The sequence below is a fragment of the Triticum aestivum genome, chromosome 6A, assembly GCF_018294505.1.
Source record: "Triticum aestivum cultivar Chinese Spring chromosome 6A, IWGSC CS RefSeq v2.1, whole genome shotgun sequence".
Taxonomy (NCBI): Eukaryota; Viridiplantae; Streptophyta; class Magnoliopsida; order Poales; family Poaceae; genus Triticum; species Triticum aestivum.
Genome location: NC_057809.1, coordinates 546,700,768 through 546,772,856, shown reverse-complemented (window position 1 = coordinate 546,772,856; position 72,089 = coordinate 546,700,768).

Below are 72,089 nucleotides of genomic sequence, written 5' to 3'. Positions count from 1 at the left end.
TCGAATGAAATTTTTTTCTGTCATACTAATGACACTTCTATGACGATAATTGTGACAAAACCTGGTATCATCATAGATGTGGTGGGGTCCTACTTCTATGACAAAAAATCATGACAGAAAATGGGCTTTTCGTCCTGGGCGTGCCGGAGACGCGGCTGCATGACATTCTTTGGGCCGTCCATGACGGAAAAAACCGTGGTAGAAGTGAGGGCGAGGAAAATATCGGGTCGTTCCCGATTACGGTGGGTGGTCGGGCCGAGCGATGCGCATTTCCCTCGTACATGCATGTGCATGGGTGTGAGGCGTTGGGCTCTAACTGAACCCGAGCGATTGCACTGCAGGCTACGCATTACTGAACCCGAGCGATCGATCGATGGCTGTTAACTGAACCCGATCGAGTGATTCCTTCGCTACTACTGCTAACTGAAGCCGATCGATGCTGCCTCTGGATGAACAGTGAGCGTTGCTGGGGGGTTTGGATGAACAGTTCCCGGTGGGGGTGGATGAACAGGACCCCATGGTGTTGCCTCTGGATGAACAGGACCCCGATCGATCGAGCCGGTTGGGGCTGGATGAATAGGACCCATGGAGGGCAGGATGAACAGGGCCCCGTGGAGGGCTGGATGAACAGTAGACGGTGGAGGGCTGGATGAACAGTAGCCCCGTGGAGGGGTGGTTGAACAGGAGCCCGTGGATAGGGATGGTTGAACAGTATCCGGTGGAGTAGCGCGCGGTGGAGGCTGGATGAACAGGAACCCGTGGATGGACAGTCGCAGGTGGAGGCTGGAGGGGGTCGATGGTGGAGATGAACAGTATCCCGTGGAGTCCCATTTTGCGGTACGCCACACCCCTCCCGATGAACAGGACCCCCGTTTGGACCGTAGCGCTCCAACACAAGTCTGTTTCCTCCGTTTTGCGGTACGCCACACCCCTCCAGATCAACAGGACCCCCGTTTCGATCGTAGGAGGTCTGTTTCCTCCATTTTGCGGTACGCCAGACCCCTCTCGATGAACAGGATCCTGTTTCGACCGTGGTCGGTCGAACACAAGGCTGTTTCCTCCATTCTGCGGTACGCCAGGCCTCACTTCCATCGGTTGTTCCGTCCAAGCCCTCCCGATGAACACGATGACGCATTCCGTTCCGACCCAGCCGGTTGGCTCCCCATGAACATGAAGACGACGCAGTTTCTTTGTTCCGACCCTGCCATGTACACGAGCCCTGGCCGTACGTATGCGCGAGTAGGCGTTCGAGACCCTGCCCGTATGTACATACGTGGCCGTATTTTCTTTCTTGCACACTGGCCACTTTACGTACGTGTACATGCTACGTGCGCGCCTCTACTACGACACGTGCGCGTCTCTACATCGACCAGTATGTACGTACATGTTCGCGACCAGAATGACAACGCTACGTACGCTTCGACCAGGTGGGTCCTGACTATCAAGCACTTCCCTGCGTGCGAAGATGTAGCAGGTGGGTTCCAGCAGTTAGGGGGGCGAATCTTTTTTTTGCCCGGACGCACTTCCTTGCGTGCGAAGATGTAGCTGGTAGGTCCCAGCAATCAGGGGAAAACATTTTATTCGCGAAGATGTAGCTGGTAGGTCCCTGCTGTCAGGTGGAGGAATAATTATTTTGCGTGTAATAAGGAGGCACTTCCTTGCGGCCGCCATGGACCCAACTGTCAGCCTCTTCACGAACAGTACTCTTCTGATGGAAGTCGTTCCTTGACCACGTTGACCATGCCACGCCGACAGCACCAGGGCGGTGGACGAAGGCGAGGCCTAGGAAGGGGACAATGCAGAGCCGGGGAAGATGCGGCAGTGGAAGCCCGCGCGGAGAGGAGTATGAGGGTTCGCTGGTTCGGCTGCGGTGTGAGGCTACCGTTGCCACAGGGCCTGGCCAGCTGTGGGAATAGTAGGGGGCGGTGAGGCCTTTGCGGCAGCACAGCCGGCCACGAGAGGCGGGAGCATGCAGCACGACCAACGCTGCTTTGGGCAGCTGGAGCAAGAAGACCAGAGGTTGAAGAAGCACTACGGCCGTTGGATGGAAATCGTACGGTCACTGGAGGTAGAATCGTTCATATTGACTAAGTTGACAAAGCACTCTGTCCCCGTCAACTTAGTAGGCCCACAAGTCAGCCTCCCACCAATGTGGGTCCCAACTAGCAGGGAGAGCATTCATTTTTTTGTGCGTAATAAGGAGGCACCTCCTGTGGGTCCGAGCTGACAGCGGGGGGAATGTTTTTTTCGTGAAATACATTGGCCCGTTCGGTGGGTCCCAGCAGTCAGGGGGAAACGTTTTTTCACCAAATATGGTGGCCCATCTGGTGGGTCCCTGCTGTCAGGTGGAGGAATAATTATTTTCCGCGTAATAAGGAGGCACTTCCTTGCGGCTGCCGTGGACCCAGCTGTCAGCCTCTCCGCGTACATTACTCTTCCGATGGAAGTCCTTCCTTGACCACGTTGACCATGCCGTGCTGAGAGCACCAGGGCGGTGGACGACGGCGAGGCCTAGGAAGGGGACGACGCGGAGCCGGGGAAGACGCGGCAGTGCATGCCCACATGGAGAGGAGTATGAGGGTTCACTAGTTCGGCTGCGGTGTGAGGCTGTCATCGTCGCAGAATAACAGGGGGTGTGGGTGAGTGGAGGGATGCTTGTCGGTGTCAAAACCGGCAGATCTCGGGTAGGGGGTCCCGAACTGTGCGTCTAAGATTGATGGTAACAAGAGACGGGGGACACGATATTTACCCAGGTTCGGGCCCTCTCTATGGAGGTAATACCCTACGTCTTGCTTGATTGGTATTGATGAATATGGGTGTTACAAGAGTTGATCTACCACGAGATCATAATAGCTACACCCTAGAAGTCTAGCCTACATGGGTATGGTAAGGAGTATATTTGGTGTCCTTTCCGTAATATCCCCTTCGGTTTATATAGACACTGAGGGGACCTAGGGTTTACATGGAGTCGGTAACATAAGAAGGAACCTTTGGTCGCCAAGCTTGCCTTCCATGTCAAGTAGAGTCCAATCCGGACATGGTGCAGTCTTCGGCCTTCATGTCTTCACAGCCCATCAGTCTGGCCCATGGATAATAGGCCGGACGCCCAAGGACCCCTTAGTCCAGGACTCCCTTAGTAGCCCCTGAACATGGCTTCAATGACGAGGAGTCCGGCGCGCAAATTTGTCTTCGGCATTGCAAGGCGGGTTCCCTCCTTCCGAACTCCAGAATAGTCTTTGGATGAAGTAAGTATATCCAGACCTGCGTATATATTGGCAGAGAATATAATACCCCCACGAGCCCAACTTGTTCATAACTGCTCATGACATCATAACATGCCTACCCAGTTACTATTTCCAACCGTCGGCTAGCGAGCCGCCCCACGTCTCGGGGTGCGGTTTTGCTGGCACGTCTCGTGAAGGCAGAGATCGTGTCCCTTTATTTACGGGATTTTCATTAATGCAGGTGTGGGTAACCCAACCGTCCCCTGGGTACAACTCCTTGGTGATAGGTAAGTTTAGAGACCCCGGGGGAGACGCCCAGTATTCGGGGCCTTTATATAGAGACCCAGTCTCGTCTTGTACCCTTGCGCTTGCTCCTTCCTCAATCCCAGCCACCCCAAGTTCCAACCCTCGGGTTCCAATCCCCACCAGTCGTAGTCATGTCCGGATCCAACCGTCAGGGCCGGTGGGTGGCTTCTTCTGTCACAGAGGAGGATATTGCGAAGCTCCGCGTAGCGAGGTACCTGACCTCGGAAATCTTTCATCGGCTTTCGGCACAAGGGCAAGTCATACCGACCCCCAGATATGGTGAGAGGGTAGTATTTGTGTCCCACTTCCTTCACAGGCTAGGGTTCGCGCTTAACCCCTTCATCCGAGGGCTCATGTTTTACTATGGGGTAGATTTTCATGATCTGGCCCCGGACTGTGTTCTCCTCATCTCGGCATTTATCGTCACGTGTGAGGCCTTACTCCGGACTCCTTCGCACTTTGGTTTGTGGCTCAAGACCTTCGATGTGAGGCTGTAGGTGGCAGAGGAGGAGCAGGCGGAGTGCGGCAGCGTCATAATAGGCAAGCTGGTCAGCGCAGTTTGGCCCGAAGGATCTTTCGCTAAATCTTCCGACATATGGCCGCAGGGGTGGTTTTATATCAATGAACCGCAGGGCCCCAAGTGGGCGGCTACACCTGCGTTCCGGCCTAGCCCTCCAATTCAGCTCGCTTCGTGGGTCAATAAGGGATTGGACTGGGGATCCATCAATGAAGTGCAGACTCTGCAAAGTCGCATCTGGAGCCTTACCGAGAAGGGTATCGATCTCGTGAACGTCGTTCAAATACTGCTAGTCCGCCGGATCCTGCCATGTCATCGGCGGCCTCTTCGTATGTGGGAGTTTAACCCAGAAGGGCGGCGGACTCTACAGCACTTCTTCGGCACTACGCACGAAGGAATGTGGAAATTATATTTCGAGAAATGAGAGCAATGGCCGGACACCACCGAAGACATTGGCCTTGACTGCAATCATCCAGACACTTCGGTAAGTATTCAATATCCGAACACCTTCCATTCAGGCACCTATTAACAAGATACTGAACAATCAGTCCCTGTACAGGACTGGATAAAGAAAGCGGTGCTAATCTGGTGTCCGGTGCCTCTTCCCGAAGGCCCTGCGACCGACCTGCTGACAAGAATGCTGATCCCGACACCATACCAGGTGGCTGCGTTCGGGGAAACCGAAATCCTTTTGCCCAAGGGCAAGAGTGCATAGGTGCTACCTCTTGAGCACTGCGTTGGTTTTCCCCGAAGAGGAAGGGATGATGGAGCAAAGTAGTGTAAGTATTTCCCTCAGTTTTTTAGAACCAAGGTATCAATCCAGTAGGAGGCTACGCGTGAGTCCCTCGTACCTGCACAAAACAAATAAATCCTCGCAACCAACGCAAATAGGGGTTGTCAATCCCTATAAGGCCACTTACGAGAGTGAGATCTGATAGATATGATAAGATAATATTTTTGGTATTTTCATGATAATGATGCAAAGTAAAAAAAGGCAAAGTAAATAGCAAAGGAAATGAATAAGTAGTAGGAGATTAATATGATGAAGATAGACCCGGGGGCCATAGGTTTCACTAGTGGCTTCTCTCTAGAGCATAAGTATTCTACGGTGGGTGAACAAATTACTGTTGAGCAATTGACAGAATTGAGCAGAGTTATGAGAATATCTAGGTATGATCATATATATAGGCATCACGTCCGACACAAGTAGACCGACTCCTGCCTGCATCTACTACTATTACTCCACTCATCGACCGCTATCCAGCATGCATCTAGAGTATTAAGTTAAAAACAGAGTAACGCCTTAAGCAAGATGACATGATGTAGATGGATACACTCATGCAATATGAAGAAAACCCCATCTTGTTATCCTCGATGGCAAAAATACAATACGTGCCTTGCTGCCCCTACTGTCACTAGGAAAGGACACCGCAAGATTGAACCCAAAGCTAAGCACTTCTCCCATTGCAAGAAAGATCAATCTAGTAGGCCAAACCAAACTGATAATTCGAAGAGATTTGCAAAGATAACCAATCATACATAAAAGAATTCAGAGAAGATTCAAATATTATTCATAGCTAGACTTGATCATAAACCCACAATTCATCGATCTCAACAAACACACCGCAAAAAGAAGATTACATCGAATAGTTCTCCATAAGAGAGGGGGAGAACATTGTATTGAGATCCAAAAAGAGAGAAGAAGCCATCTAGCTACTAACTATGGACCCGTAGGTCTGAGGTAAACTACTCACACTTCATCAGAGGGGCTATGGTGTTGACGTAGAAGCCCTCCGTGATCGATGCCCCCTCCGGCGGAGCTCCGGAACAGGCCACAAGATGGGATCTCGTGGATACAGAAAGTTGCAGCGGTGGAATTAGGTTTTTGGCTCCGTATCTGGTTGTTTGGGGGTACGTAGGTATATATAGGAGGAAGGAGTACATCGGTGGAGCAATAGGGGGCCCACGAGGGTGGAGGGCGCGCCTGGGGGGTAGGTGCGCCCCCTACCTCGTGGCCTCATGTTTCTTTTCTTGACTTAGGGTCCAAGTCTCCCGGATCATAATCTTCCTAAAAATCACATTCTCGAAGGTTTCATTCCGTTTGATATTCCTTTTCTTCAAAACCCTAAAACAGGCAAAAAAACAGCAATTCTGGGTTGGGCCTCCGGTTAATAGGTTAGTCCCAAAAATAATATAAAAGTGGATAATAAAGCCCAATAATGTCCAAACAGTAGATAATATAGCATGGAGCAATCAAAAATTATAGATACGTTGGAGACGTATCAGGCATCCCCAAGCTTAATTCCTGCTCGTCCTCGAGTAGGTAAATGATAAAAAATAGAATTTTTGATGCGGAGTGCTACTTGGCATAATTTTAATGTAATTCTTCTTAATTGTTGTATGAATATTCAGATCTGAAAATTCAAGACAAAAGTTCATATTGACATAAAAATAATAATACTTCAAGCATACTAACAAAGCAATTAGTCTTGTCAAAATAACATGGCCAAAGAAAGTTATCCCTACAAAATCATATAGTCTGGCTATGCTCCATCTTCACCATACAAAATATTTAAATCATGCACAACCCCAATGACAAGCCAAGCAATTGTTTCATACTTTTGACATTCTCAAAAAAAATTCAATCTTCACGCAATACATGAGCGTGAGCCATGGACATAGCACTGTAGGTGGAATAGAACGGTGGTTGTGGAGAAGACAAAAAGGGAGAAGATAGTCTCACATCAACTAGGTGTATCAATGGGCTATGGAGATGCCCATCAATAGATATCAATGTGAATGAGTAGGGATTGCCATGCAACGGATGCAATAGAGCTATAAGTATATGAAAGCTCAAAAGGAAACTAAGTGGGTGTGCATCCAACTTGCTTGCTCATGAAGACGTAGGGCATTTTGAGGAAGCCCATCATTGGAATATACAAGACAAGTTCTATAATGAAAAGTTCCCACTAGTATATGAAAGTGATATCATGAGAGACTCTCTACTATGAAGATCATGGTGCTACTTTGAAGCACAAGTGTGGTAAAAGGATAGTAACATTGTACCTTCTCTCTTTTTCCCTCATTTTTTTTATTTGGGCCTTTTTTCTTTTTTTTATGGCCTCTTTTCTTTCTCTCTTTTTTTCGTCCGGAGTCTCATCCCGACTTGTGGGGGAATCATAGTCTCCATCATCCTTTCCTCACTGGGACAATGCTCTAATAATGATGATCATCACACTTTTATTTTTCTTACAACTCAACAATTACAACTCGATACTTAGAACAAAATATGACTCTATATGAATGCCTCCAGCGGTGTACCGGGATATGGAATGACTCATGAGTGACATGTATGAAAGAATTATGAATGGTGGCTTTGCCACAAATACGATGTCAACTACACGATCATGCTAAGCAATATGACAATGATGGAGTGTGTCATAATAAACGGAACGGTGGAAAGTTGCATGGCAATATATCTTGGAATGGCTATGGAAATGTCATAATAGGTAGGTATGGTGGCTGTTTTGAGGAAGGTATATGGTGGGTGTATGATACCGGTGAAAGGTGCGCGGTATAAGAGAGGCTAGCAAAGGTGGAAGGGTGAGAGTGCGTATAATCCATGGACTCAACATTAGTCATAAAGAACTCATATACTTATTGCAAAAATCTACAAGTTATCAAAGCAAAGTATTACACGCATGCTCCTAGGGGGATAGATTGGTAGGAAAAGACCATCGCTCGTCCCCGACCGCCACTCATAAGGAAGACAATAAAAAAATCATGCTCCGACTTCATCACATAACGGTTCACCATACATGCATGCTACGGGAATCACAAACTTTAACACACGTATTTCTCAAATTCACAACTACTCAACTAGCATGACTTTAATATCACCATCTCCATATCTCAAAACAATTATCAAGTATCAAACTTATCATAGTATTCAACACACTCATAAGAAAGTTTTATTATTAATCTTGTGTACCAAGCATATTAGGATTTTAAGCAAATTACCATGATATTAAGACTCTCAAAATAATCTAAGTGAATCATGAGAGATCAATAGTTTCTATAAAACAAATCCACCACCATGCTCTAAAATATATAAGTGAAGCACTAGAGCAAAATTATATAACTCAAAAGATATAAGCGAAGCACATAGAGTATTCTAGCAAATTCCAAATCATGTATGGATCTCTCAAAAGGTGTGTATAGCAAGGATGATTGTGGTAAACTAACAAGAAAAGACTCAAATAATACAAGACTCTCCAAGAAAAACACATATCATGTGGCAAATAAAAATATAGCTCCAAGTAAAGTTACCGATAGAAGTAGACGAAAGAGGGGATGCCTTCCGGGGCATCCCCATGCTTTAGCTTTTAGGTGTCCTTAGATTATATTGGGGGTGCCATGGGCATCCCCAAGCTTAGGCTCTTGCCACTCCTTGTTCCATAATCCATCAAATCTTTACCCAAAACTTGAAAACTTCACAACACAAAACTTAAAGTAGAAAATCTTGTGAGCTCCGTTAGCGAAAGAAAATAAAAGACCACTTCAAGGTACTATAATGAACTCATTATTTATTTATATTGGTGTTATACCTACTGTATTCCAACTTCTCTATGGTTTATAAACTATTTTACTAGCCATAGATTCATCAAAATAAGCAAACAACACACGAAAAACAGAATCTGTCAAAAACAGAACAGTCTGTAGTAATCTGTAGCTAGCGCAATATATGTAACCCCAAAAATTCTACAATAAATTGTTGGACTTGAGGAATTTATATATTAATCATCATCAAAAAGAATTAACTAAATATCACTTTCCAAATAAAAATGGCAGCAGTTCTCGTGAGCGCTAAAGTTTCTATTTTTTACAGCAAGTTCAACAAGACTTTCCCCAAGTCTTCCCAACGGTTGTACTTGGCACAAACACTAATTAAACACAAAAAACACAACCAAAACATAGGCTAGATAAATTATTTATTACTAAACAGGATAAAAAGCAAGGAATAAAAATAAAATTGGGTTGCCTCCCAACAAGCGCTATCGTTTAACGCCCCTAGCTAGGCATAACAAGCAAGAATAGATCTAGGTATTGCCATCTTTGGTAGGCAATTCATAAGTGGCTCTAATAATAGATTCATAAGGTAATTTAATTTTCTTTCTAGGAAAGTGTTCCATGCATTTCTTTAATGGAAATTGGAATCTAATATTTCCTTCCTTCATATCAATAATTGCACCAATCGTTCTAAGGAAAGGTCTACCAAGAATAATAGGACATGAAGGATTGCAATCTATGTCAACAACAATAAAATATACGAGCACATAATTCCTATTTTCCACAATAAGAATATCGTTAATTCTTCCCATAGGTTTCTTAATAGTGGAATCCGCAATGTGCAAATTTAGAGAGCAATCATCAAAATCACGGAAACCTAACAAATCACACAAAGTCTTTGGAATCGTGGAAACGCTAGCACCAAAATCACATAAAGCATAGCATTCATGATCTTTAATTTTGATTTTAAGAGTTTGTTCCCACTCATCATAAAGTTTTCTAGGGATAGAAACTTCCAATTCAAGTTTTTCTTTATAAGATTGCATCAAGGCATCAACGATATGTTTAGTAAACGCTTTATTTTGACTATAAGCGTGAGGAGAATTTAGCGCGGATTGCAACAAGGAAATACAATCAATCAAAGAGCAATTTGCATAGTTAAATTCCTTGAGATCCATAATAGTGGGTTTAGCAACACCTAGGGTTTTAATTTCTTCAATCCCACTTTTATCAAATTTAGCATCAAGATCAACAAATTCCGAATTCTTAGAATGCCTTCTAGGTCAAGGTGGATCACATTCAGTCCCATCATTATCAAGATTCATATTGCAAAACAAGGATTTAATAGGGGACACATCAATAACTTTTAGATCTTCATCTTTATTTTCATAGCAATCCGGTTTAGCGGCCATCTTATTAACTAAGGTATCTTGCCTATCCGAAATTTCAGCAGTTAACTTCTCAAGATGAGCAATTTGGGATCTTAAACCATCGAATTCTTTAGACATATCATCAAGCTCTTTATTCATAAAACTCATAAAAAATTCTGTTCTTTAAGCTCGTTTCTGAAGAAACTATTATGTTCAAACTGCAAGACCATAAAACTCCTGACATTGCTTTCGATCTCTTCTAGCCTTTTAAGGTGGAGATCACCAAATTTAGGTAGAGCCATAGAGGCAAGCAAGCAAACTAACACACAAGCAAACAAAAAGCAAGCAGGCAAAAAGAGGCAAATAGAGAAAGAGAGGGAGGATAGAGAGAGAGAGAGGGCGAATAAAATGGCAAGGGTGAAGTGGGGGAGAGGAAAATGAGAGGCAAATGGCAAATAATGTAATGCGGGAGATAAGGGTATGTGATGGGTACTTGGTATGTTGACTTTTGCGTAGACCTCCCCGGCAACGGCGCCAGAAATCCTTCTTCCTACCTCTTGAGCATTGCGTTGGTTTTCCCCGAAGAGGAAGGGATGATGCAGCAAGGTAGTGTAAGTATTTCCCTCAGTTTTTGAGAATCAAGGTATCAATCCAGTAGGAGGCTACGCGCGAGTCCCTCATACCTGCACAAAACAAATAAATCCTCGCAACCAACGCAAATAGGGGTTGTCAATCCCTACAAGGCCACTTACGAGAGTGAGATCTGATAGATATGATAAGATAATATTTTTGTTATTTTTATGATAAATATTCAAAGTAAAATAAAGGCAAAGGAAATAGCAAAGGAAATAACTAAGTAGTAGGAGATTAATATGATGAAGATAGACCCAGGGGCCATAGTTTTCACTAGTGGCTTCTCTTGAGAGCATAAGTATTCTACGGTGGGTGAACAAATTACTGTTGAGCAATTGACAGAATTGAGCATAGTTATGAGAATATCTAGGTATGATCATGTATATAGGCATCACGTCCGAGACAAGTAGACCGACTCCTGCCTACATCTACTACTATTACTCCACTCATCGACCGCTATCCAGCATGCATCTAGAGTATTAAGTTAAAAACAGAGTAACACCTTAAGCAAGATGACATGATGTAGAGGGATAGACTCATGCAATATGAAGAAAACCCCATCTTGTTATCCTCGATGGCAACAATACAATACGTGCCTTGCTGCCCCTAGTGTCACTGGGAAAGGACACCGCAAGATTGAACCCAAAGCTAAGCACTTCTCCCATTGCAAGAAAGATCAATCTAGTAGGCTAAACCAAACTGATAATTCGAAGAGACTTGCAAAGATAATCAATCAGACATAAAAGAATTCAGAGAAGATTCAAATATTATTCATAGATAGACTTGATCATAAACCCACAAGTCATCGGTCTCAACAAACACACCGCAAAAAGAAGATTACATCAAATAGTTCTCCACAAGAGAGGGGGAGAACATTGTATTGAGATCCAAAAAGAGAGAAGAAGCCATCTAGCTACTAACAATGGACCCGTAGGTCTGAGGTAAACTACTCACACGTCATCGGAGGGGCTATGGTGTTGATGTAGAAGCCCTCCGTGATCGATGCCCCCTCCAGCGGAGCTCCGGAACAGGCCCCAAGATGGGATCTCGTCGATTCAGAAAGTTGCGGCGGTGGAATTAGGTTTTCGGCTCTGTATCTGATCGTTTGGGGATACGTATGTATATATAGGAGGAAGGAGTACGTCGGTGGAGCAACAGGGGGCCCACGAGGGTGGAGGGCGCGCCTGGGGGGTAGGTGCACCCCCCTACCTCGTGGCCTCCTATTTCTTTTCTTGACGTAGGGTCCAAGTCTCCCAGATCATAATCTTCCTAAAAATCACGTTCCCGAAGGTTTCACTCCGTTTGGACTTCGTTTGATATTCCTTTTCTTCGAAACCCTAAAATAGGCAAAAAATAGCAATTCTGGGTTGGGCCTCCGGTTAATAGGTTAGTCCCAAAAATAATATAGAAGTGGATAATAAAGCCCAATAATGTCCAAAACTGTAGATAATATAGCATGGAGCAATCAAAAATTATAGATACGTTGGAGACGTATCAATAGGGGGCCCTCTAGGGCAAGAAGAGGGTCGCCTCCGAAGATCAGGAGGGGAATCCTTCCAAGAGAGGAAAAACGCCGTTGTCGAGCGGCTTGGGCCTGGCGAGCAAGGCTGCCGTAGAGTTTGATGACAAGGACTAACCTCAAGGCAGACCGTAAGCGAGGCTGGGGTACTTTAAACGCACCTCATTATTTTCCTATTAGTGAAGTAATCATCCGATATATGTTCGTCCACGCAGGTTAACGCTTGGTGCTTCTCAATTGTCCTCCTCCTCGGGAGATCTTCTTCCGGAGATGATGGAGAGTGACACGCCTTCTCCGGCCATGTCGCCCAATAGGGGAGATGATACCGAGGTATCGTCCCGACGTGCTCCTCCTGAACACCAAGTAGTACAGGAAGCGAAGCAGGTGTTACCCGAAGGCGGCGCCTCTGTCACTCGGGGTTCCGGGATCAAGACTGGCGTCCCCGAACCGTCTGGTTTATAGCCGGAGACGATTCTGGAGGAAAGTAAGCGGGTTCCTTCAGAGGAATGTCGTACTCCGGCGGCAGTTTCCGAAGACCCAGGAGCGCTGGACATGCTGGCGGGCTTGCTACGACGAGCATCCATTTCAGAAGAGCATCGTACCTTGATGGCTACGGTGGTCAAAAGGATTCTATCTGCGAAGAGTGGATTGAACGAGGCCTTCACGAGCCTTCTAAGAGGTTTGGAGGTTTGTGAGGTAGTTTTGTCAATTGAATTTATTGACAGAATGCACCTGTTGTATATGCAGTAGCCCCTGAGACTCGGATTATCTTCCAAAGGAAGCGATCGGAGGATCAAAGAGATATTGTCGGTGTCAAAACCGGTGGATCTCGGGTAGGGGGTCCCGAATTGTGCGTCTAAGGCGGATGGTAACAGGAGGCAGGGGACATGATATTTTACCCAGGTTCGGGCCCTCTTGATGGAGGTAAAACCCTACGTCCTGCTTGATTTATTCTTGATGATATGAGTATTACAAGAGTTGATCTACCACGAGATCAGAGAGGCTAAACCCTAGAAGCTAGCCTATGGTATGATTGTATGTTGTCCTACGGACTAAAACCCTCCGGTTTATATAGACACCGGAGGGGGCTAGGGTTACACAAGGTCGGTTACAAAGGAGGAGATATACATATCCGTATTGCCTAGCTTGCCTTCCACGCCAAGTAGAGTCCCATCCGGACACGAAACGAAGTCTTCAATCCTGTATCTTCATAGTCAAATAGTCCGGCCAAAGGATATAATCCGGCTGTCCGGATACCCCCTAATCCAGGACTCCCTCAGTAGCCCCTGAACCAGGCTTCAATGACGATGAATCCGGCACGCAGTGTTGTCTTCGGCATTGCAAGGCGGGTTCTTCTCCATCTTTCGAACATTTGTAAAGCAGTGTCTGGTCCCATAAATGTTTGGACCTCTTGGCTTCTGTGCCCAATAAGGGCTATCTCCCATGCGTCGAATGAATACGAGGTGCCAGGGCGTTTTTACATTCACCCCCCAGCCAGATAAATAAATTGTCTATTAAAGGGATGGGGATCCTTAGGTCCAATCCATACCATCCTCCCCCAGCAAGAATCCATTAGAGCGCGCTTCGGAAAGATCCATTCCAGCATGGCCGACCTCCGCAGCTCCTCCTCCCACCCCCGTAGCCCTAAGCCCGGCGATTGGGAGAGGTGTTCAGTCCCTCACAGTCGATTAGTCGAACTGCAGACTAAGGGATTTCTCCCTCTGGCGTATATGGTGCCCGTTCGAGCCGGTCTTGCCACCTACAATGGCGGGGAGCAAGCGGAGAGCTTTCCCTGTCCTTCTATGGGGGAACGGGCCTGCCTTGTTCCCTATTTATTAAGGGGACTCGGATTTCATATTCATCCATTCCTCCGCGGGCTCCTAGAGTTCTACGGCCACCAATTACACAATTTCACCCCTGCCTCCATCCTACATATCGCCGGCTATGTTGCTCTCTGCGAGTTGTTCCTGGGCTGCGAGGCTCACTTTGAGCTATGGAAAAGGCTATTTTGCATCGTCCCTCGCACATAGAGGGGGTCACTTTATCAAGTGGGTGGAGCCGAAATATGGCGCATCGCCGATACCGGATACCTGTCCGGTACCCCGAAGAAGTCGTCTAAAGACTGGCCTTCAGAATAGTTTTATATGGAGGACGTTCCCCTTCCGGACCCTGTTCGGCGGGGTCTTCCTGAGTTCAACAATGCTCCTCTGAAGAAACGCCGAAGTTGGCGCCCATGGAGCCCCCAGGCGGAAGACAATGGAGAAGTCCTCTATCTAATGAACCGGATTAAAGCACTGGCTCGATCAGGATTGACAGTAATCGAAGTTATGTCGATTTGCATAATGCGGGGAGTGCAACCACTTCAATATTGTGGGCACCCCTTGTGGTGTTTTAACGGGGCAGATGACACCACCCGCTGCGGGCGTAAGGGTCCGGACAATGCTGCCGCTTTAGCGAAAATTCTATCCGAATTGTTCAAGGGTGAGGAAGAGGAGTTCACCCACATCAAGCCACATGATGGATTCTCCATGTACAATCCTCCAAGTTGGGTAAGCTATATCTCCCTACTCCCATTTTTCCCGCATTCTTTGTCGTAAGTATTCACCTTGCCACTTTGCGGCAGGAACTGCGAAAAGCCATAAAGGAGGTCAGCAGCCCTTCTCCACAACCAGAGGACCCTGACCGGGCCCTTGACTCCGGACTTGAAGAAGATTCGGTTATATTCGTGGAGCTGATAGACCGGTAGTTCTATTAGTTAAGCTGCGATGATGCCATGGTGGCCATTACGGCCGACTATCCCGGACTGCTCCCTGCATCGCACATAAGAAAAACCAGAAATCCCAACTCCAAAAACTAGGATCCCTTTTTAGACACTTCACCCACCATATACACATGGCATTTTTACAGGGAAGGCATTCGGGACGCCTTGCCGAACCCGCAGCAACGCGCCAACAAGAGGCACCGAGGCTGGGTAGGCCAAAAAGGAAGGCGGTCAGGATAGAGACGCTGGCGCAAAGGTATGACAAAAACCCCGCTTCGTGGTTGTCGTCTTTCTCGAAATACAATGACGCCCGTGTTTCTTTAACAGAAAAAACGCTCGCCGGAATATGTCCGGTGATGTTACTAATCACGCTTCCACCAGTCGGGCGCCAGGACCGGACATAGAGGCGAAAGCCGATATGGGGCGGGCGCCGGATAATCCCCATACAGAGGATGCGGATAGATTATCCGCTACAAACTCAGAAGTGGAAAGCGCCATGAATCATAGGCGCCGCCGGGCCGTACTCCGTGACACTTGTTTCTCACCAGAGGCATTTGATGCCTTCAATTCTGGAGAGGCGTATCTCCGAGCTACTCAAGATGGTCTAGCCAGAGCCACGGATCAGTATGTAAAGGATGTACGGGTAAGTAAATCTGATGATTTATATGTATCAATAGCCCTTGAGACTTGAAACAGTTAGCAGAACTGATTTAAAGATCATCTTTATTGTGCAGGTTCTTACAGAGAAGAATACTAGGTTGTCACAGGAGCTAGAGGAATGCAAGACCCAACTGCGGGCCGCTGTTGCCGCATTGCAGGAACCGAAAAAGTCACCCACTGGTAACATTTACTTTAAAGAATGATGGTTACCATATAGTGTGCAGCGTGGCTGCAGATCTAACAATAGATGTTGCAGATGAATCCGGAGAAAATCCGGAGGACCAGCATGTTATGCGATAGCTAGAGGCTGGCAAACGCATGCTGACTGAGGTTAGGCAGGAGAAAAATAATCTCCAAGACACCAATATCAAGCTGACCGTGGATCTAAAAGACATTCGAGCCCAGCTTGCAGACTCCGAGAAGGAGAATAAGCGGCTTCGGCGCGGCATTTTCAGTAAGTGCTTGAACGAATCCTTTTAAAGGAGTTCGGTGAAGAAGCCGACTAACAGCTTTATGTCTGTAGGTATGCTGATGGGTTGTCCCATGGAGGAAATGCCCGGGTCTGCGGGTGATCTTCTATCCGAGCTCTCACATCTGCACGAACAAGTTCGGCGGGTGATGCAAGGTGTTGCCCAGGCCTTGTGGCTGTCCGTCTCCCTACCAGAGGGCGTTGCAGAGCTTGTGGAGAAGCTCAAGGGAGCACGGTGGCACTTCCGATTATGGAAGATACCAGCCTGCCGACAGGGTGCCAGAGAAGCCTGGGCCATGGTGAAGACGCGGTACACCAAGGCAGACCCAAATCACATGGCTGAGGTTGGACCTGTGGGGCCCGACAGAAAAGAGATCCCTGTTAGCTTAGTTTATGGGCAAGTAGAATTAGCCGCAAAGTATTCCCAACAGGATTGTAAGCTAGACCGCCTGTTGGATGGTATAGAAGAGGAATTTAGTCAGTCTGCATGACTATGTAATGAAAGTGACATGTATAATGCCTTCTAGCCGGATTGTAGATCATTTGTCTTGGCGGACCTTTTCGCTTCAACCTCGGGACCCGATAGTCCGGAGTGTATCCGAATACCCACTCAGTTATATAAGAACCGGGGTATGCGTGGAGACCAGGCGTAGGGGTCATTAGTGCTTGAACATACAAGTGCCCAACTAGTTATGTTATATTACATGGGTAGTAAGAAACATCTTCCACGGAGAATAGTTCCGTTAAGGGTTCCTTTCCCTGGGTAAGTATGCCCTAAAGTGCATGTCCGGACTGCGATATGAAACGCAGGAAAAACATCTAGGGGCAGATATGGACAATAAATAAAAATCATCTTTTGTTCACCGACCGAATATTCCCTTTAAGAACGCTAGCTTTCGGCTTCACCTAGTCTGAGGTACACATCCGGCTGAACCGGCAGTAACAATCGCAGAGGTGCTCCCCTTATGCCCTAGCTGAATTAACGGGAACGTAGGGCACAAATACATGAGCCAGGTAACCCAGCTTGGCCAAAACTTAAGTCATATTGATGCATATAATGGCGAAAAAAGGTACATGCGGAAGCATGACACATGTGCGGGGCCTGAGGCCCAGATAAATAATTAAGCTTCTGTGAAAGAAGCCCCCAGGTATGATGAGCGCGGCTAGCGCATCTATAATGTGCAAGCGAGGCACAAGTTGGCCCTTGAAGGCCTAGAGAAAGAATAAAATAAAGGAAGAAAGAAAAACAAGACAAATAATGTATATGTAAAAAATGGACAAAGGGAGGGGACGAACATAGAGTCCGGGCTAGGCGTAGAATATTTGGAGCATGGCCGCGTTCCATGGGTTCGGCTCGAGTCGACTAGTCGATGCATCCCGCAGTCGGTACGCTCCACAAGTCAGAACTTGGTCAACAATGAAGGGACCTTCCCATTTGGGCTCGAGCTTGTTCTATTTCTTATCCGGCAGGCATAGAACTAGTTCGCCAACGTTATAAGTTTTGGCCCGTACTTCTCTGCTTTGGTATCTGCGAGCCTATTGCTGATAAAATGCGGAACAGGCTTTGGCTACATCGCGCTCCTCCTCCAGGGTGTCCAGACTATCCTATCAATCGACCTCGGCTTCTTTTTCTTCGTACATGCGCACTCGAGGTGACTCATGAATTATGTCACAGGGCAAGACTGCCTCTGCGTCGTGTACCATAAAGAACAGTGTATATCCGGTACTACAATTCGACGTGGTCCGCAGCCCCCAGAGTACGGAGTCGAGCTCCTCTACCCAGTGCATGTTAGACTCCGTTAAGGAATGCACTAATCTGGGTTTAATGCCGCTCATTATAAGACCGTTTGCTCGCTCGACTTGGCCGTTGGTTTGTGGGTGATAGACTGAAGCACAATCGAGCTTGATGCCCATTTTGCTGCACTAGAGTTTGACCCCATCGGCTGTGAAGTTTGTGCCGTTGTCAGTGATGATGCTATGGGGGACGCCATAACTGTGTACGACCCCAGATATGAAGTCTATCACTGGTCCGAATTCGGCTGTTTTAATAGGTTTGGCGTCTATCCATTTGGTGAATTTATCCACCATGAACAGTAAGTATTTTTTTTCTTGTGGGTTCCCCCTTTAAGGGGTCCAACCATGTCAAGCCCCCAGACCATGAAGGGCCACGTAATGGGGATTGTTTAGAGGGCAGTAGGTGGCATGTGGCTTTGATTTGCAAAGAGCTGGCAACCAGCGCAACGTTGGACCAAGTCCTGTGCATCTGCCCGGGCCGTTGGCCAATAGAATCCTGTACTGAAGGCCTTGCTTACAAGAGCCCGGGCTGCGGCGTGGTGACCGCCCAGTCCGGCGTGGATTTCTACCAAAAGGTTCCGCCCCTCCTCTTCGGAGATGCACCTTTGAAGGACTCCGGTAGTGCTTTTTTTATACAATTCTCCCTCGTGGACCTTGTAGGCCTTAGATCGCCGCACTATGCAGCGTGCCTCATTTTGGTCCTGCGAAAGTTCCTGCCTAGTTAGGTAGGCCAGGAATGGTTCTGTCCATGGGGCTATGATGGCCATTATTACGTGGGCTAAAGGTGTTATTTCGGTGGCGGAGCCTCCGATTGTGTCAGTGTGTTCGATATCGGGCATTTTGGCCGGGTCCAGACTATTGTTACCGGTGTCCCCTTCCCATACTACGAATGGCTTGAACAGCCTTTCTAGAAAGATGTTGGGGGACCGCATCGCGTTTTGTGCCGATGCTGGTGAGGATATCCGCTGCCTGATTGTTTTCCCAAGTCACATGGTGAAATTCGAGCCCCTCGAACCGAGCTGACATTTTTAGGACGGTGTTTCGGTAGGCCGCCATTTTCGGATCCTTGGCGTCAAAGTCTCCATTTATTTGGGATATTGCAAGGTTTGAATCCCCACGCACCTCCAGGCATTGAATGCCCATGGAGACTACCATCCTAAGACCATGCAACAGAGCTTCGTATTCGGCTGCGTTGTTGGAGTCTGTGTACAATATTTGCAGTACGTACTGAACGGTATCTCCGGTTGGGGACGTTAGGACGACGCCAACCCCTAGACCAGCCAGCATTTTAGAACCGTCGAAGTGCATGATCCAATTGGAGTATGCACCGTACTCTTTAGGGAGTTCGGCCTCCGTCCATTCGGCGACAAAGTCGGCCAATACTTGCGACTTAATAGCTCGTCGAGGTTTGTATGTTATGTCGAACGGGAGGAGCTCAATGGCCCATTTAGCAATCCGGCCCGTAGCGTCATGGTTGTTTATAATATCATGAAGTGGCACTTCCGAGGCTACTGTAACCGAACACTCTTGAAAGTAGTGTCACAGCTTCCGGGATGCCATGAATACCACATAGGCTATCTTTTGATAATGTGGGTACCGTGATTTGCATGGAGTCAGGACAGTGGATACATAGTATACCGGCTTTTGAAGAGGGAATTTATGTCCGTCAGCTTCTCGTTCGACGACGTGCACTATGCTTACAACTTGATGAGTTGCCACAATGTACAACAGCATTGGTTCGCTGATGTTTGGCACGGCTAGGATTGGGTTGGTTGCCAAAATGGCCTTTATTTCTTCCAATCCGGTTGTGGAAGCTTTCGTCCACTCAAAGTGTTCGGTGAGCCGAAGGAGGCGATAAAGGGGTAAAGCCTTTTCTCCTAAGCGGGAGATAAAGCGGCTTAGAGCCGCCACGCATCCTGTTAACTTCCGGATTTGTTTGAGCTCTGTTGGGGTAGCCAACTGTGAGAAAGCTCAGTTTTTGGCCGGATTAGCTTCAATACCTCTACTGGAGACAATGAAACCCAGGAGCTTTCCGGCTGGTACGCCCAAAACGCATTTTCCCGGATTGAGCTTGATGTCGTATGTTCGGAGGTTGTCGAACGTGAGCCTCAAGTCGTCTATCAAAGAGTCGACATGTTTGGTTTTGACGACCACATCGTCTACATATGCCTCTACTGTTTTGCCGATTTGTTTCTCCAGACATATCTGAATCATGCGCTGATATGTTGCGCCGGCGTTTTTGAGCCCAAAAGGCATTGTGTTGAAACAAAAGGGACCGTATGGTGTGATGAATGCTGTTGAGGCTTGGTCGGACTCCGCCAACTTGATTTGGTGGTAACCAGATTATGCGTCGAGGAAACACAAGGACTCGTGTCCTGCGGTAGCATTGATAATTTGATCGATGTGGGGGAGGGGGAATGGGTCCTTTGGGCAAGCTTTATTGAGGTCCTTGAAATCGACACAAAGGCGCCAAGATTTATCCTTCTTTGGTACCATCACCAGGTTTGCTAGCCAGTCCGGGTGTTTTATTTCTCTAATGAATCTGGCCTCCAATAACTTGGCTAGTTCCTCTCCCATGGCCTGTCTCTTAGGTTCGGAGAAACGCCGAAGAGCTTGCTTGACTGGCTTGAATCCCTTTAGTATATTGAGGCTATGCTCGGCCAGCCTGCGTGGGATTCCAGGCATGTCTGAGGGGTGCCAAACGAATATGTCCCAATTCTCACGCAGGAGTGCGGCATCCATGGCGGCGTTTAACTGTGCCCCGATGGAGGCTGTTTTTGTAGGATCCATTGGGTGGACTTGGAATTTGACTATTTCATCTGCTGGTTTAAAAGAGGTGGACTTGGGTCTCTTATCGAGTATCACGTCGTCCCTGTCCACTGTGGAGCGTAGCGTGGCTAATTCCTCGGCCGAGAGGGCTTCGGATAATGCCTCGAGGGCCAATGCGACTGTTTTGTTTTCGGCACGGAGTGCTGTGTCCGGATCACTGGCGAGGGTGATGATTCCGTTGGGCCCGGGCATTTTGAGCTTCATGTACCCATAATGGGGTACGGCTTGGAAGATCGTGAACGCCTCACGTCCTAAAAGGGCGTGGTATCCACTACTGAACGGGGCCACTTGAAATGTAATTTCTTCGGACCTATAATTCTCTGGCGTACCGAATACCACATCTAGTGTGATTTTCCCAGTGCATTGTGCCTCCTGACTGGGTATGATTCCCCTGAAGGTTATGCTACTTTGCTCAATGCGGTTCCAGTCTATTTCCATTTTTTGAAGAGTTTCCTCATAGATGAGGTTTAATCCGCTGCCGCCATCCATGAGTACTTTGGTGAGTCGAAATTCGTCCACAATTGGACTGAGGACCAGTGTGGCTGGTGCTCGGGCTGTTCGGAATTTAGGTTCATCACTGGCATTGAAGATAATAGCCGTGTCACTATATGGATTTATTGCTACTACGTGGCAGATTTCGGCCATGCTGCGGAGTGTTCGCTTGCGCCTATTATTTGACACAAAGGTCTCGAAGACTATTAACACCATATTGTTATCCACGGGATGGTGCTCTGTGGCGTTTGGGATAAGAAGATCCTCACCACTTTTGGCCACCTACCGGAGTATCCAATATGCTCTAAGGATGTGCGTTGGTACTGTATCGGCTGTACTATGAATTTTGCAGGGTCCGTTAAGCCATCCCTCCAGTACGGTTTCATGCCCTGTAGAGGGTTTTTGTTTCTTTGCAACTAGCTCGGGTATCTTACGATAGTGCACCCTTTTACTTCGGACTGGGTGTGTATTCAGAACCGGATTATCCCAAAATTTTGTTTCGGTTTTCCAGGCAGTTTCCATCGCACAGTACTTTCGTACTATGGACGCCAAGTCAGCAAAGCGTGATATGTCACGGCGACTTAAGGCATTAAGGATTCCCTTGTCCGTGCAATTATTGCAGAAAAGTGATATTGATCTTCCTCGCGACAGTCCTTAACCTTGTTCATCACAAGGAGGAATCTGGCCCAATAATGATGTACAGTTTCATGGGGCTCTTGGCTGATGTGGGAAAGATCGTTTATGTCTAGGTGGGTGGGTGGATTTGAGTCCGAACCCCTACCCGATCTGAGACCCAGGGGCCGAGGAGTTTCCAATCTTGGAAGTTTGGGTTCTAGAGTGTTACCCAATAAGTCTGGCCCACTGCCTGATTCTAGGTTCAGGGCTTGGGTGATGTCCTCCCATAAGCGGGTATCCGGCTCGGAGAGCTCAGGAATCCGGACATAGTTAGTCCTCAAAATAGAGGAAGAGTTGCCGCATTGTTCCTCCACCATCGCAACATGACGGGTGACCGATGGAGAGTTAATCTCCATTTGATCAGGTTTAAGCCCAATCCGATCATAGTCCGTAGTGACTCCCAAGGCGGCGATGCGATCCAAGAGTTCGTTTAGGGAAGAGATCTCCATTTGATCCATCTGCTCGGCGACTTCCAAGCCGACGTGGAGGCTGTTTTTGATGACCCGAGAAGTCATCATCGGTGATGCGGCCGAACAGGCAGTCACGATGAAACTGCCTAGCCAGAGAGTTTGGCCGACAACCAAAGCTCCCCGGCGGTAATGTTGCTTTTAACAACGAGACGAGGCATCCTTACTTACGGCGACGTCACAGAGGAACTCTCAATGAAAGCACCAATGTCGGTGTCGGTGTCAAAACCGGCGGATCTTGGGTAGGGGGTCCCGAACTGTGCGTCTAGGTGGATGGTAACAGGAGGCAGGGGACATGAAGTTTTACCCAGGTTCGGGCCCTCTTGATGGAGGTAAAACCCTACGTCCTGCTTGATTAATATTGATGATATGGGTAGTACAAGAGTAGATCTACCACGAGATCAGAGAGGTTAAACCCTAGAAGCTAGCCTATGGTATGATTGTCTGTTGTCCTACGGACTAAAACCCCCCGGTTTATATAGACACCGGAGAGGGCTAGGATTACACAAGGTCGGTTACAAAGGAGGAGATATACATATCCATATTGCCTAGCTTGCCTTCCACGCCAAGTAGAGTCCCATCCGGACACGAGACGAAGTCTTCAATCTTGTATCTTCATAGTCTAACAGTCCGGCCAAAAGATATAGTCCGGCTGTCCGGAGACCCCCTAATCCAGGACTCCCTCAGTAGCCCCTGAACCAAGCTTCAATGACGATGAGTCCGGCGTGCAGTATTGTCTTCGGCATTGCAAGGCGGGTTCCTCCTCCAAATACATCACGGAAGAATTTGAATACAAGGATAGTGTCCGACCCTGCAAAATAAGTTCCACATACCACCGCACAGAGAATAATATTTTCGCAAATCTAATTTGCTGACTTGTATTGGCAACACGACATTATGTCATGGCCCGGCGATTATTCGAACCGTTTCCTTTAACTAGCCCCGCACATAACGCGAGGCAGTTTTTTGACACATCTCGTCAAAGCAGAGATCGTTTCCCCTTATCACGGGATTCTCATCAATACGGGTGTGGGTAACCCAACCGCGCCATCGATTACGGCGCTTGGGGGATAAGCGAGTTTTACCAGGCTAGTGGGGACACATAGTTTCGTCCGCCCATATAAAGGGATAAGGATTTACCTTTTCATCCACGCCTTCTTCCTCCTTTGCTCATCCATTTTCGCACACTCGAGCTCCAGTGCCCAAGTCCGCATTTCCCACCTCAACCCTCTCCAACCATGTCCGGAGCGGGAGGCAGGTGGATGGTCTCCTCCATCACAGAGGGACACATCAAGAAGCTGAGGAGAGCCGGATACCTGCCCGACGACATCGCGCACCGGCTCCCAGAAGAGGGGCAGCTCATCCCCACCCCCAGGCCCCATGAGAGGGTAGTGTTCCTTACCCATTTCCTCTGTGGACTGGGATTCCCTCTCCACCCATTCGTCCGGGGGCTCATGTTCTACTACGGCCTGGATTTCCACGATCTGGCCCCGAACTTCATCCTCAACATCTCGCCGTTTATCGTCATGTGCGAGGCCTTCCTCCGCATCAAGCCCCACTTCGGCTTATGGCTGAAGACCTTCAATGTCAAGCCGAAGGTAGTGAGCGGCCGCCAGGCGGAGTGCGGAGGCGCCATGGCGGGCAAGATGCCCAACGTCACATGGCTCGAGGGCTCCTTCGTGGAGACCATAAAGGGGTGGCAATCGGGGTGGTTCTACATCATCGAGCCACGTGACCCTAAATGGGCAGCGTCCCCTGAATTCCGATCTGGCATCCCCACACGGCTCACCTCCTGGCAAGAGAAGGGCCGGTCCTGGGGTAGTTCAGGAGAGCTGACCGGACTCCAAACATGTATTCAAAACATGGTGAACAAGAAGCTCAAACTTGTCAATGTAATCCAGGTTATGCTCATCCGTCGGATCCTCCCGTGCCAACAACGGGCTTTCAACTTGTGGGAGTTCGACCCGGCCCAGCACCGAACTCTGAACAGGCTCTTCGACACAACTCACGAAGATGCCTGGAAGGTGCTATTCAAGAGCGCTGAGGTTCCCCCTCCCACTACCGAGGACCGCGGATTCTGCGCGAAGCGCCAAGCCAGCGCGGTAAGCTGTTTTACCTCTCACAGGATACTTGTTTTCCATAGTTTGATTCTATGCGGGATCTAAGCTCCTATACCTTTGACAGGACTGGTAGGAGATGGCCGGACAGATCGACTATCCAGCTCCTTTGCCCGAAGGCCCAGCAGACGCTCTCCTGGCGAAGATGCTGACTCTGGCTCCTTATACGGTGCCGGAGAAGACCAAGAAGGCCAAGGGAACCTGAAAGAGCTCCCGACGCTAGGCGTCATCAGACTCACCGTCTGATGACTCTACGGCACACTCCTCTCCCAAAGACGAGGAGGCAGAAGAAGATGCTCCCCCTCTAGACGGGGGAGACAAGAAGAGGAAGGCCGCCCCAACTGGGGAGGCCGAAGGGTCCAAGAAGGGAAGGACTCTCCTTCCGGATAGTTCTATCACCGCCGCCGACAGCGAAGACGAGTGGCTGCCGTATTCGGATACTAGAGTGACTCATAGCATTCCTCTGTTGCACTGCTTCCCCTAACGCCGAATATGATTATGCAGGCCGCCATGAGCCCGTATCGATGTATCGTCGGACGGATCCCTGGGCTCATCGGATATGGATAGCGATCCACTTCCGACTACCACCTCCCATTACCCTGCGGACGACACCGAGGTATTGTCTCACGAGGCACCGGGTCGAGGGGAGACAGTTCCGGAGGCGCCTCAAGGCGACCTTCCGGACTCCGGGAGCAGAGGGGACAGGGCCCCTGAGGGCTCCGAGTTTGGCCCTCAGCCGCACACCGTGCCGGAACCTCCAGTGGTTCCGGACTCGGGCAGGCGACCTTCTTCCAAGAGGGGCAAGACGCCTGTATCGGTGACCTCTACCCATCCAGAGGTGCCGGGCAATCTGCTGGAAGCGCTTCGTAGCGCTTATATTGACGAGGAGCATCGTACTATTATGAGTGCGGTGGTCCAGAAGGTTCAGTCCGCCAAGAGCGGACTGACTGAAGCCTGTGCCAGCCTTCGAACAGGTTTTGAGGTAAGTGTTTAAAATATAGGAAAAATATTACCGCATAGATAATAGCCCCTGATGCTCTATTCGGTGTTCACAAAGAAAAGCTGAACAGAGGATCAAACAATATCGCAGGAGTCTAATATAAGTATGTCAATATGCATATGCAGGCTTCGCTGCTGGCATCTGCCGCACTGACTCGGAGGTTGCCGTACTGAAGCAGGACCTTAAAGGGTCCCAGGACGAGCTCGGCCTTGCCAAGAGGCAGCTCGAGGAGAACAAAGGTAAGTAATACCTAGTTTATGGATATGTATAAAAAGAATGCGATTGCAAAATGACAGGATCATCATGAATTTGCCAGGGACCACGACCCAAGTGGCGACCCTAAGGCAAGCGCTGTCCGAGGATGAAGATAAAGGGGCCAAGGAGCGCACCGAGTGGATAAGGCAAGAGGCTCGGGTGGGCGAGGTGCAGCAAGAGCTCCAGGCTCTCGTGACGAAGCACGAGGCGTTGGAGCTTGACTCGAAGACGCGAGAGTCTGAGCTTGCCGCGGCCCTTGAGAGCGCAAAAAGTGCCAAGGCCGAAGCCCAAAAGGCCCTCCAGGAGATTGACGCGATGAAGAAAATAGCAGCGGGTAAGGCATTCTATATGCAAAGCAAGCATGTGAAAGTAAATTACCTATTACTTATCCGAATCCAGAGCTCTCTAGGAGCATTCGCATATTTGCCCTGCAGCGTGTCGGATGCCGCACAGTTTTACCAGGCCGAGGAGGGAAGCTCAACGGAGAAGCTATTCTGGTCTCAGTATACTGGGACCAAACGCCCTGTGCCTATGAGCGACCAGCTGAAGCAGCTAGTCGAGCTACACAAAGCGGCCGAACAGGCCATGAAGGGCTTTATAGTCCAACTGTGGCCTGGTGACGCCCTTCCAAACAGCTACTTTGGCCTGGTGAGGCGGCTTGTGGACGCCTGCCTACGGCTGGAGGTCGTCAAGCGGTCTGTCTGCATCGAAGGTGCACGCCGGGCTTTCGCCTGCGTGAAGGTGCAATGGGCCAAGCTAGACACCGTGAAGCTGATCAAGGAGGGATCACCGCAGGGCAAGGAGCATCGCACCCCCAAATTTATTATGAGGGTGTCCTGAAGGGTGCCCGTCTTGTAGCGGATGAATGTTCAAAGGATGTAATATTTGAGTAAACTTGCTCGTGTGATCCTGTGTGATGAAAACGTGTTTCATATGCGCTATGCAATGCTTGTTTGAATTTAAAATATTACCTTCTATTTGGTTGTTTATCCTATCTGAGAGATGGCTAGTCCTCGGCTTCTGCCCCCATGCCGCGAGTGCTGGGGCGTTCGGGATAAACCTGAGCACTCTTGTTCCCATTTTTGGGTCCATCGAGGGAGGTGCTCAGCACAGCGAACAAGGCAACCGGACTAATAATGCTTTATCACTCTCACTTAGCCATAGAATTCTATAATTTTAAATTTCGGCGAAGCCCCTGGTATTCGGAAGGCCGAATTTGAGGCGTGATACACGCCTTTAAGCCGAACAGGACCGGCTCCTCGCTCTAAGCGGCATAAGTCTTTAGGGACTCGAAACCTCGCCGAACAGCGGCCAGTCTCTTGCCTTATCATGATAGTCAGTTTTAGCTTTCTCTACTGAGGTTCTTAGCCCAGCAGAACCGGGGCACAATCGCAGTAGTTCTCCTAGCGCTACCTTAGCCGATAGAGCGGAACGTAAGGTACCAAAATATAGGAGCCGGGCAAACCCAACATTTGACCAAAGACATGATTCGGAGCTGATGCATATAATGCTATAAGTTCAGGGTGCCGAACTTGTGAAAGTGTTCGGACTTCTCACACCATATTGTGGGGTACTTAAGCCCCTGGTGTGTTGGCCGTACCAAAGTGTACGGTTGCAAGGTGTCATTAATGAACACATATATATAAAACGAGAATGCAATAATAGTCGTAATGTTATGCGTTGTTTATTCAAAGAGGTGTGTTAAAGCAGAATGATACAGATAGTGCGATAAGCAAAAAGTAGGACTATGTCCCTTCCAAGGGCAAGCTGAGGAATATAATTAAAGCAAATATTTCACTCGTTATCATAATCCACCTGGGAGTTCCGTGGTGTGACGTAGCTTTCTGCCTCTCTTGGTTGCTGCATCATGTGTTCGGCAATCATACTGCCGGACAAGGTTTCCAGAGATTAAAGTCCTGAAACAGAAAAATAACAAAGCGGGAAGCCCCTAGTGCGGTTTAGGCCGCGTCTTGGAGCGTGCCGTAGTTGTGCCCCCCTCCCCACCTCTGCCCATGGTATTTTTAATGCGTAATTATGTACGTGTGGCACGGATTTTGCCGTTTGGCTGGGACTAGGGTGGGGGCCGCATTGCTAAGCGAGCTCAGATCGTGCCAGGCGGTCTTGTTGCCGATTACTCCGAGCGCGCTTGAAGGTGTCCGGGTCTTGAAACGCCGAACTGGTGGATTTCCTTGAGAGGCTGCTTTGCGCTTCTGCTGCGAGGGCCGTAGTGTGCTCCTCCGTTCAGAGAGAGCGCTATGTGTTTCCATTAACAGTAATAACCCCACGAGGTCCTGGCATCTTGAGCTTGAGGTATGCATAATGCGATACCATATTGATTCTCGCAAATGCGGTTCGCCCGAGTAGTGCATGATAACCACTGCGGAACGGGACTATATCGAAGATTAATTCTTCGCTTCGGAAGTTATCCGGGGATCCGAAGACCACTTCCAGTGTAATTGAGCCTGTGCAATGGGCCTCTACACCTGGAATGAGACCTTTAAAGGTTGTTTTTGTGGGTTTGATCCTTGAGGGGTCTATACCCATTTTGTGCACTGTGTCCTGATAAAGCAGGTTCAGGCTGCTACCGCCATCCATAAGGACTCGAGTGAGGTGAAATCTGTCAATGATTGGGTCTAGGACCAGTGCGGCAAATCCGCCATGACGGATACTAGTGGGGTGGTCCCTGCGATCGAAGGTGGTCGGACAGGAGGATCATGGGTTGAACTTTGGGGCGACTGTCTCCAACGCATATACGTCCCTAAGCGCACGCTTCCGCTCCCTCTTGGGGATGTGGTTTGCGTATATCATGTTCACCGTCCGCACTTATGGGGGGGAACCTCTTTTGTCCTCCGGTGTTCGGCTGCCGGGGCTCTTCCTCGTCATCGCTATGTGGCCCCTTATCTTTGTCTTCGGCAATTAACTTGCCGGCCTGCTTGAACACCCAACAATCCCTGTTGGTGTGGTTGGCTGGCTTGTCGGGGGTGCTGTGTATTTGACACGAGCGATCGAGTATACGGTCCAAACTGGACGGGCCCGGAGTGCTTCTTTTGAATAGCTTTTTCTGCTGACCGGGTTTAGAGCCTTTGAATCCGGCATTGACTGTCTTATCTTCAGTATTATCGCTGTTAATGCGGCGCTTATGTTTGTTGCGACGTGACCTGCTATTGCCATTCTTGGTATCCGGAGTACCATGGTGCTTTGACATATTGTTACTGCGAGCTAGTGAGTTGTCTTCTCCCGCACAAAAGCGGGTCATGAGTGTCGTGTGGGCTGCCATAGATTTCGGATTTTCCTGACCAAGGTGCCGGGCTAGCCACTCGTCGCGGATGTTGTGTTTCAAAGATGCTAGGGCCTCTACATCCGGACAGTCGACGATTTGATTTTTCTTTGTTAGGAACTGAGTCCAGAATTGCCTGGCCGATTCTTCTAGCTGCTGAATTATGTGGCTCAAGTCATCGGCATCTGGTGGTCGCACATAAGTGCCCTAAAAGTTGTTGAGGAATGCGGCTTCCAGATCTTCCCAACAGCTAATGGACTCTGCTGGCAGGCTGTTAAGCCAATGCCGCACTGGTCCTTTGAGCTTTAGTGGGAGGTATTTGAAGGCGTGTAAGTCATCACCGCGGGCCATGTGGATGTGGAGGAGGTAATCCTCGATCCATACCGCAGGATCTGTTGTGCCGTCGTATGATTCAATATTTACAGGTTTGAAGCCTTCTGGGATTTGATGATCCATTACTTCGTCTATGAAGCATAAGGGGTGTGCGGCACCTCTGTATTGGGCTATATCACGACGCAACTCAAATGGGTCTTGCCCGTTGTGTTCGGCCCGGCCGGATTTACTTTTACTGTATCCGGCGTGATGTTTATCGTCTCGCATAGTGGCGCACCCTCGTGATACGTAGATCGATCTTGCATGTTTTGCTTTGTCCTCCAATACGTCTCGCAGGTCTGGTGTGTTTCCCCATGCTTTTTTATTTGAATGGCGTTGGGGTGCCGGCTGAGCTTTTGGCTGGAATGCCTCTCTATCACGGCCACGAGGTGGCCGATCAGCCGCGTCATACGCTTCTTCCTCCAGTCGAGGTAGCAACTTGCATTTTGGGTAACTCTTGGAGGGGCGCTCGAGTTTATATTCCTCGGCTGCGAGGACTTCAGTCCATCTGTCAGCTAGCAGATCTTGATCAGCTTGAAGCTGCTGCTGCTTTTTCTTAAGGCTACTTGACGTGGCCATAAGCCGACGCTTGAAGCGCTCTTGTTCGACGGGATCCTCTGGCACGGCGAATTCGTCATCGCCGAGGCTTGCCTCGTCTTCGGAGGGGGCATGTAATTACCATCCTCCGCTTCTCCATCTGCCGCTCTCTCAGGAGGGCTAGCTCCTCCATCCTCCTGCTCTAACTCTTGCTGGAGGGGGTTGTTGTTGTCTTCGGCACTATCCGGAGTGTTATTACCTCCTGTGCCGATATCACCACTTTTGCTTTGGCGGGACTTAGAACGGCGCCGCTGACGTCGGCGCTTGGGTTGCTTCTTGGAGGGGTCATCCTCTGCTGTCTCATCGCCATTGCCTTCTTTGGGTGTATCCACCATGTATATATCATATGATAAGGTGGCTGTCCAGTGCCCTGTGGGTAGTGGTTCCTCTTCGTCTCCCGCATCATCGTCCATACCATCGATGTCTTCAGAGTCGAAGTCGAGCATGTCGGTTAAGTCATCGACAGTGGCTACTAAGTGGGTGGTGGGTGGGTCGCGAATTTCTTCATCGTCCACATCCCAGTCCTGCCGGACATAGTTCGGCCAGGATCCTCCTGACAAGGAGAGAGGCCTTAATGAGTTCAGTATATCGCCGAAGGGCGAGTGCTGAAAGATATCTGCGGAGGTAAACTCCATGATCGGCGCCCAATCGGATTCGATAGGAACGGGCGTAGGCGGTTCGGAGTCCGTGGCCGGAGAAAGATCCGGCAGTTTAACAATACGGCTCTCGTGCAAGGTAAGGTCGATGTTCGGCTCCATCGCCGCTGAGGGTAAGGCCTCCGTGGTGGGGTCCATCCACCCGTCCATGGATGGCGCAACTGTCTTTGAATTGAGGGTCGGAGCGGCTGCCGGTGCGATCTCCTGAACACTGTCTGATGGTAGAGCTAAATCGTACCCATTGTGACCGCGTGACGCACAAGGCAGAGGCTCGAATCCATCGAAGATCAATTCTCCGCGGACATCGGTCGTGTAGTTTAAGCTTCCAAACCTGACCTGGTGGCCAGGGGCATAGCTTTCAATCTGCTCCAGATGGCCAAGCGAATTGGCCCACAGTGCAAAGCCGCCGAACACAAAGATCTATCCGGGGAGGAAAGTCTCACCCTAGACTGCATTGCTATCGATTATAGTAGGAGCCATCAAACCTAACGGCGACGACACAGAGGAACTCTCAATGAAAGCACCAATGTCGGTGTCAAAACCGGCGGATCTCGGGTAGGGAGTCCCGAACTGTGCGTCTAGGCAGATGGTAATAGGAGGCAGGGGACACGAAGTTTTACCCAGGTTCGGGCCCTCTTGATGGAGGTAAAACCCTACGTCCTGCTTGATTAATAGATCTACCACGAGATTAGAGAGGCTAAACCCTAGAAGCTAGCCTATGGTATGATTGTATGTTGTCCTACGGACTAAAACCCCCCGGTTTATATAGACACCGGAGAGGGCTAGGGTTACACAAGGTTGGTTACAAAGGAGATATACATATCCGTATTTCCTATCTTGCCTTCCATGCCAAGTAGAGTCCCATTCGGACACGAGACAAAGTCTTCAATCTTGTATCTTCATAGTCTAACAGTCCGGCCGAAAGATATAGTCCGGCTGTCCGGAGACCCCCTAATCCAGGACTCCCTCAGTCGGTGTCAAAACCGGCAGATCTTGGGTAGGGGGTCCTGAACTGTGCGTCTAAGGCGGATGGTAACAGGAGCCAGGGGACACGATGTTTTACCCAGGTTCGGGCCCTCTTGATGGAGGTAAAACCCTACGTCCTGCTTGATTTATTCTTGATGATATGAGTATTACAAGAGTTGATCTACCACGAGATCGGAGAGGCTAAACCCTAGAAGCTAGCCTATGGTATGATTGTATGTTGTCCTACGGACTAAAACCCTCCGGTTTATATAGACACCGGAGGTGGCTAGGGTTACACAAGGTCGGTAACACAGGAGGAGATATACATATTCGTATTGCCTAGCTTGCCTTCCACGCCAAGTAGAGTCCCATCCGGACACGAGACGAATCTTCAATCATGTATCTTCATAGTCCAATAGTCCGGAAAAAGGACATAATTTGGCTGTCCGGATACCCCCTAAACCATGACTCCCTCAGATATGCTCAGGTATTATCCTTGGATTAATTTGAAATATAGGTTGTTTCCCCTCCTGTGGCTGCCCGGAATACGGAAGTTGCCGAACTACAGCAAAAGCTGGATATTGTGGAGGATGACCTTGCATTGATCAACAGGCGTCTTGATGACTCGCAAGGTATGTATTTCGAGCATTCTTTACACCAGTGTGCTTGATGTGGGAAAGTTCTTTGTATGAAATGCGCATGAAATGCAGATGATGTTGCCGCCGTGGAGGCTCTTCAGGCGGAGCTAGTTCGGGCCAAGGAGCGAGCCCGGCTTAGTGATGTTGCTGCTGAAGAGGCATTGGTTGAATTGAAGGCCGAACAAGCTGTGCGATGCCAGGGCGAGGAGAAGGTATTCATGATGACACTCGCTTTGGAGAATGCTACTGGCCGCTGCGAATTTCTTGAGAAGGAGAATAAAGCCTTAATGGCTGAACTGGACAAGGCCCGACAGGAGGCAAGAGAAGCGTGATCAGAGTCCAGAGCACTCCGTGAGGAGGTTCGGCAGGTGAAAGAGATAGTGGCTGGAAAGCCATTTCTGCTGCAGACTAAGTTCGGCGACCCAGACTATGCTCAGCTGAACCAAGTGTGGAGTTCTCCGGACGAGTATTTGGACTTGCCAAAGAGTTCTTCCAATGCAGCACGGTATTACCAAGCGCGAGTTGGATATGCAACGGAGAAGCTTTTTTGGTCATAGTTCGGTACGTTGAAGCGCCCGCTGCTGCTCAATGAACACATGTCCCAATGGGCCGAACTTCATAGGGTATCTGGCGCTGCCATGAAGGATGTTATAATCCGGTTGTGGCCAACTAAGCCCGTACCGAGTAGCTATTTCGGTTTTGTGCAGAAGCTTGTCGACATGGTGCCGCGAATCGATGTTGTGAAGCGATCGACGTGCATTGAAGGTGCACGGATGGCCCTTGCCCGAGTCAAGAAATTCTGGGGAAAGATGAAGGCCATCGATGTCACCATCAAGGGTCCGCCCGAAGGCAGGGACCGTCCGGAACCAAAGAGTTATTTTGAAGACGTCCTGGAGGCCGCCCGCTTGATAGAGGGTTAATGCTCGAAAAACATAATGTTCGAGTGAGGTGTATGATGATTGTAAGAGACAACTTTATAGTTAATCTATTTATGTTTTGCTCGAAGAGCTTGAATTCCTCCTGTGCGGTCGTTTTAATATAATCTGAAAGTTTTCCAGTCATCGGCTTCAGCCCCCTCATAGGAAGTATGGGGGTGTTCGGAAAAACGTTTAATCACTCTTTATCCAACGTCTTGGTCCATGAAGGAGGTGATAATGCCATGAACAAGGCAATCGGACTATAAGGTGTTAACACTTTCACTTAACCAAAGGAGTTTTATGGTGGGGCTACGACATAGCCCCTGGTGTGTATCCGACGTGTGGTGCCTTGCATATCTGATCTGAAGAAGATCCCTCGTGTTACACGGAGAATCGCTAAAGATTCCAATAAGTCGTCAAGTGGTTGACCAGCTCTCGCCGCATCATGACAGTCAGTTTTTGGCTTTCTCTACTAAGGTGCTCATCCGGTCTAGGCCAAGGCACAATCGCAGTAATTCTCCCTTTACTACCCTAGCCGATAGAGCGGAACGTAGGGTAGCAAAAAAAGGAGCCGGGCAACCCAACTATTGACCCACGACAATGATTCAGAGCTGATGCATATAAGGCCAAACTTGCGACGCCGAAGTACCCTATAGAGATGTTCGGGCTTTTACTGGCAGCTCATTCGTTCCCATGCCGAGCCCCTGGCAGGGTATGCTGAGGTGTATCTGCAGAGTAGCCGTTAAGGCCATACTTATTGTTGAAAGAGTATGAAAGATTGGTTCAGATGAGACTTACTGAGAACGAAGCGATGTGCCAATGATAAATTTATGTATATATATATAATAAAGAAAAGAAACCGCGAACCCGGCTATTTGACATGCTCAGGGTCGGGAACAGAGGAAAGAGGGCATAGTATAGGCTCGGGATAAAGAGTGTGGTCCAAAAAAAGTTATTTTGGACCTCTTGTCGCATGTCTGCGTCGCCCGCTGTCGGTGTCAAAACCGGCGGATCTCCGGTAGGGGGTCCCGAACTGTGCGTCTAAGGCGGATGGTAACAGGAGGCAGGGGTTCGGGCCCTCTTGATGGAGGTAAAACCCTACGTCCTGCTTGATTTATTCTTGATGATATGAGTATTACAAGAGTTGATCTACCACGAGATCGGAGAGGCTAAACCCTAGAAGCTAGCCTATGGTATGATTGTCTGTTGTCCTATGGACTAAAACCCTCTGGTTTATATAGACACCGGAAAGGGCTAGGGTTACACAAGGTCGGTTACAAAGGAGGATATATACATATACGTATTGCCTAGCTTGCCTTCCACGCCAAGTAGAGTCCCATCCAGACACGAGACGAAGTCTTCAATATTGTATCTTCATAGTATAACAGTCCGGCCAAAGGATATAGTCCGGCTGTTCGGAGACCCCCTAATCCAGGACTCCCTCAGTAGCCCCTGAACCAGGCTTCAATGATGATGAGTCCGGCGCGCAGTATTGTCTTCGGCATTGCAAGGCGGGTTCCTCCTCCGAGTACACCATGGAAAAATTTGAATACAAGGATAGTGTCCGACCCTGCAAAATAAGTTCCACATACCACCGTAGAGAGAATAATATTTCCACAAATCTAATCTGCTGATACGTTTTGGCAACATGACATTATGCCATGGCCCGGTGATTATTCGAACCGTTTCCTTTAACTAGCCCCGCACATAACGCGAGGCAGTTTTTTGACACGTCTTGTCAAAGCAGAGATCGTGTCCCCCTTATTACGGGATTCTCATCAATACGGGCGTGGGTAACCCAACCGCGCCTGGGACTCCTAGATTTTAGGCAAATCCCAAACGGCCACGAGGAGGACGCTTGATATTCACCCTCTTTATAAAGGGTCAAGGTTTTTACTTTTTTTCTCCCGTGCTCAATCGAATCCTTCCCCCGCCTCGAGTTCTAACACCCAAAGCCCAGGTCAGGTGCTTCGGACCTTCAATCATGTCCGGATCCAGCCTCCAGGGCCGGTGGATGCCCTCCTCCGTCATGGAAGAGGATATCAAGAAGTTGAGGGAGGCAAGATACTTGACCGCCGAACTCTCGCATCGGATGCCCGCCCGAGGGCAGGTCGTCCCTACTCCCGAACCCAACGAACACATCATGTTCATCTCCCACTTCCTCCGAGGACTAGGCCTCACTCTGGATCCCTTCGTAAGGGGTTTGATGTTCTATTACGGGCTTGATTTCCACGATCTAGCCCCGGATTCCTTTCTCCACATCTCGGCATTTATTGTCGTATGTGAGGCCTTCCTCCGCATTACCCCTCACTTCGGCCTGTGGCTCAAGACCTTTGATGTGAAGCCGAAGACGGTCGAGGGGCAGTATGCAGCGTGCGGAGGTGCATTAATAAGCAGGATTGCTGGAGCTCCGTGGCCAAAAGGTTCCTTTCCAGAGGTGTCCGGATTATGGCAAAGGGAGTGGTTCTACATCACCGCTCCCAGAAGTGCCAAGTGGGTAGCTCCCCCCGCCTTTCGCTCGGGCCCTCCACCACAACTGATGTCATGGATCAGCAGGGGGCTGAGCTGGGGTCCAGCCAAGGACGTGCCCATACTGCAGAGCCGCATCCGGGATCTCTTCGAGGGAGATTTTAGTCTGGTTATGGTAGTGCAAGTCATGCTGGTTCGTCAAGTCCAGCCTTGCAAACGCCGGCCCCTCCGTTTATGGGAATTCAACCCAGAAGGACCACACGCTATTCAGAATTTCCTCGGCCTGACGCACGAGGAGATGTACAAGTTGTTCTTCGGACCCCAGATAGAGTGTCCGGACACCTCCGAGGACGTGGGCCTGAGCAGCAACCGCACCGCGGCCCAAGTAAGTAACCCTCTAGCCGAACACATTATCTTTCTTTTATTAGGACATCATTCTAAAGGATCTCTCCTTGACTAGGACTGGATAGCAAAGGCGAAGATGATCTGGTGTTCGGCTCCCCTTCCCGAAGGCTTGGACAATCCGGTGCTGGAAAAGATGCTCGAGCCAGCACCTTGCCTGGTGCCTGCAAAGGAAGATGAAGGGGGGAATAAAGAGGGCCAAAGCGGGCCTCCACCGCTATCTGTTCCAACCGAGGGAATGAGTGCCTCCGTGAGGGAGGATAGCCAAGAGAAGGAGTCTGACATTCCTTCGCCCCGGGGGAGGAAGAGGACTACCTTTGATGATCCGGAAACCAAGGTTTCCAAACGGGAGAAGAAAACTCCACCAGAGGATCCCGTCTCGGAGGGTGCTTTTGCCGCACAAAGTTCGTGCGGGGATCAGCCCTCTAACGGGTCGTAAGTGATCAAAATTTACTTAATAGTAGAGATATTCTACCTTACTTCCGAGGAAAATAACTGAAGCGTTTTATCTTGCAGTTCGGATCTTAGCCCTTCTCAACAGAGCTCGTCTTCAGGGGACCTTCTTCCGGAGATGATGGAGAGAGAAACGCCTCCCCGGGACTCCCCCGCTCAAGAAGCGGGCAACCTTGAAGTATCATCACGGAGGGCCTCTCCGGATCCGGTGAGGCCAGAAGATAATCCCATATTCACCCGAAGTTCCCAGCATCCGGCTCTTGAAGAGGGCAGACAAAAGAGTCCGGGGCCGTCTGGTATGCGGTCGGACGCACTGAGGGATCTGCTGAAGCGAGCGACCATCTCGGAAGAACACCATACGTTGATGTGTACAGTGATGGAAAGGATTTCGTCCGCTAAAAGCGGGTTGCATGACGCCTTTATGAGTCTACTAACGGGCTTTGAGGTACGTAAAATGATATACCTTTGTTATGGTACCGCACATTTTTAGGTGTGCCAGGTGTAGATAGTAGCCCCTGAGACTCTGGTTGTCACCGATAACGGTGGAAAATAGAGGATCATAGTCCTAGGTAATAACCATACCGCCTTTATGTGCAGGTGGTGGAAGCTCCGGTGGCTAGCCGGACTCATGAGTTTGCCGAACTAAAGCGGCAACTGGATGCGGCGGATGCCGACATCGAGCTTGTTAACAAGTGGCTTGACGAGGCACAGGGTAAGTGATATTTTCTGGTGAATGTCACATAGTAAGAGAAGCGAGATGCCATTATCTTTAATATGTTGTGACTGCAGATGGAGCTGCCACCGTGGAGACCCTTCGGGCGGAACTTGCCCGAGCCAAAGAACAAGCAAGGAGTAGTAACGCGGCTGCTTTGAAGGCGGCCAAAGATTTAAGAGCCGAGAAGGCCACGCATTGCGAGATCAAAGAGAAAATGGCCAAGATGGATATAGAGTTAAAAGATACTGCCGACCGTTGTCAGGTCCTTGAAGAAGAAAACCGAACAAAGGCGATGGACCTCGAAAAGGCCACGATGGCGACCAAAGACACCTTCTCTGCCATGAGAGCGAAGAAGGAGGAGCTGCGTGAAGCCAGTGATATTGTGGCTGGGAAGCCCTTTTTGCTGCGGAGGAAGTTCAAAGATCCGCGGTACACCCCTCTGGATCGGCTGTGGAGTTCGGCAGACGCATACCTGGATTTGACGGCGAGTGTTGTTGATGCGGCCGAATACTTCCGAGATCAAACAGATCGTGAAGTGGACAAGCTATTCTGGTCGCAGTTTAACGTTCCAGAGCATCCTCTTCCACTAACTGATCAGCTTGCCGAATGGGCCGAACTCAATAGATTGTCCGGACTTGCCATGAGGTCCGTCGTAGATCATCTGTGGCCGGAAAAACCGAAGCAAACATCTGTTTCAGCTTAGTGCAGCAGTTCCTTGATGCGGTGTCGCGCATCAATGCGATGAAGAGGTCGGCGTGCATAGAAGGCTCGCGAATGGCCTTTGCTCGTGTCAAAGCATACTGGGCAGAAATGGATGCTACCACTGTTACGGCACAAGGTTCGGCCATAGGCTGATTGGCTGCCGAGCACTATTTTGAAGAAGTTCTTGAGGGTGCTCGTTTGATAGAGGCCCAGTGCTTGAAGAATATTATGTTTGAGTGACATGTATTCCCATTGTAAAAACAATGTTTTATTAATTTTATCAAGGCTGTATTTATACTTTTGCCCGAAAGTATTGTGATGCCTCTTGTGCGGCCGTTTTATGTATACATGTGTATAACCTGAAAGATTGCAGTCGTCGGCTTCAGCCCCCACGCATATAATGCGCGGGTGTTCACAGAAGACGCGTACTCACACTTAATCCAACATCTTGGTCCTACTAAGGAGGTGAGAGCACAACGAACTAGGCAACCGGACTATAATGCTTTAGCACTTTCACTTAGCCATAGGAGTTTGACAGTGGGGCTACTATATAGCCCCTGGTGGCGCCGCACTCACCCGAGTTTGGGGTGCGTACATGCCTGGCCGGGAAACGGCCCTTCGTTAAGGTGGAGGAATTTTAGGATTCTGGTAGGTCATCGAGTGGTTGACCAGTCTCGCGCTATATCATGACAGTCAGTTTTCGGCTTTTCTCTACTGAGGTGCTCGTCCGGATGAACCATGGCACAATCGCAGTAGTTCTCCGGGTGCCGCCTTAGCTGATAGAGCGGAACGTAAGGCAGAAAAACACAGGATCCAGGCAAACCCAACATTTGACCCAAGACATGATTCGGAGCTGATGCATATAAGGCCAAACTCGCGACGCCGAACACTCCCTAAGGTATTCGGTCTTTATGGTGTAAACCGGGCCTAAATAGTGCCCTTTGTAAGAAGCCCCTAGTGTCCAGGTACGTGCATTGTTCTAACCTGGCCACATGCCAAGACATTAGCATCCTTCTCAATTGTACTGAGAATCCGAGGGATGTGTATCAACAAGAGACAGTAAAAAAGGTTGATGCAGGGTCTTAATCTAAAAAGAATCCTTGGAACGGGTCCCTGCTGCATGTCTGCGCCTGTGTCTCGGTTGTGCCGTATCCTGGACAGGTGTAGCACAATTGTCATCTGTATGAATTTCATATTGCTGCGCCGGACTCGTCTAACCGTGTCCGTGATCTTGACGACCTATCGAATGCTTTAGTTGGTGAGGCCATTTTAGTGTGCGGCTGCCAAGGCAGCCGCACTCTCTTCGGCGCGCAGGGATCGCTCAATATTTCCATTTACTGTAATGATGCCATGTGGAGCAGACATCTTAAGTGTGAGGGAAGCGTAATGCGGTATTGCATTAAAGCGAGCGAAAGCTTCGCGTCCAAGTAGTGCTTGATAGCCACCTTGGAACTGAGCAATGTGGAAGGTTAAATTTTCGCTACGGAAGTTATCGGGGAAGCCGAATATAACCTCTAGTAGCAGGGAGCCCGTGCAATGAGCCCCTGGGCCTGGCATTGCGCCTCTAAAGGTAGTATTGTTGTGGCAAATTTTCGTTGGGTCTATCCCCATTTTGCGGATTGTGTCCTGATATATCAGGTTTAAGCTGATGCTGCCGTCCATCAGGACTCGTGTGAAGTGGTATCCGTCAATTATTGGATATAATACCAAGGCAGCCCACCTTGCATTCCAGATACTTGCTGAGTAATCCTGATGGTCGAAGGTGATCGGTTGAGATGGCCAGTGGCAGAACTCCGCGGTGATAGGCCCTTGGGCATGTTTGTCTGGGAGTGCCGCTTTGCTTCTCCCCTTTATCACGTGTAACACGTTTACTGTTTTGACTTCTGGTGGAAATTTCTTCTGTTCCCCAGTGTTTTGCTTGCGAGGCTCATCCTCGTCTTCGCTTGCTGTATCCTGCCCCTTATGTTCGGCGTTGAGCTTACCGGACTGCTTGAAGACCCAACATTCTCTATGGGTATGATTTGCAGGTTTATCGGGGGTGCTATGGATCTGACATATTTGGTCCAGGATTTTGTTTAAGCTGGACAGTTCATCTCTGGTGCCTTTAGAGGGCGGCTTTTGCTGACCTGGCCAAGAGTTCTGAACCCGGCATTTACCGTCGTGCTCTTCGTGCTGTCCTCCTTATTCCGGCGCTTATTATTTTAGCTACAGCGTGATTTCCCGTTTCCATCTCTAACTTCGGATGTACTTGGGTCGCTGGTGCTGCATCGGGCTAGCCAGCTGTCCTCGCCCATGCAAAAGCGGGTCATGAGGCTTGTTAATGGTGCCATTGTTCTCGGCTTTTCTTGGCCGAGGTGCCTGGCAAGCCATTCATCTTGGACGCTGTGCTTAAAGGCTGCCAAGGCCTCGGCGTCCGGACAATCGACTATTTGGTTCTTTTTAGTAAGAAACATGTTCCAAAGCTTTCGGGCTCACTCTCCGGGCTGCTGAGTTATATGACTTAGATCGTCTGCATTCCGGTGGTCGGACATATGCCCCTTGAAAATTTGCCTGAAAGGCGTCTTCGAGCTCTTCCCAGCTTCTAATGGAGCTTTAGAGGAGGCTTTTAAGCCAGTGCCGAGCTGGCCCTTTGAGCTTGAGGGGTAAGTACTTGATGGCGTGGAGATCATCCCCTCGAGCCATATGGATATGGAGGATATAGTCCTCAATCCAGACCCCAGGGTCTGTTGTTCCGTCGTATGCCTCTATGTTTACGGGTTTGAATCCCTCTGGAAATTCATGGTCCAGCACCTCATGGGTGAAACATAGGGGGTGTGCGGCACCCCTGTATCTGGGTTCACCGTGGTGTTTGGATGTTTGTTGTATTGCATCGTATGCTGGAGCGCGCTTGCGTGGTCCATAAATGGATCTGGTTGCACCATCCTTTTGATGCGAGCCCTCGGGTGGGTCGCGCATTGGCTTATGTGCGGCGTTGTTGGCCGCTTTATGTTGGCCATGAGGTCGTCTATCCAGCCGGATGGCCATTTTAATTTTTCGTTGCGGGGGATCTAAGGCCTCCTCATCGAATTCAGGTAGCAACTTCCACTTCGGGTAGCTCTTGGTGTGGCGATTACTGCCGTACTTCGCTGTTGTGTTGAGTACTTCACTCCATTTTATTTTGAGTGTGTCTTGTGCAGCCTTGAGCCTTTGCTTCTGTTTTTTCAGACTCCTCGCCATGGAAACAAGCCTTTGGTGGGCATTATGTTGCTCCTGGCGCCTGTCCGGTGTGATGTCGTCCGGACTGTTATCTTCGACGGGGTTGGGTTGTTCGGCTTGATTTTCCATGTTACCGTGGTCGGGCAATGGTTCACCCTGCTATAACGCTGGGTCTATGTGATCGTTATTTCTGCCGGGGCGGGATTTAGGGTGGCGTTTACACCGCCGCTTTGACTGCTGCTCGAGGGAACCACCCGTCGCTGTGTCCTTCCGTTCCTCGTCGTTATTTTCTTTGGGTGTGTCCACCATGTATATGTCATGTGATGAAGTGGGCGTCCAGTGCCCTGTGAGCAGTGGTTCCTCTTCGACTCCTGCGTCATCGTCCATACAGTTGATGTCTTCGGAGTCAAAGTCGAGCATGTTGGTTAAGTCATCGACAGTGGCTACTAAGTGGGTGGTGGGTGGGCGGCGAATTTCTTCGTCATCCGCATCCCAATCCTGTCGGACGTAGTTCGGCCAGGATTCCCCTGATAAGGAGAGAGACCTTAATGAGTTCAGTACGTCACCGAAGGGCGAGTGCTGGAAAATATCCGCGGAGGTAAACTCCATGATCGGCGCCCAATCGGATTCGATAGGCACGGGCGCAGGCGGTTTGGAGTCCATGGCCGGAGAAGGATCCGGCAGTTTGGCAACACGACTCTCATGAAGGGTAAGGTCGATATTCAGCTCGATCGCCACTGAGGGTACGGCCTCCGTGATGGGGTCCATCCACCCGTCCATGGATGGCGCAATTGGCTCCGAATTGAGGCTCAGAGCGGCTGCCGGTGCGATCTCCTGAATACGGACCGATGATAGAGCTAAATCATACTCATCGTGACCGCGCGGCGCACAAGGCAAGGGCTCGAATCCGTCGAAGATCAAGTCTCCACGGGTGTCGGCCGTGTAGTTTAAGCTTCCAAACCTGACCTGGTATCCAGGGGCGTAACTTTCGATCTGCTCCAGATGGCCAAGCGAGTTGGCCCGCAGTGCGAAGCCGCCGAACACAAAGATCTGTCCGGGGAGAAAAGTCTCACCCTAGACTGCATCGCTATCGATGATCGTAGGAGCCATCAAGCCTAATGGCGACGACACAGAGGAACTCTCAATGAAAGCACCAATGTTGGTGTCAAAACCGGCGGATCTCGGGTAGGGGGTCCCGAACTATGCGTCTAAGGCGGATGGTAACAGGAGGCAGGGAACACGATGTTTTACCCAGGTTCGGGCCCTCTTGATGTAGGTAAAACCCTACGTCCTGCTTGATTTATTTTTGATGATACGAGTATTACAAGAGTTGGTCTACCACGAGATCGGAGAGGCTAAACCCTAGAAGCTAGCCTATGGTATGATTGTCTATTGTCCTACGGACTAAAACCCTCCGGTTTATATAGACACCGGCAAGGGCTAGGGTTACACAAGGTCGGTTACAAAGGAGGAGATATATATATCCGTATTGCCTAGCTTGCCTTCCACGCCAAGTAGAGTCCCATCCGGACACGAGACGAAGTCGTCAATCTTGTATCTACATAGTCTAACAGTCCGGCCAAAGGATATAGTCCGGCTGTCTGGAGACCCCCTAATCCAGGACTCCCTCACCCGTCCTCGGTGAGGGGAATCCTTAATGGAGGTAGCCCCTTAGGTGAGCATATGGATCCGAACTCTGATAGAGTCCGTTGTAGATGTTGTCCAGCTGGTCACCTGTTCTTTAGGGATGATTCAGAAAAATAAGGTAAGCAGATAAAAAACGTTACGGGAATGTGATGTCTACTACACAACCTTCTTCTTATAGACGTTGTTGGGCCTCCAAGTGCAGAGGTTTGTAGGACAGTAGCAAATTTCCCTCAAGTGGATGACCTATGGTTTATCAATCCGTAGGAGACATAGGATGAAGATGGTCTCTCTCAAGCAACCCTGCAACCAAATAACAAAGAGTCTCTTGTGTCCCCAACACACCCAATACAATGGTAAATTGTATAGGTGCACTAGTTCGGTGAAGAGATGGTGATACAAGTGGTATATGGATGGTAGATAAAGGTTTTTGTAATCTGAAAATATAAAAACAGCAAGGTAACGAATGATAAAAGTGAGCGTAAACGGTATTGCAATGCTAGGAAACAGGGCCTAGGGTTCATACTTTCGCTAGTGTAAGTCCTCTCAACAATAATAACATAATTGGATCACATAACTATCCCTCAACATGCAACAAAGAGTCACTCCAAAGTCACTAATAGCGGAGAACGAACGAAGAGATTATGGTAGGGTACGAAACCACCTCAAAGTTATTCTTTCCAATCAATCCGTTGGGTTATTCCTACAAGTGTCACAAACAGCCCTAAGAGTTCGTACTATAATAACACCTTAAGACACAAATCAATCAAAACCCTAATGTCACCTAGATACTCCAATGTCACCTCAAGTATCCGTGGGGGTATGATTATATGATATGCATCACACAATCTCAGATTCATCTATTCAACCAACACATAGAACCTCAAAGAGTGCCCCAAAGTTCTACCGGAGAATCACGACGAAAACGTGTGCCAACCCCTATGCATAGGTTCATGGGCGGAACCTGCAAGTTGATCACCAAAACATACATCATGTGAATCACGTGGTATCCCATTGTCACCATAGGTACGCACGGCAAGACATACATCAAGTGTTCTCAAATCTTTAAAGACTCAATCTGATAATATAAATTCAAAGGGGAAACTCAATCCATTACAAGAGAGTAGAGGGGGGAGAAAACATCATAGGATCCAATTATAATAGCAAAGCTCGCGATACATCAAGATCGTGCCAAATCAAGAACACGAGAGAGAGAGAGAGAGAGAGATCAAGCACATAGCTACTGGTACATACCCTTAGCCCCGAGGGAGAACTACTCCCTCCTCGTCATGGAGAGCACCGAGGTGATGAAGATGGCCACCAGAGAGAGATTTCCCCCTCCGGCAGGGTGCTGGAACGGGTCTAGATTGGCTTTTGGTGGCTATGGAGGCTTCTGGCCGCGGAACTCCCGATCTATCATCTCTTCTGGAAGTTTTAGGGTACGTGAGTATATATGGGTGCAGGAAGTACGTCGGTGGAGCTTCGGGGGCCCACGAGGCAGGGGGGCGTGCCCCCCACCCTCGTGAGCACCTCCCTTGGCTCCTGACGTGGGGTCCAAGTCCATCCGGTAGCTTTCCTTCCAAAAATAACTTCTCTGATTGATTCTGTTCTGTTTCGACTCCGTTTGATATTCCTTTTCTTTGAAACACTGAAATAGGCAAAAAAACAGCAATTCTGGGTTGGGCCTCCGGTTAATAGGTTAGTCCCAAAAATAATATAAAAGTGGATAATAAAGCCCAATATTGCCCAAAACAGTAGATAACATAGCATGGAGCAATCAAAAATTATAGATACGTTGGAGACGTATCAAGCATCCCCAAGCTTAATTCCTGCTCGTCCTCGAGTAGGTAAATGATAAAAATAGAATTTTTGATGCGGAATGCTACTTGGCATAATTTCAATGTAATTCTTCTTAATTGTGGCATGAATATTCAGATCCGAAAGATTCAAGACAAAAGTTCATATTGACATAAAAATGATAATACTTCAAGCATACTAACTAAGCAATTATGTCTTCTCAAAATAACATGGCCAAAGAAAGTTCATCCCTACAAAATCATATAGTTTAGTCATGTTTCATTTTCGTCACACAAGAATGCTCTCATCATGCACCACCCCGATGACAAGCCAAGCAATTGTTTCATACTTTAGTAATATCAAACTCATAAACTTTCACGCAATACATGAGCGCGAGCCATGGATATAGCACTATGGGTGGAATAGAATATAATGAGGGGGGTTATGTGGAGAAGACAAAAAAGGAGAAAGTCTCACATCAACGAGGCTAATCAATGGGCTACGGAGATGCCCATCGATTGATGTTAATGCAAGGAGTAGGGATTGCCATGCAACGGATGCACTAGAGCTATAAATGTATGAAAGCTCAACAAAAGAAACTAGTGGGTGTGCATCCAACTTGCTTGCTCATGAAGACCTAGGGCACTTGAGGAGGCCCATTGTTGGAATATACAAGCCAAGTTCTATAATGAAAATTTCCCACTAGTATATGAAAGTGATAACATGAGAGACTCTCTACTATGAAGATCATGGTGCTACTTTGAAGTGTGGTAAAAGGATAGTAACATTGTCCCTTCTCTCTTTTTCTCTCATTTTTTGCCCTTCTCTTTTTTATGGCCTTTCTTTTTTGGGGGGAGGGCCTTCTCTTTTTTATGGCCTTTCTCTTTTTTTATATTCCTCACTTGGGACAATGCTCTAATAATGATGATCATCACACTTCTATTTATTTACAACTCAATGATTACAACTCGATACTAGAACAAATATGACTCTATATGAATGCCTCCGGCGGTGTACCGGGATATGCAATGAACCAAGAGTGAAATGTATGAAAGAATTATGAATGGTGGCTTTGCCACAAATACTATGTCAACTACATGATCATGCTAAGCAATATGACAATGATGAATGTGTCATGATGAACGGAATGATGGAAAGTTGCATGGCAATATATCTCGGAATGGCTATGGAAATGCCATAATAGGTAGGTATGGTGGCTGTTTTGAGGAAGATATAAGGAGGTTTATGTGTGAAAGAGCATATCATATCACGGGGTTTGGATGCACCGGCAAAGTTTGCGCCAACTCTCAATGTGAGAAAGGGCAATGCACGGTACCAAAGAGTCTAGCAAGGATGGGAGGGTGAGAGTGCGTATAATCCATGGACTCAACATTAGTCATAAAGAACTCACATACTTATTGCAAAAATCTACAAGTCATCAAAAACCTCGGCACTACGCGCATGCTCCTAGGGGGGTAGATTGGTAGGAAAAGACAATTGCTCGTCCCCGACCGCCACTCATAAGGAGGACAATCAAATAACACCTCATGTTTCAAATTTGTTACACAATGTTTACCATACGTGCATGCTACGGGACTTGCAAACTTCAACACAAGCACTTCTCAAATTCACAACTACTCAACTAGCACGACTTTGATATTATTACCTCTATATCTCAAAACAATCATCAAGCATCAAACTTCTCTTAGTATTCAATACTCTATATGAAAGTTTTTACTAATCTTGTATACCTCGCATATTAGGATTTAAGCAAATTGCCATGCTATTTAAGACTCTCGAAATAATATAAGTGAAGCATGAGAGTTCCTCTATTTCTTCAAAATAAAACTACCACCATGCTCTAAAAGATATAAGTGAAGCACTAGAGCAAATGACAAACTACTCTGAAAGATATAAGTGAAGATCAATGAGTAGTTGAATAATTATGCAACTACGTGAAGACTCTCTAACATTTAAGAATTTCAGATCTTGGTATTTTATTCAAACATCAAGCAAAGAAAAATAAAATTACATTCTAAGAATGGCAAACATCATGTGAAGAAGCAAAAACTTAGGATCAACCGAAACTAACCGATAGTTGTTGAAGAAGAAAGGTGGGATGCCAACCGGGGCATCCCCAAGCTTAGATGCTTGAGACTTCTTGAAATATTATATTGGGATGCCTTGGGCATCCCCAAGCTTGAGCTTTTGTGTCTCCTTAATTCCTATCGTATCTCGGTCTCCCTAAATCTCAAAGGCTTCATCCACACAAAACTCAACAAGGACTCGTGAGATAAGTTAGTATAAACCATTGCAAAAACCTTATCATACTCTATTGTAGCAAATCACTAAAATTATTATTCAACATTTCATACTAAATGGCTCTGCATATTTAATAGTCATATCCTCAAATACAATCATTAAAGAAGCAAACATATGCGAACAATGCAAACATAACAGCAATCTGCCTAAACAGGACAGTCTGTAAACAATGCAGCAACATCCATACTTCCCTAACTCCAAAAATTATGAAAGAAAATTCCCACTGTAGTAAATGTATCAGATCTTAATATGCAAAAGGTTTCAACATTTTATCACATTCTGACTTTTCTAGGGAATTATTGCAACAGCGGTAAACTTTCTGTTTTCAAACAGCAACATGTGGAATTCAAAAATAGGCATAGTAAAGGCTATCAATGCCACTTTTATTGAAATAAAAGATGAAAAACATTGTTCTAAATAACAGCAAGCAAAACTTAACAAAATAAATTGACGCTCCAAGCAAAACACATATCATGTGGTGAATAAAAATATAGCTCCAAGCAAAGTTACCGATGAACGAGGACGAAAGAGGGGATGCCTTCCGGGGCATCCCCAAGCTTAGGCTTTTGGTTGTCCTTGAATATTACCTTGGGGTGCCTTGGGAATCCCCAAGCTTAGGCTCTTGCCACTCCTTATTCCATAGTCCATCGAATCCTTACCCAAAACTTGAAAACTTCACAACACAAAACTTAAAGTAGAAAACTCATGAGCTCCGTTAGCGAAAGAAAACAAAAGACCACTTCAAGGTACTGTAATGAACTCATTATTTATTTATATTGGTGTTAAACCTACTGTATTAAAATTTATCTATGGTTTATAAACTATTTTACTAGCAATAGATTCATCAAAATAAGCAAACAACACATAGAAAACAGAATCTGTCAAAAACAGAACAGTCTGTAGTAATCTGGACCAAACGTATACTTCTGGAACCCCAAAAATTCTAAAATAAATTTAAGGACCTGAGGAATTTATCTATTAATCATATGCAAAAAGAATTAACTAAATATCACTCTCCAAATAAAAATGGCAGCAATTCTCGTGAGCGCTAAAGTTTCTGTTTTTTACAGCATGATCAACAAGACTTTCCCAAAGTCTTCCCAAAGGTTCTACTTGGCACAAACACTAATTAAAAGCATAAAACCACATCTAAACAGAGGCTAGATGAATTATTTATTACTAAACAGGAACAAAAATCATGTTGCTAAAATAAAATTGGGTTGCCTCCCAATAAGCGCTATCGTTTAACGCCCCTAGCTAGGCATGATGATTTCAATGATGCTCACATAAAAGATAAGAATTGAAACATAAAGAGAGCATCATGAAGAATATGACTAGCACATTTAAGTCTAACCGTCTTCCTATGCATAGGTATTTTGTGAACAAACAACTTGTGGGAACAAGAATCTACTTGCATAGGATGGTAAAACAAGCATAACTTCAAAACTTTAAGCACATAGAGAGGAAACTTGACATTATTGCAATTCCTACAAGCATTGTTCCTCCCTCATAATAATTTTCAGTAGCATCATGAATGAATTCAACAATATAATCAGCACCCAAAGCATTCTTTTCATGATCTACAAGCATAGCAATTTTATTACTCTCCACACAAGCAAAATTCTTCTCATGAATAATAGTGGGAGCAAACTCAACAAAATAATTATCATGTGAGGCATAATCCAACTGAAAACTAAAATCATGATGACAAGTTTCATGGATATCATTATTCTTTATAGCATACAAGTCATCACAATAATCATCATAAATAGCAACTTTGTTCTCATAATCAATTGGAACCTCTTCCGGAATAGTGGATTCCTCACAAAATAAAGTCATGACCTCTCCAAATCCACTTTCATCAATATAATCATCATAAATAGGAGGCATGATTTCATCATAATAAATTTGCTCATCAAAACTTGGGGGACAAAAATATCATCTTCATCAAACATAGCTTCCCCAAGCTTGTGGCTTTGCATATCATTAGCATCATGGATAGTCAAGGAATTCATACTAACAACATTGCAATCATGCTCATCATTCAAATATTTAGTGCCAAACATTCTAATGCATTCTTCTTCTAGCACTTGAGCACAATTATCGGAATCCTTATTCTCACGAAATACATTAAAAATATGAAGCATATGAGGCATCCATAATTCCATTTTTTTGTAGTTTTATTTTATAAACTAAACTAGTGATAAAACAAGAAACTAAAAGACTCGATTGCAAGATCAAAAGATATACCTTAAAGCGCTAACCTCCCCGGCAACGGCGCCAGAAAAGAGCTTGATGTCTACTACACAACCTTCTTCTTGTAGACGTTGTTGGGCCTCCAAGTGCAGAGGTTTGTAGGACAGTAGCAAATTTCCCTCAAGTGGATGACCTAAGGTTTATTAATCCGTAGGAGGCGTAGGATGAAGATGGTCTCTCTCAAGCAACCCTGCAACCAAATAACAAAGAGTCTCTTGTGCCCCAACACACCCAATAGAATGGTAAATTGTATAGGTGCACTAGTTCGGCGAAGAGATGGTGATACAAGTGGTATATGGATGGTAGATAAAGGTTTTTGTAATCTGAAAATATAAAAACAGCAAGGTAACGAATGATAAAAGTGAGCGTAAACGGTATTGCAATGCTAGGAAACAAGGCCTAGGGTTCATACGTTCACTAGTGTAAGTCCTCTCAACAATAATAACATAATTGGATCACATAACTATCCCTCAACATGCAACAAAGAGTCACTCCAAAGTCACTAATAGCGGAGAACGAACGAAGAGATTATGGTAGGGTATGAAACCACCTCAAAGTTATTCTTTCCAATCCATCTGTTGGGCTATTCCTACAAGTGTCAAAAACAGCCCTAGAGTTTGTACTAGAATAACACCTTAAGACACAAATCAACCAAAACCCTAATGTCACCTAGATACTCCAATGTCACCTCAAGTATCCGTGGGTATGATTATACGATATGCATCACACAATCTCAGATTCATCTATTCAACCAACACATAGAACCTCAAAGAGTGCCCCAAAGTTCTACCGGAGAATCACGACGAAAACGTGTGCCAACCCCTATGCATAGGTTCATGGGTGGAACCCGCAAGTTGATCAACAAAACGTACATCAAGTGAATCACGTGGTATCCCATTGTCACCACAGATACGCACGGCAAGACATACATCAAGTGTTCTCAAATCTTTAAAGACTCAATCCGATAATATAACTTCAAAGGGGAAACTCAATCCATTACAAGAGAGTAGAGGGGGGAGAAAACATCATAGGATCCAAATATAATAGCAAAGCTCGCGATACATCAAGATCGTGCCAAATCAATAACACGAGAGAGAGAGAGAGAGAGAGATCAAACACATAGCTACTGGTACATACCCTTAGCCCCGAGGGAGAACTACTCCCTCCTCGTCATGGAGACCACTGGGATGATGAAGATGGCCACCGGAGAGAGATTGCCCCCTCCGGCAGGGTGCCGGAATGGGTCTAGATTGGCTTTCGGTTGCTACGGAGGCTTCTGGCAGCGGAACTCCCGATCTATCATCTCTTCTGGAAGTTTTAGGGTACGTGAGTATATATGGGTGCAGGAAGTACGTCGGTGGAGCTTTGGGGGCCCCACGAGGCAGGGGGCGCGCCCCCCACCCTCGTGAGCACCTTCCTTGGCTCCTAACGTGGGGTCCAAGTCCATCTAGTAGCTTTCCTTCCAAAAATAACTTCTCCAGTTGATTTCATTCCGTTTCGACTCCGTTTGATATTCCTTTTCTTCGAAACACTGAAATCAAAAAAAACAGCAATTCTGGGTTGGGCCTCCGGTTAATAGGTTAGTCCCAAAAATAATATAAAAGTGGATAATAAAGCCCAATATTGCCCAAAACAGTAGATAACATGGCATGGAGCAATCAAAAATTATAGATACGTTGGAGACGTATCAGAATGCTATAAGGTGGTCCGTATTGTGTTTCCGCCGATGCCCATGGTATCTTGAGCGCGTAGTGATGTACGCGTGGTGCAAATTTTGCCAGTACAGCACGTTGGTGGCGGAAGACGAACTGCTACTTGCATTCTGGGAGTGGTCGAACATCGGAGGGGGACTGTTTCTGGCCCCTGGCGTTCTACTGGCGAGCCGATCCATCGTCTTTATCGCCTGGTGGCCTCCTCCCCTTGTTGTAAGTGTTAAGCTTGCCTGCCTGCTTGAAGACCCAATAGTTTCGATTGGTATGATTGGCTGGCCTATCGGGGTGACCGTGAATCTGACAAGGTCGGTCCAATATCCTGTCAAGGATGGATGGTCCATCCTGGTTTGCCTTTAGTGGCTTCTTCCGTTGATCGGGCTTTTGATTGTGAAATCCTGCGTTCACTGTTGTGTCGCGTATATTACTGCGACTGTTGTGTTCGGTTCGTCGTGGCTTGCCGTTGCCATCTCGGATATCGGAAGCGCTCGGGCCACTGGCGTTGTTGCTTTTACGAGCAAGCCAGTTGTCTTCTCCCGTGCAGAAGCGGGTCATTAGAGCGGTAAGGGCTGCTATGGATTTGGGTCCTTCTTGGCCGAGGTGACGCGCAAGCCATTCATCCCAGACGCTATGTCTGAAGGCCGCAAGGGCTTCTGCGTCCAGACAGTCGACAATTTGGTTCTTTTTGACTAAGAACCTGGTCCAGAGCTCCTTGGCTGACTCGCCGGGCTCCTGGAAAATGTGACTTAAGTCATTGGCGTATAGTGGTCGGACATATGTTCCTTGGAAGTTGTCTCGAAAGGCGTCTTCCAAATCTTCCCAGTTGCCAATAGAATTTTCTGGCAAACTGTTTAGCCAGTATCGAGCTGGCCCTTTAAGCTTGAGAGGTAACTATTTAATGGCGTGGAGGTCGTCTCCGCAGGCCATGTGAATATGGAGGAGGTAATCCTCGATCCATACCACGGGATCTGTTGTTCCATCGTATGATTCGATGTTAATGGGTTTAAACTTGTCTGAAAATTCATGCTCCACTACTTCGTTAGTGAAGCAGAGAGGGTGTGCGGCTCCTCTGTATTGGGCCACACTATGAAGCACCTCTGGCGGGCTCCGTTTACGGTGCTCGGACTGGGCATGGTTGGCTTTATAACGTCCGAATAGGCGACCATCATTGTCGGTCGGGGTATATCTTCGTGATCTGTACATCGATCTTGTGCGTCCTGCTCTACCCTCCGTGTCTTGGTTGATATCGTGGGTATTCCCCCGAGCTATTTTGTTTTGACGGCCGGATGGGTTGGTATGGTGCTCTGCTTGGGCTGCTGCTTTGTCTGGGCCGAATTGTGGTTGTCTCGCCGCATTGTTTGATGGTGGTATGGGTTCCATTGCTCTGCCATTGTGTTGAGGGAGCCACCTATTCTTGGGGTGGCTTTTGACTGGCTGCTAAGGCCGTATTCTTCGGCGACCAAGACCTCGGTCCATCTATCATTGAGCAAATCTTGGCTTGCTTGAAGCTGCGGCTGTTTCTTTCTTAGGCTCCTTGCAGTGGCTATAAGCCAGCGTTTAAAGCTCTCCTGCTCGAGAGGTTCCTTGGGCATGATGAAATCCTCATTGCCGAGGATCTCCTCTTCCTCGGAGAGTGGGAGATAATTGTTGTCTTCCGAGTCCCCATGTGTGGTCTGTTCATTAGAGCTATCTTGCCCGCCTTCCGGTTCCTCCTGCTCGGATTCTATCTCAATAGGGTTTTTGTTGTCTGGAGTATCGTCTTCTCTGGTGCTGGCAGTGTTTTCTCTTGGGCGATGTGACCTAGGGCACCGGTGTCTGGGCTGTGTACCAGGCGGTTTATTCTCGACCGGATCCTCCTTGTCATCGTCGAGAGCGTCGTAAGGTGTGTCTATCATGCACATGTCATACCATGAAGTGGTCATCTCATGTCGAGCGGGTAGTAAGCTCTGGCCATGCCCCCTATCGTCGTCCACACCGTCGATGTCTTCAGAGTGGGGATCGAGTGTGTTGGTTACATCTTTAACAGTGGCTATGAAGTGGGTGGCGGGTGGGAAGCAAAATTCTCCGTTGTCCGCCGTAAGTTCGAACCGAACATAGTTCGGATATGGGTCGTCCGCCAGGGATAGGTTTTTAAGCGAGTTTAGTATGTCGCCCATGGGCGAGTGTTAGAAGACATCTGCGGCGCTGAACTTGAAGATCGATAACTGATCGAGTTCAGCGTACGCAGGCTCGCGGGGTTCGGAGCTCGACATCAGAGGCGAGTCCGGGGTTCCATTGATGCAGATACCATACGAAGTGGAATCTGCGTGTGGCTCCAGCGCCGCTGAAACGGTAGTCCCCGTGATGGGGTTGAGCTTCTCATCTTCGGACGACTTGAACTGCTCCGGGTTTGAGGCCGGAGCTGCTACGGGAGCTATCTCCTGGATGCGGCCTGATGACAGGTTTAAGCCATGTTCATCGGGGCGATGAGGAGCGGTTGCCGCGGTCCCGAATCCGTCGAAGATCAAGTCTCCATGGATGTCCGCAACGTAATTCAAGCTCCCGAATTTGACCTAATGGCCAGGGGCGTAGCTGTCAATCTGCTCTAGATGGCCAAGCGAGTTGGCCCGCAGTATGAAGCCGCCGAATATGAAGATCGGTCCGGGGAGGAAGGTTCCTCTTTGGACAGCATCGTTATTGATAATTGAAGGGGCCATCGAACCTTTTGTCGACGGCACAGTGGAACTCTCAATGAAAGCACCAATGTCGGTGTCAAAACCGGCGTATCTCGGGTAGGGGGTCCTGAACTGTGCGTCTAAGATCGATGGTAACAGGAGACGGGGGACACGATATTTACCCAGGTTCGGGCCCTCTCTATGGAGGTAATACCTACGTCCTGCTTGATTGGTATTGATGAATATGGGTGTTACAAGAGTTGATCTACCACGAGATAGTAATAGCTAAACCCTAGAAGTCTAGCCTACCTGGGTATGGTAATGAGTATATGTGGTGTCCTTTCCGGACTATCCCCTTCGGTTTATATAAACATCGAGGGGACCTAGGGTTTACATGGAGTCGGTTACATAAGAAGGAATCTTTAGTCACCAAGCTTGCCTTCCACGCCAAGTAGAGTCCAATCCGGACATGGTGCAGTCTTCGGCCTTCATGTCTTCATAGCCCATCAGTCCGGCCCATGGATAACAGGCCGGACACCTGAGGACCCCTTAGTCCAGGACTCCCTCAATGCCCTGGCCAGCGGTGGGAGTAGTAGGGGGTGGTGAGGCCTGCACGGCAGCACAGCTGGCCACGGGAGGCAGGAGCAGGAGGCACGACCGGCGCTGCTTTGGGCGGCTGGAGCAAGAAGACCAGAGGTTGAAGAAGCATGACGGCCGTTGGATGGACATCGTACGGTCACTCCAGCTAGAATCGTTTATATTGACTAAGTTGACAAAGCCCTTGGTACGCATCAACTTAGTAGGCCCACAGGTCAGCTTCCAAAATGGTGCGCCCCAGATGTCAGGGGGAGGAATCATTTTTTGGGCGGGTGAAGCTAGAATATCCGAGATTGAAGAAGAAGCACGGCATCCGTTGGATGGACGTCCAACGACCACTGCTGCTAGAACCGTGTGTTGACTATAAGTTGACAAACCTTGCATACGCGTCAACTCTTTTTTTAGGGGACGCGTCAACTTAGTAAGGCCACAAGTGTGTGGCAGAGAACTTATAGCCCATTTGAGATTTGTAAGAATGTGCAGCCAATTTCTGAATTCTAATGGAATTTACTACAGCCCATTTACAGTTTGTTAAAAGTACAACCCATTTCAACCAACTGTTCAACACAGAATTCAATAAATTTTCCCACAGTTTGATGGGATCCGAAATATTTTTATCCCAAAATTTCTAGTCAGATTAAATACAGTTTCAATATAAATTTATATTACGTAAAAATCCAACTAAACATTGCGCTCGCAACAATTAATGAAATTAAAATTTTCAATATCCAAAAATAATATTTTATAAAGTAATTACGTGTTTGGTGCATTTTTTATAGTTACTTAATTACATCCCATTTATTATTTCTTCAAGCCCATTTTCTTGTTAAGCCTAATGCATCCCTCCTAGGAAAGTTTTGCAGCCCAGCGGGGCGGAGAATAACAACTTGACCTTGCCTGGGTATTCCTAAAAAAAGTATAGCTCGGCTAGCCATTTTTAGGTTGAAAAAAATTAAGATCTGGGCTGGATATCGGGCCTGGGCTAGACGGGCCACAGCCCGCCCAGTTAATAGTTGTAGCGATGTTTTCGTTGTTGTTCAGAGGAGAAAAATTAATGTCTGGGCTAAACATCGCTCAAGAAAAACTCTGCAGTGCTCACACCTCAAAAACACAAATACTGCTCGAGCTGCTTGGTCCCAGCTGTTGGCCGCTTCTTGTGCAATTCTCTCGTTTATTGACTACATAGGTTGACAATGGTGTGGGACCGTGATGTCAGGAAACCAGGAGGAAGCAAAAAAATAGTTTTATATACTAATAAGGAGGCACTTGCGTACGTGCGGCTATGGCCTTGGTGGGTCCCCACTGTCATCCTCTCCAAGTAAAGTCATCTCCTCATCTTCATGTCTGTTGACCATGTTGACAACGTGAGATGACGGTGCCACAGCGAGCGCAACAACTCGAAGGACGATGGAGAGGGCCTCGCGGGCCCTACGGATGGTCTGATACAGCGCCCGCTGCTCATTCGGGAAGCCAGGATCATAGGGCCACATGTCCGTGACGGCATTGTCGTTCGCTTGTTCACTAGTGCTCGTTGAGGAGACGGAGGTTGTAGCACAGGACCTCCTGCGTTGGTAGCTCTTCCGCCATTAGGGCGTCGAAGTGCGGCCGCACCTGCTCTATGGTGAACACAGCATGAACCGGCTTGGACAGTGGCGCTGGCTCCTGGTCGGAAGCTACGTCCATCGTCTTATTGTCGTTGCTCAGCTCGGCGAGGTAGCTGGCGAGCCAGCATTTCCGGCTGCTGGACCGACCCGCTGCCAAGCACAAGTCTGACTGCCCTGGCCCACCCAGAACGCCTCCCTCGCCCGCGTGCGCTTTCCACCCGAAACGATCAGCGTCGCCTGCCCCGCTTCCCGGTGCATGTGATTGCTCCACCTTCAAACGACACAAGTGTCGTTCGTCCGTCCTTCTGCCGCCCACATTAATGATACGCGGTTGCCGAGGCGGCTACTCCGGCGCCACACGTATGTCCCTCTGCCGCCCACCATTGCTATATAAACTGCTGCGCCGGCCATAGCCGCAGTCATCCGCATCTGTTCCTATTCTCCTGTCCACACCACTACTGCCCACCATGCCTTCCTCGCGCGCCAGCGCTCTTCGGGACGGGCAGACGATGGACCACAAGGAGATGGCAGCCATTGCTGCCGACTGGCTGGCCGGCAGGCAGCCGGAGGACAACGACGTCCCAATGGAGAACATGGTAGTCGATGACCCGGCGCCAATCCCCTCCTCCGCGCCATCCTCGCTGGTGCATTGCACCATGACCATCGGTGAGGCTCGTGCCCAATATATGGACACGGTGAGGCAGAAGCGTGAGGAGCAGTTCCGGGAGGTGTAGGCCGACACCGCCTACAACCACCATCTCCTTCAGGAGCACCTGCAGGCGGAGGAGCAGATCGCCGCGGAGCGGGCAGAGCAGGAGGCGCTACTCGACTCGTACCGCTTCGCCCGCAAGGGCCGCCTCGAGCGCTGGCGGTACCGCATGCGGGTGGCGGAGGCTGCGGCCGCCTACAAAGAGGGTGATGAAGCTGGTGAGGCGCTGTTTGGCGAGACCGAGGATGAGGTAGAGGACAATGCTGATACGTCTCCGTCGTATCTATAATTTTTGATTGTTCCATGTCAATATTCTACAACTTTCATATACTTTTGGCAACTTTTTATACTATTTTTGGGACTAACATATTGATCCAGTGCCCAGTGCCAGTTCCTGTTTGTTGCATGTTTTTTGTTTCGCAAAATATCCATATCAAACGGAGTCCAAATGGGATAAAAACTGACGGAGATTTTTTTGGAATATATATGATTTTTGGGAAGAAAAATCCACGTGAGACGGTGCCCGAGGTGGCCATGAGGCAGGAGGGTGCGCCTGCCCCCCCCCTAGGCGCGCCCTGACACTCGTGGGCCACCCGTAAGGCGGTTGATGCCCTTCTTTCGCCGCAAGAAAACTAATATCCGGATAGAGATCGTGTTAAAATTTCAGCCCAATCGGAGTTACAGATCTCCAGGAATATACGAAACGGTGAAAGGGAAGACTCTCAGAACGCAGAAACAGAGAGAGACAAAGAGACAGATCCAATCTCGGAGGGGCTCTCGCCCCTCCCACTCCATGGAGACCACGGACCAGAGGGGAAATCCTTCTCCCATCTAGGGAGAAGGTCAAGGAAGAAGAAGAAGGAGGGGGGCTCTCCCCCCTCGCTTCCGGTGGCACCGGAGTGCCACCGGGGGCCATCATCATCACCGCGATCTACACCAACAACTCCGCCATCTTCACCAACATCTCCATCACCTTCCCCCCTCTATCTACAGCGGTCCACTCTCCCGCAACCCGTTGTACCCTCTACTTGAACATGGTGCTTTATGCTTCATATTATTATCCAATGATGTGTTGCCATCCTATGATGTCTGAGTAGGTTTTAGTTGTCCTATCGGTGGTTGATGAATTGCTATGATTGATTTAATTTGCTTGTGGTTATGTTGCTGTCCTTTGGTGCCCATCATATGATTGCGTGCATGGATCACACCATAGGGTTAGTTGTATGTTGGTAGGACTATGTATTGGAGGGCAAGAGTGACAGAAGCTTCAACCTAGCATAGAAATTGATGCACACGGGATTGAAGGGGGACCAATATATCTTAATGCTATGGTTGGGTTTTACCTTAATGAACATTAGTAGTTGCGGATGCTTGCTAATAGTTCCAATCATAAGTGCACAGAATTCCAAGTAAGGGATGACATGCTAGCAGTGGCCTCTCCCACATAATACTTGCTATCGGTCTAGTAAAGTAGTCAATTGCTTAGGGGCAATTTTGCAACTCCTACCACCACTTTTCCACACTCACTATATTTAATTTATTGTTTCTTTATCTAAACAGCCCCTACTTTTTATTTACGTACTCTTTATTATCTTGCAAACCTATCCAACAACACCTACAAAGTACTTCTAGTTTCATACTTGTTCTAGGTAAAGCGAACGTCAAGCGTGCGTAGAGTTGTATCGGTGGTCGATAGAACTTGAGGGAATATTTGTTCTACCTTTAGCTCCTCGTTGGGTTCGACACTCTTACTTATCGAAAATTGTTGCGATCCCCTATACTTGTGGGTTATCAAGACCTTTTTCTGGCGCCGTTGCCGGGGAGCAATAGCGTGGGGTGAATATTCTCGTGTGTGCTTGTTTGCTTTATCACTAAGTAATTTTTATTTGCTGTTCTTAGTTGTTTTCTATCTTTAGTTATGGGTAGGAAACGCAAAATACCAAAAAAATTAGTTGTACCTACTAAACCAATGGTTGAAGAACCACTCAAAATCTATCACACTGCTGAAGCTTATTACTTGGATCATCTTCGATCCCTATGTGCCCGTGCTGAAACCCCAACTAGCTTAGTTGAGGGCAAATCTTTAGATGAGCATGCTTATTATGTGCGACACCGAATATCTGAAAAAGGGAAAACTTTACTGGATCAAATTCATCGTTTGCAATGCTATGCTTGGAATTTATGTGAAATATATGATTATACTTGTTGTTCTGAAGACCCTAAGAAACACCTTCCCTACCAATGTTTGTTTAGTGATAATGGAATCGTATCTTCGTATGCTACGGGTGTTTATAATTACTATGATGTTCAACAAGTTGAAGAATTTGTTGCTTTTAAGGGTGCTTATGAAATTGCTTCTTTGATTGAAAAGTATGATGCTACTCTTTACAAATCTGAAAATTTTGCCATATTTAAATATTTCTATGATAATTATGCTTCTAATGCCTATGTTGAACCATATATTGAGTACTACTCCGCTGTCCAAGAAGAGACTAATATTTTGCAGGAGTCTATGGAAGAAGAAATTGATGAAACTGTGAGCTCACTGGATGAAAAAGATGAGGAAGAGAGCGAAGAACAAAAGGAGGAAGAGCGGATTAGCTACCCATGCCCACCTTCTAATGAGAGTAACTCTTCAACTCATACATTGTTTAATTTCCTTTCGTGCTTACCAGAGGATGATTGCTATGATGATTGTTATGATCCCGTTGATTCTTTTGAAATATCCCTTTTTGATGATGCTTGCTATGCTTGTGGCCAAGATGCCAATATGAATTATGCTTATGGAGATGAACTTGCTATAGTTCCTTATGTTAAACATGAAATTGTTGCTATTGCACCCACACATGATAGTCCTATTATCTTTTTGAATTCTCCAAACTACACTATATCGGAGAAGTTTGTTCTTATTAAGGAATATATTGATGGGTTGCCTTTTACCGTTGCACATGATGATTTTGATGAATATAATATGCATGTGCTTGCTGCTCCTACTTGCAATTATTATGAGAGAGGAACTATATCTCCACCTCTCTATGTTTCCAATATGATAAAATTGCAAGAAACTGTTTATACTATGCATTGGCCTTTACTATGTGTGCATGAATTGTTCTTTCATGACATGCCGATGCATAGGAAGAGATTTAGACTTCGTCATTACATGATACATGTTACTTTGTGCTCACTACTAAATTACAAATCATTGTTAATTAAAATTGGCTTTGATATACCTTGGGATCCGGGTGGATCCATTACTTGAGCACTATATGCCTAGCTTAATGGCTTTAAAGAAAGTGCTGCCAGGGAGACAACCCGGAAGTTTTAGAGATTCATTTATTTCTGTTGTGTGCTTTTATAAAGTTTAAATATAAAAATAATGTGCCAAGGTTTGCCTTTAGGATGTTTACATTTGCTTGATGGTTTGTACAGTGCAGGCCAGAAACTTTGGCTGTAGTGCGCGATTTTACATTTTTAGCTGGAACGTCAAATGGTTCTGATTCTTTTTGCACTGTCTTCCTATACAAATTTTTTATTTTTCCTAATTTTGGTAGAATTTTTCAAGTATCAGAAGTATGGTGAATGTTCAGATTTCTACAGACTGTTCTGTTTTAGACAGATTCTGTTTTTGATGCATAGTTTGCTTGTTTTGATGAAACTATCGATTCATATCAGTGGATTAAGCCATTAAAAAGTTATATTACAGTAGAAAAAATGCAAAAAAAAGAATTGGTTTGCAACAGTACTTAGAGTAGTGATTTGCTTTATTATACTAACGGATCTTACCGAGTTTTCTCTTGAAGTTTTGTGCGGATGAAGTGTTCGATGATCGAGAAGGTCTCGATGTGAGAAGAAGGGAGAGAGGCAAGAGCTCAAGCTTGGGGATGCCCGAGGCACCCCAAGTAAATATTCAAGGAGACTCAAGCATCTAAGCTTGGGGATGCCCCGGAAGGCATCCCCTCTTTCTTCAACAAGTATCGGTATGTTTTCGGATTCGTTTCGTTCATGCGATATGTGCAATCTTGGAGCGTCTTTTGCATTTAGTTTTCATTTTTATTTTATGCACCATGCTGGTATGAGGTAGTCCTTGGTTGATTTATAGAATGCTCTATGCACTTCACTCATATCTTTTGAGTATGGCTTTATAGAATGCTTCATGTGCTTCACTTATATCATTTGAAGCTTGGATTGCATGTTTCTCTTTACATAGAAAACCACCATTTGTAGAATGCTCTTTTGCTTCACTTATATTTGTTAGACCGTGGGCATATCTTTTGTAGAAAGAATTAAAATCTCTTGCTTCACTTATATCTGTTTAGAGAGAGATGACAGGAATTGGTCATTCACATGGTTAGTCATAAAATCCTACATAAAACTTGTAGATAACTAAATATGATATGTTTGATTCCTTGCAATAGTTTTGCGATATAAAGATGGTGATATTAGAGTCATTATAGTGGGTAGTTGTGGATTAGTAGAAATACTTGTGTTGAGGTTTGTGATTCCCGTAGCATGCACGTATGGTGAACCGTTATGTAACGAAGTTGGAGCATGAGCTATTTATTGATTGTCTTCCTTATGAGTGGCGGTCGGGGACGAGTGATGGTCTTTTCCTACCAATCTATCCCCCTAGGAGCATGCGCGTAGTACTTTGTTTCAATGACTAATAGATTTTTGCAATAAGTATGTGAGTTCTTTATGACTAATGTTGAGTCCATGGATTATACGCACTCTCACCCTTCCATCATTGCTAGCCTCTCTAGTACCGCGCAACTTTCGCCGGTACCATAAACCCACCATATACCTTCCTCAAAACAGCCACCATACCTACCTATCATGGCATTTCCACAGCCATTCCGAGATATATTGCCATGCAACTTTCATCATCATCATATACATGACTTGAGCATTCATTGTCATATTGCTTTGCATGATCGTAAGATAGCTAGCATGATGTTTTCATGGCTTGTCCGTTTTTTGATGTCATTGCTACGCTAGATCATTGCACATCCCGGTACACCATCAGAGGCATTCATATAGAGTCATATCTTTGTTCTAGATATCGGGTTGTAATATTGAGTTGTAAGTAAATAAAAGTGTGATGATCATCATTATTAGAACATTGTCCCATGTGAGGTTATCAAAATAAAAGTGGCCAAAGAAGCCCCCAAAAAAGACAGAGGACAAAGAAGCCTACAAAAAAAGAAAAAAACAAAAAACAAAAAATGAGAGAAAAAGAGAGAAGGGGCAATGTTACTATCCTTTTACCACACTTGTGCTTCAGAGTAGCACCATGTTCTTCATATAGAGAGTCTCTTGAGTTATCACTTTCATATACTAGTGGGAATTTTCATTATAGAACTTGGCTTGTATATTCCAACGATGGGCTTCCTCAAATGCCCTAGGTCTTCATGAGCAAGCAGGTTGGATGCACACCCACTTAGTTTCAGTTTGAGATTTCATATACTTATAGCTCTAGTGCATCCGTTGCATGGCAATCCCTACTCACTCACATTGATATCTATTGATGGGCATCTCCATAGCCCGTTGATACGCCTAGTTGATGTGAGACTATCTTCTCCTTTTTGTCTTCTCCACAACCACCATTCTATTCCACCTATAGTGTTATGTCCATGGCTCATGCTCATGTATTGCGTGAAAGTTGAAAAGGTTTGAGAACGTCAAAAGTATGAAACAATTGCTTGGCTTGTCATCGGGGTTGTGCATGATGTGAGTATTTTGTGTGAAGAAGATGGAGCATAGCCAGACTATATGATTTTGTAGGGATAACTTTCTTTGGCCTTGTTATTTTGAAAAGACATGTGTCGGTGTCAAAACCGGCGGATCTCGGGTAGGGGGTCCCGAACTGTGCATCTAGGCGGATGGTAACAGGAAACAAGGGGCACGATGTTTTTACCCAGGTTCGGGCCCTCTCGATGGAGGTAAAACCCTACGTCCTGCTTGATTAATATTGATGATATGGGTAGTACAAGAGTAGATCTACCATGAGATCAAGGAGGCTAAACCCTAGAAGCTAGCCTATGGTATGATTGTCTGTTGCTACGGACTAAAACCCTCCGATTTATATAGACACCGGAGAGGGCTAGGGTTACACAAAGTCGGTTACAATGGTAGGAGATCTACATATCTGTATCGCCAAGCTTGCCTTCCACGCCAAGGAAAGTCCCTTCCGGACACGGGACGAAGTCTTCAATCTTGTATCTTCATGGTCCAGGAATCCGGCCGAAGGTATAGTCCGGCTATCCGAACACCCCCTAATCCAGGACTCCCTCAGTAGCCCCCGAACCAGGCTTCAATGACGACGAGTCCGACGCGCAGATTGTCTTCGGCATTGCAAGGCGGGTTCTCCTCCAAATTCCGTGTACCTGTTGAATAATGTCCGGTTTCTTGTAAATGTAGCGCTTCTTGGCTTCTACACCCAATAATGGCCATCTTCCACGTGTCAAATGAATACGAAAAGTCAGGGTGTTTTTACATTTACACCCCTAGCCGCGTGAATGAGCCGCCTATTTAAGGGGACGAGGATTTAGATCCAAACCACACCTTCTCCCCTCCGCGAGTATTCATCAGAGCGTATCCGACAGAGGTCCATTCTATCATGGCCGGCCGCTGCAGCTCCTCCTCTCGCCCTTCCAGCCCTCAGCCTGGAGATTGGGAGAGATGCTCCATCCCGCACAGCGAGCTAGTGACGCTCCAGACCAAGGGATTTCTCCCCCCGGCCTATATGGTCCCGGTTCGAGCCGGACTTGCCACCTATAATGGCGGAGAGCAAGCGAAGAGCGCCCCCAATCCCTCCAAAGGAAGCGGGTATGCCTTGTTCCTTACTTAATAAGAGAGCTCGGATTTCCAATTCATTCGTTTCTCCGGGGGCTCCTGGAGTTCTATGGCCTCCAGCTGCACAACCTCACGCCTGCCTCCATATTGCATATCGCGGGCTTCGTAGCCCTTTGCGAGCTATTTTTGGGCTGCGAGGCTCATTTCGCGTTGTGGAAAAGGCTATTCTGCCTTGTGCCCCGTTCTCAGAAGGGGTCAATATATCAAGTGGGCGGAGCCGAAGTGTGGCGCATCGCCGAGATCGGATATCTATCCAGAACCCCAAAGAAGGCGTCCGAGGACTGGCCTTCGGAATGGTTTTATATAGAGGACGTCCTGCTGCCGGATCCTGTCCAGATCGGCCTCCCTGAGTTTGACAGTGCTACCCTAAAGAAGCGCCTAAGCTGGCGTCCACGGAGCCCTCAAAGGGAAAGCGACAAGGACGTTCTTTACCTGATGGGCCGGATAAGATTGTTAGCTCATTCCGGACTAACCATGATCGAGGTCATGGCCGCATGCATCATGCGAGGGGTGCAGCCGCTTCAGTATAGAGGCCACCCCATGTGGGACTTCAACGGGGAGGACGACGCCACCCGCCACGGCCGTAAGGGGTCGGATTCAGCAGCCTCTCTAATAAATATCTTGTCCGTTTTGTACAAGGGAGAAGAGGAGGAATTTCTCCGCGTCAACCCACAGGGTGGATTTTCTATGTACAATCCCCCAAGTTGGGTAAGTGGACACTTTTACTTGCCCATCCATTTTATATTCCCATCGTTAAATATTCAGTCTAACGACTTCAACACAGGAACTGCGCCAGGCTGTTAAAGAAATAAATAGCCCTCCTCCACAACACGAGGATCCGGGACGGTCCCTCAACCCGGCCTCTCAAGAGGATCCGGACTTATCTGTGGAGCTGATTGATGGGGTGTTTCATCAATTGAGCAAGGACAACGCCTTGGTGGCCATTACTGCCGATTACCCGGGGCTACTCCCAGCCTCACAGGTAACTGAGACCGAAGTCCCATCACTTTGAAAAGGGATCTATCCTCGCGTGTTTTTGATTTCCGTATGACAACCGTGTTTTGCAGGGGAGGTCCTTGAGATGGGAGGCCGAGCCTGCGGCGACTAGCCAACGAGGGGTGGCAAGGCCCCGCGGGCTGAAAAGAAGTGCGGTCCGGACTGAGACGCCGGTGCAAAGGTATAGCGCGCCATCTTATTCCCAGGTGTTATTCCTTCAAGGCATATTAACGCTCGTGCTCTCTTCAGGACGAAGAGACCTCGCCGGACTATATCCAGAGAGGTTGCCAATCGCGCCTCCACCAGCCAGGCTCCAAAGCCTGGTCCGGAAGCGGAGGCGAACACAAGGCGCGCACCGGACGCTCCTCCGACAGAGGATGCGGACAGGCTGTCTGCCACCAATTCCGAGGTGGAGAGTGCCATGAACCACAGGCGTCGCTGGATAGTTCTTCGCGACGCTTGTTTCTCCCAAGAGGCATCGGATGCCTTCAATTCGGGAGATGCGTACCTCCGTGCCGCTCAAAATGGTCTAGCCAGAGCCACGGAGCAATATGTAAAAGACATACAGGTAAGAAAATTTTGGTAATTATATATATATATATATATGCCGGTAGCCCCCGAGACTTGAAACAGTTAGAATAACCGATTTAAGGATCATTTTTATGCAGGTTCTTACGGAAAAGAATACCCTACTGTCCCAGGAGCTGGAAGAGTGCAAAGCCCAACTTGAAGCCGCACTAGCCGCAGCAGGGGAGCCCAAGGAGACCCCCTCTGGTAATATACGCTTCGAAAGATAAGTATTTTACGAAGTGCGGCGTGGGTGCAAATCTGACAAATGAAATTGCAGATGGTGCCGGATTAAATCCGCAAAAGCAACAACTCCTACGCCAGCTGAAGGCTGGTGAGAGTGTGCTGACAAAGGTGAGGCGGGAGAAGAACGATCTCCAAGATGCCAACACCAAGCTGGGCGTTGAACTGAAGGATGTTTGTGCCCAGCTGTTGGACTCCGTTAAGGAGAATCATCGGCTTCGACGCGGCATATTTAGTAAGTGCTTAAACGAACTTTGAAAAAAGAGTTCGGCGAGGAAGTCGACTAACAGAGTAATGTCTGTAGGTATGCTAACAGGTCGTCCTGCAGAGGAAATGCCCGATTCTACGGGTGACCTTCTTCCCGAGCTCTCACAACTGCACGAGCGAGTTCGGCAGGTGATGCAAGGCGTCGCCCAGGCCTTGCGGCCATCCGTCTCCATGCCCGAAGGCCTTGGAGAGCTTGTAGAGAAGCTGAAGGGAGCGCGGCGGCGCTTCCGATTGTGGAAGATGTCGGCCTGCCGTCAAGGCGCCAGGGAGGCCTGGGCCATGGTGAAGACGCGATACACGAAGGCTGACCCAAACCACATGGCCGAGGTTGGACCCGTGGGGCCCGATGGGAAGGAGATCCATGTGAGCTTAGTATACGGCCAAGTAGAATTGGCCGCAAAGTATTCCCAATAGGACTATAAGCTAGACATCCTGTTAGATGGTATTGAAGAGGAATACAATCAGTCAGATTGACTATGTAATTTTAATTGACATGTGTAATGCCTTCTAGCCAGATTGTAGATCATTTGTCATGGCCGACCTTTTCGCTTCAACCTCAGGACCTGACAGTTTGGAGTGTGTCCGAATACCCTCGTGGTTATATAAGAACCGGGGTATGCATGGAGACCAGTCGTAGGGGTCATTAGTGCTTGAACAGACAAGTGCCCAACTAGTTGTGTTATATTACATGGTTAGTAAGAAACATCTTCCAGGGAGAATAGTTCCATTAGGGGTTCCTTTCCCTGGGAGGCATGCCCTAAAGTGCATGTCCATTCTGCGAAAAGAGACGCAGGAAAAACATCTGGGGGTGTATAGATAAATAAGTGGAAAAAAAGATCATCTTTAGTTCACCGACCGAATATTCCCTTAAGAACGCTAGCTTTCGGCTTCACCCAGTCTGAGGTACACATCCGGCTGACCCGGCAGTAACAATCGCAGAGGTGCTCCCTTTACCACATAGCCGAATAATCAGGAACGTAGGGGTAAGCACAGGAGCCAGGCAACCCAGCTTGGCCAAAACTTAAGTCATATCGATGCATATAATGGTGAATAAAACGTACATGCGGAAGTGTGACACATGTGTTGGGCATGAAGCCCGTATAAATAAGCTTCTGTTTAAAGAAGCACCCAGGTTTAATGAGCGTGGATAGCGCGTCACTTTATGAGCCTTTAAAGGCTATAAGAGAGAGAGGGGGGAGAAGGAGAGAAATGTAAGACAGAAAGTATATAAAAAATGGACAGAGGAAGGAGACGAACACAGAGTCCGGCGCTAGGCATAGAATCTTCGGAGACGGGCTGCGTTCCATGGGTTCGGCTCGAGTCGGTTATCCGATGCATCTCGCAGGCGGTACGCTCCACCAGTCAGGACTTGGTCGATTATGAAGGGACCTTCCCACTTGGGCTTGAGTTTGTCCTTTTTCTTGTCCGGCAGGCGTAGAACTAATTCACCAACGTTGTAATTTTTGGCCCGTACTTCTCTGCTTTGGTATCTTCGAGACTGCTGTTGATAGAATGCGGAACGGGCTTTTTCCATGTCACGCTCTTCCTCCAAGGCGTCCAAACTATCCTGCCGATCGAGCTCGGCTTGTCTTTCTTCGTACATGCGCACTCAAGGTGAGTCATGAATTATGTCGCGGGGCAAAACTGCCTCTGCGCCGTACACCATGAAGAATGGTGTGTATCCGGTGGTGCGATTCGGCGTGGTTCGCGGCCCCCAGAGTACGGATTCGAGCTCCTCTACCCAGTGTGTATTAGATTCCTTAAGGGACCGCACTAATCTGGGTTTGATGCCGCTCATGATAAGACCATTTGCACGTTCGACCTGGCCGTTAGTTTGTGGGTGATAGACGAAAGCATAATCGAGCTTGATGCCCATGTTTTTGCACCAGAGTTTTACCTCGTCGGCCGTAAAGTTCGTGCCGTTATCAGTGATGATGCTGTGGGGGACGCCGTAACAGTGTACAACCCTGGATATAAAGTCTATCACCGGTCCGGATTCGGCCGTCTTAACAGGCTTGGCTTCTATCCATTTGGTGAACTTATCCACCATGACCAATAAGTATTTTTTTTCTTGTGGGTTCTGCCTTTAAGGGGTCCAACCATGTCAAGCCCCCAGACCGCGAAGGGCTAGGTGATGGGGATAGTTTGGAGGGCGGTGGGTGGCATATGGCTTTGGTTTGCAAAAAGCTGGCAACCGACGCATCGTTGGACTAAGTCCTGGGCGTCTGCCCGGGCCGTCGGCCAATAAAAGCCTGCACGGAAGGCCTTGCTTACAAGGGACCGAGCTGCCACGTGATGACCGCCGAGTCCGGCATGAATTTCAGCCAGGAGGTTCCGCCCTTCCTCTTCGGAGATGCACCTTTGAAGGGCTCTGGTAGCGCTTTTCTTATAAAGCTCTCCCTCATGAACTTTATAGGCTTTAGATCGCTGCACTATGCAGCGTGCCTCATTTTGGTTCTCGGGGAGTTCCTGCCTAGTAAGGTAGGCGAGGAATGGTTCTGTCCACGAGGCGATGACGGCCATTATTACGTGGGCTGAAGGTGTTATTTCATTGGCAGAGCCTCCAATTATGTTAGAGTGTTCGGTGTCGGGCAGTGCGGTTGGGTTCGGGCTGTTATTGCCGGGTTCCCCTTCCCATACTACGGATGGATTTAACAGCCTTTCCAAGAAGATGTTGGGGGGGGACTACATCGCGTTTTGCGCCGATGCATGCCAGGACATCTGCCGCCTGATTATTTTCCCGGGCTATATGGTGAAATTCGAGCCCTTCGAACCGAGCTGACATTTTCAGGACGGCGTTGCGATAAGCTGCCATTTTTGGATCCTTGGCATCAAAGTCTCCATTTATTTGGGATATTGCGAGGTTCGAGTCCCCGCGCACCTCTAGGCGTTGAATGCCCATGGATACTGCCATCGGGTGACCATGTAAAAGGGCCTCATATTCAGCTGCATTGTTGGAGTCTGTGTACATTATCTGGAGTACGTATTGAATGGTGTCTCCTGTGGGGGACGTCAAAACAACGCCAGCCCCTAGACCGGCCAACATTTTGGAGTCGTCGAAGTGCATGACCCAGTTTGAATATGTGTCGTACTCTTTAGGGAGTTCAGCCTCTTTAGGAAGCACCAATGCCGGTGTCAAAACCGGCGGATCTCGGGTAGGGGGTCCCAAACTGTGCGTCTAGGCGGATGGTAACAGGAGACAAGGGGCACGATGTTTTTACCCAGGTTCGGGCCCTCTCGATGGAGGTAAAACCCTACGTCCTGCTTGATTAATATTGATGATATGGGTAGTACAAGAGTAATCTACCACGAGATAAAGGAGGCTAAACCCTAGAAGCTAGCCTATGGTATGATTGTCTGTTGCTACGGACTAAAACCCTCCTGTTTATATAGACACCGAAGAGGGCTAGGGTTACATAGAGTTGGTTACAATGGTAGGAGATCTACATATCCGTATCGCCAAGCTTGCCTTCCACGCCAAGGAAAGTCCCTTCCGGACACGGGACGAAGTCTTCAATCTTGTATCTTCATGGTCCAGGAGTCCGGCCGAAGGTATAGTCCGGCTATCCGGACACCCCCTAATCCAGGACTCCCTCAACATGATTGCTTTATTAGTGGGCTTGAAGTATTATTGTTTTTATGTCAAATGATAGACTATTGCTATGAATCACTCGTGTCTTAATATTCATGCCATGATTAGATATGTGATCAAGATTACGCTAGGTAGCATTCCACATCAAAAATTATCTTTTTTATCATTTACCTACTCGAGGACGAGCAGGAATTAAGCTTGGGGATGCTGATACGTCTCCATCGTATCTATAATTTTTGATTGTTACATGCCAATATTCTACAACTTTCATATACTTTTGGCAACTTTTTATACTATTTTTGGGACTAACATATTGATCCAGTGCCCAGCGCCAGTTCCTGTTTGTTGCATGTTTTTTGTTTCGCAGAATATCCATATCAAACGGAGTCCAAACGGGATAAAAACTGACGGTGATTTTTTTTGGAATATATATGATTTTTGGGAAGAAAAATCCACGCGAGACGGTGCCCGAGGTGGCCACGAGGCAGGAGGGCGCGCCTGCCCCCTCCCCAGGCGCGCCCCTGACCCTCGTGGGCCACCCGTAAGGCGGTTGATGCCCTTCTTTCGCTGCAAGAAAGCTAATATCCGGATAGAGATCGTGTTAAAATTTCAGCCCAATCGGAGTTACGGATCTCCGGGAATATAAGAAACGGTGAAAGGGAAGAATCTGAGAACGCAGAAACAGAGAGAGATAGAGAGACAGATCCAATCTCGGAGGAGCTCTCGCCCCTCCCACGCCATGGAGACCATGGACCAGAGGGGAAACCCTTCTCCCATTTAGGGAGAAGGTCAAGGAAGAAGAAGAAGGAGGGGGGCTCTCTCCCCCTCGCTTCCGGTGGCACCGGAGTGCCACCGGGGGCCATCATCATCACCGCAATCTACACCAACACCTCCGCCATCTTCACCAACATCTCCATCACCTTCCCCCCTCTATCTACAGCGGTCCACTCTCCCGCAACCCGCTGTACCCTCTACTTGAACATGGTGCTTTATGCTTCAAATGTCGGCGCCGACGAGTCCCCGCTCCAATGGCGTCGACGAGGCCCTGCTCCGCCGAGGCCCCGTGGTGCCAACAACGAGGCAGAGGACATCACCGGCTCCGCCGAGGCCCCACCCTGTCGGCAACGAGGGGGGGATTTCCCCCGCTCCACCAAGGCGCCGCCCGCCGGCAATGAGACAGAGGACATCGCCGGCTCCGCCGAGGCCCCGCCCCGCTGCCAACAAGGTCGCGCCACACAGAAAACGAGGAAGAGTAGAACACAGTAGGTCGCCGCCGCTCGGGTACAAGTAAGGCCACCGCTGCTACCCTCCGGTTGCTGGCACTGAGCTATACATCATGGAGCAATTCTATGATTACAGGATGATTGAAGAGCGCTCCGTGGTTGATCAAGCTCATGAGATATAGTCATTTGCTAGAGAACTTGAGCACTTCGGTTGTATGCTACCGGACAAGTTTGTTGCCGGAGGTATCATCACTAAGCTTCCTCCTTCATGGATCTCATTGGCACTCTTGATGTGGAAGAAAAGGCGAGAGTAAAGGACACACGTGCTTGAGGAATTGAGGGAGGATCTAGTGCCAATTTGGTACAGAAGAAGAACTTCCAGCCCCACAAGTTCAAGAACAAGGGCAAGTTTGATGGTAAAGCAAAGTTTGATGGGAAGAACAAGGCTGTGCAACACACGAACTTCAAGAAGAAGAATGACAAGAAGAAAGGTGTTTGTCATGTGGGGATCCTGATCATTGGGCTCCTAGTTGCCCTACTCGCTATGACAAGCTAGGCGGGTTGACCACTAACGACCGGTTAGCTTCTTGGCGGCGACGTGGAGTCGGAGAGCTATGTTGGAGAAGGACGCTGCTTCTACTTAATTGCTGGTGCAGTTGGCTGACTGACACATGGGCCCAACAGGCATCTGGGACACATGTCAGTTACGCAACTACACCTACAGTTAAGTCACTGAAGCTTTTGTTCGGCTCAGCCGGACACAGGTGGGTAGCTTCGGTTAATTAATTATACCTCTAGTGCACCCCTTTTTAGTTGAAGGATGTATGAAATGTAATGAAATCCGGCATGTTTATATGAAACCCGACCGTGTATGAATGAATTTATTTCGATTAGTTCGAATTATTGTATTAGTGGCATTGGATGAACATGCAAAACAATACGTACTAGCATTATTCCCAGGGTGATCACCTCGTTTGCAGCAGTTTCACATGTACTCCCTCCGGTCCTTTCTAGTCTGCATACAAGTTTTGTCTGCAGTCAAAGTATCTCTACTTTGACCAATCTTATAGAAAAAAGTATGCACTTTCACAATGTGCGAAGTAAAAAGGAACAGAAGGAGTACAAAGAGTTTGAGCGGATTTTTAGCATTCCTGTACATTGCAATCAAACACACAGGCCTGGCAATTCATAGAGAACATTCAAAACAATCGATGATTATGCATCTCAGCGATTCACATGTCAAAGCCAATATTTACTTCACAACTAAAGAATAAAGAAAAAAAATGGATCGATGCTGCTGACAGCAAAGGGCGTCCCATTCAAAAATATCAAACACATGTCTTCTTGCTAAAATCAATGAGCAAAATTTGACAAGGTTTTCCCATTCCAAAATATCAAATGCCTATGATTGTGGAATGGGCAGGGTTTGCCATCAGTTCGGACATTGACATGGCACCTCGTGCTAAAAAAACCAGTTGTTCTTTTTGTGCAGTTCCACCAAAATCAACCAAATTCACGCGTAGCTTGTATGATTTCACCCTTATATGTCGCAACACCTTGAACTTATCGGCACCTCCTTTCTTATGGTGGAAATGAATGATTCGATGTATTCATGAACATTTTGTGCAGTTCCCATTGAAATCAAACTGAGCACCCCTGTTTGCACAAATACAAAAAAATTGATTAGTATAAAGCAAACTGTACTATGAATTGACAGTTTAAACATGCACCTACATGGTCCATGTAGAGCACACTTTTATAAAAATGGAACTCACCGGAAAGAATCCTAGAACAACATTGTACTCGCGCATCACAACAACAAAATGGAGATTTGTCAGTCCTTCTGAGCTAAAGTTGGTTTGGTCTTGTGGGGGTAATGTAACCATCCTTCAACTGCTCCTTCTGATGAGAAGATAGACAGGGCTTCTTCATCCTGGCATAATCGGAACTAGTCACTTCACGTACTCCATATTCTTCTTCAGAGGAGGATGATCCTGTTGTGCAAAGACAAGAGGATAACTAAATGCTAGCATCCCTGTTT